Consider the following 72089-nt stretch of genomic DNA (forward strand, 5'->3'; position numbering starts at 1 on the left):
TAATACATAACAGACTCAGGTCAGGGTGCCGAAACAAAAAACAGCAAATAGAATTACAATGTATTTATTACAAAATTGCATATTTAATAATGCAGTATTACACTCACTTTTTACATCAGCACAAAAGGTCAAGGTTGTCTGCACACAAACAAAATAAGACCCAACACATGTGATTTCAAAAGCACAGAATCATATCCTAATCATGACGCAAATCTCTCGTTTGAAGAGGCTACACCCCTGTAAATAATGCCAGTGTATATCTTGGCAATCAATGACTTAAAAACCAAAGATATAAAACACCTGTTTCTTGACCCTGGCCTAATCTAAGCATCAGTCATCGCCACAGCGCCACGGGGGGGGGGGGGGGGGGGGGGGGGGGGGGGGGGGGGGGGGGCACCGCGAGAGGAGGAGATTGTTTTGGTTTTGGCATGGGCTATGTAGCTCCATGGTGCGTGTGTGTGTACGTGTGTGTACGTGTGCATTACACATTGTCAGCACCGGCAAACTGGCAATGCTCTCCTTTTTATTCCTGTATTTTCGTTATTTACGGGTCAATTTTTTTCGTTAGAAATGTAAAATGGATGACCATAGAATTTCTCAATAAAATATAAAATTGAAAACTTTAGAAAGGATAGAGAAAATTGAGTTCACTTTGAATGGTCTGCCACAGGCAGATATCCTTATCATGCTCTTACGTAATACGACAGCTGCTGTAGTCATTAAACCCTGGCTTGGCCTCTAGGTTTGTCACGCCTGAGCAGAAAGTTAATTTGCAATGGAAAAATACTTCGACTCCTAACTCTCAAACGAAGAATCGTTAGGGGGGTATAGCACACCATCAGCTTCGTTAAAGTGGGGTCTCGCCTCAAACGAGGGATTGACGGCATGCATACAATCTTCTCTCAGTTTTCTCTGTATATCCCCTACCTCTCTCTCTCTCTCTCTTTCTCATGATCTCTTTTCCACCATTTTGACATTTGCCTTTTCTTTCTACTTAATTCATTAGCAATTACAACAATACAGCTTTATATAAGTCTCATATGACTGTCTCTGATAAACATACTGTACATGTAAGAATAGAAAAATACACTTTTTTTTGTTGCACTATGGTTGTTCAAAGCAAAACATGATGCTATTCTCAGAAAGGGTAACAAGTCATCTTCCTCCATTTTGAATATTGCTTGCAGTACATCAAAAGGGTCTACCAAGACAGGAAACTTGTTTGTCTGACAGAATTTGCTGGGACAACGAGTTGTTTTGGAGTATATTGAGATCAAAAGTGTAAAATAATGTTTATAGAATGCATAAGACTTTTATACCTCAAACACTCTCCTCATTCAGTAGTTAGTAAAGTGTTACCTAATGGTCTACCATGTTCTAGGATTTGTACTTTCCAACAAGCTGCATGCGATTAAATCTACATGTAGTGCAAAAGATTGATGTGTACTGCTGTGGCCTGATTTATCCATTTTCAATAATCAATCAATCAAAAAAAAAAAAAAAATGCAGCGACTACAACCAGGTATGCTCTGACACTGCAGTATTTTTTTCTGGCTAATATTTCAGATTGTATGGTCATGTTGTGTTATTACACCATTATTCAATGCATTTCTCATGTACATGCGTACATTTTAAACCAAAGTTCAACAGTTTTTTAGGCATATGAGAACTATGATTTCCATTTCTACGTGTACCTCTGGTATAATCATTGGGTGTCTTAAGGGTTAGAAAGTTTTCAATGGCTTGTGTCATTTTTGCAGAACTAAATTAGACCAAATCATATAGTACTGGAGTGTCAGCAACGGGGATCCCTTACATCCCGTCCGCACTTTCGTCGTCAGGGTCCTACACTTGAAGTGTTCACCCAGGGGACCCAGCAGTTGTCATGGAATTTAGGATTGCTGTTGGGGTCGGGAGGCTTGTTCCGCGGGGGGACCATTGTGGTCTTGTAAACGTCCAGTCGGGCTAACATCTCCTTGAGGATATCTGCAATGGGTGGAAATGGAAAAGGTACTGATTATGCAATGTTTGTGGGGACATTGGTAATTCTTCCACAAATCTTTGCACAAATTACAATAAGCATGATAAATCAAATTTCACACACACACACACACACACACACACAACACACACACAAATTATAAACACTAAAGGGATGGTATAGCATTGGTGGAGATCAGAAATGGGCTTTTAACTTTTTGCAAGATACCAAGAAACCACTTATGACATAGTACAGAGCATACTAATCTAAGATATGAATTCTAAGTTTGTTTGTTTGTTTGTTTGTTTGTTTTTTAATGAAAATCGGTTTTGGAATGGCTGAGATGTCCAAAACCAAAGATACACAAAGCAATCTGTTTTTGATATCTCAGCAATGTTTTCATGTCAAATCGTTAATGATACTAAAAGATATAATTACAGAAAGAAATAAGCCCACTTGAAGTTTTATTTAGGGATTTAGAGCTTAGAATGTAATGTCGAAAAAAAATTATAAATTGGCATAATTACATAATTTAGAGAAAACAATGATGTTTTTTGAAAATATTAAGTATTAGTATTAGTATCAGAAGACGCCCTAGACTCATTATCAAAGGCCAAGGCACGATTTTCTTCCCTGTTCAGAAAAAGCCACAAGGGGCTGATTCCTACCCCATCCCCCAAGCCTTTTAGGATTTAGAATAATTTATAGGCAAAAGTCATATTTGAATTGGTCATGAAAGTATCTGAAACACAGACAGATCTGGGGGGAAAAAAAAATAAAACTGGACTGTCCACATACCTTGGTTCCAGTCTGCAATGTTGTAGTATTCACATGGGTCATTACGTATGTTGAATAAGCATGGCTTCTCCAGCGGCTTGCAGTTACTCGATGCATTGGAAGGCTTCGGTGGACAGCTGACCACGAAGGAGTTTGGGACAGGATCTTGGAAATCAAGCTCCTCTGCACAGGGAAAGAAAGAGAATTAACCCATTGAGGACGAGTCCCAAGTATACTTGGGCAGGTGTCTAGGGGAAATGCGTGATGTAGCAAAACCAGTCTGTCCTCAACAGGTTAAATTACAAATACCATCTTACAATCATCTATCAAAAACTTCAGCATGTCTTGTCAAATCATTTTTTTTTTTTTCAACTCTGGCACCCTTAGCACTGCTGTAATGGCGTAGCTCGCCAGCTCTGAAATGATTACACTGATCACAATCTGTGAGTGTTCATGAATCCAATTTATACCAAAGTGTTTAATCTCACCTTGGGTAAGAGAGTTTCTGGCACGGATTTCAAAAAAGTAGTATTCTATTTGCCTTCAATATACCCCAAAAATATAAATAAAAACTAGAAATGTCGATATGGCGACTGATGCCTCCGCCATAATGCATGATTCTCCCAATAGGCGTATAGTACAATGTCTTCACATTGTGTGATCCATGACAGTTTCACATAACTGGCAAAATATTGAAATGACAGGTTTGTCAGAAATGTCTTGAACTGGGTTTGCTTTAATTTTCTAAGAGTGCAGGTACACATATTTTGGGGAATTTTATGCATTGAGTAATTTCCAAGGTATGAGAAAAGAGTGTGATGACGGTACAAAATAGATTTGTTTATTTTATTTTATTTTATTATTATTATTATTTTTTTGGGGGGGGGGGGGCATTGAAACCTGGCCTTTGACCCTTAACCTTTGACCTTTGACCTTCTGGCTGGAAATTTCCCGGAGAATCTCCATTAGGTACTGTATACGCTGTATATTTCGCGTGGGTTTTATTTTCGCGAATTTCGCGAGTCGGGAGCTATTCGCGAAAGTAACAACACGCGAAAATATTACCTTCCTAAATGAATCCCTTGCCTTGATGATACGAACATTTCAGTATACCGGTACCCTGTCACGGCTTACCGAACAGACCATACCCTGGCTGAGCTTGTTTACGTACGGCACGTCCACGTCTATACACAGCCCAGTCGCTGTAAGTAGCATTCGCACAGCGTACAGTATTAACAGCGCCGTTGTGCTGGTCGGGCTAGCTAGCCCACGTCTACTGAATACTGTAGAGCCAATCCATTATCGCAAGGGGTAGAAAACTTACTAGTATTACTCAGTACTCGTAACCGAAGAACTTTCAGTATGTGGGTCGTCTAAACATGTCATGATAATTATTTGTACAGATATTGTTCTTCTTATATTTCTTTTTGATTAAATTATATTTCAATGCATTTTCAAAATACTAGTACACAGAATATAATTTTATCCCTTTTGATGATTGGAATACACCCAAGACACGAACTGGTCATGCGATGCCTAGCCAGCTTGACTGGCATCAGCCCGCGCGGCCCACCCAGCGCGCGCCTCACTAGCACTGCACGCGCCGTACTGAAACTCGAACTAGTGTGTACTTGTTGTGTGTCTGACTGGTTTCGGGGTTTCGTAAACTTGTACTCAGTTTTTATTCTATTTTCTTCCCTAATTCAAATTTGTCACTTTTGAAATTATACGTGTTTATACGATCATTGATTTATTCAACAAATAAATTGAGTGCATGATCGATAATTAGTTGTATTTTTTCATCCAAAACTTCAAGTTTGCTCACCTATGGGCCCTCGCAGCGTTTGGAAAAGGCCACTTAGACATGCACAATTCTCATCATTTGTGGCGGCGTTGTGTGTACATTGTGCACATTACTAGTGTCGTGTTTGCTGAGTGTGTGTGTGCACTCAAATGTGATGTCAGCTTACGTATTACGCTTGTAGTAGTGTACACAGTTTTTTGTTTTCATTCACAAATTTCATTACTCGTATGTGGGGGTGGGAGGGGGGGTAAAGTTTAGTACCACGAACACAAAATCCAAATTTTGGCTTACTAATTTACTGGGTTTTTATGTCTTCGTTATGAGCTTCTGGAAAATAAAATATTTTAATTAACTGAAGGCAACGTTTTACTACTAAACGCTTTGATGATATGAAATTCCTTTGTAATAAAAAACCATCATACCCATCTGATAGTGGTGTGTGCCCTGTTCAAATTATTATCGTATGTATAGGCACCGGGCCTGCCCCCAGGGTCTGTGCGTGGGAAAGTTCTTTGATTTGAGTTGTGAACATTTCATTCATAAATTTGCGTAGCCTACTACAGTACGAGTACTAGTAAATTGCATCCCCCTGCTTGCAGTTCAATCCTTCCGTGATTTGTTGTGACTTCAGAGTTTGTAAACATGTATCGCTACTTTAAGCCAATTAAGGAGAGTGAAAATCACAATCCTTTGCTTCCAAAACCTACTGCAAACCATGGACTGGAACCGGCCAGTGTGAGGGCTGCTAATGAAGCTGTTGTGGCCGTGGCACTTGAAGATGGAAGCGGAGGATCATCTCACACCAGTGATGGCAGCAAAGCTCAGAAGAAGCAATGTGGGATGTACAGCGCCTACTCGGCTGAACTTCGTGCTAAGATCGGACGATTTGCAGCAGAAAATGGGACCGCCGCTGCTTGCAGGAAGTTCACAAAGGCATTGGGAAAGCCCATTAATGAGAGCACTGTTCGAGGTATGCGCACTTCTTATCTCAAGGTGTTGAACTCTAAGCCAGGTGCCATTGTTACTGACCTGCCTCGACAGGAGCATGGGCGGCCTCTTTTACTTGGTGAGTATGATAAGGATGTTCAAGCATACATACGCAGCATCCGAGAGGCCGGTGGGGCCGTTTCAGCGAAAGTCGTCCTTGCTGGAACCAAAGGGCTCTTGAAGAACAAGAAGCCACCAGTCCTGGCTGAGTACGGAGGGTCCATCAATCTTGATAGGGCATGGGCGAGGTCTCTCTTGGACAGGATGGGCTATACCAAGCGCAAGGGGACGAAGGGAGTGAAGACGAGGCCCAGTGACTGCGAGGAAATTGGTGGAAAGTTTTGGCGGAGGATAGGGAGGAGAGTAACGCACCATGAGATTCCCGACGATCTCATCATCAATTGGGATCAGACAGGTGTTAACATCGTACCAGGGGGAGAGTGGACAATGGAGAAAAAGGGGGAGCGGCAGGTGCCACTAAAGGGAATTGACGACAAACGTCAATACACCGTTCTCTTGGCCTGCACGCTGGCGGGAGACTTTTTGCCACCGCAAGTCTTGTACCAGGGGAAGACTGACAAATGTCATCCGAACGTTCAGTTCCCCCAAGACTGGGACATCTTTCATACGGAGACTCACTGGTCGAATGCTCAATCAATGATCCGGTACATTGACTGTGTGATTGAGCCCTACGTGAGGAAAACTCAAGAAAGGTTGTCGTCACCTGCGTCTCCACTCGTCATCTGTGATGTTTTCAGGGCGCACACATGCGATGAAGTAAGGGAGCTGTTGCGTAAAATGGGTGCCCTTCTCGTCTACGTCCCCACTGCATGCACGGATCTGCTACAGCCGCTCGACGCCACGGTGAACAACCGTTACAAGAAAGAACTGAATTCTCAGTTCAACGAATGGTACGCAGAAATGGTAGCTGTTGGACTTGAAGACGGTAAAGCGATCGGAGACATTGCGAAAGACATTGACCTCCGCACATCTGTGTTGAAGCCAGTGCACGCCAAGTGGCTCATGGCCGTCCATGACGTCCTACGGCATGACAGGGAGATCATCACCAAAGGGTGGGAAGTAACCAGAATCGCCGATGCCGTCATCCAAGCTAGAAATGCTCCCGTTCCTGCAATGGATGACTCCGATGCTGAGGGAGACTGGGAGAACTAAAATGTTCTCCATCGGGGTCCTGTAAATATGTTTGACTTTCCAAAGTTACCGTTCTACAGTTACAATTATCTTTGAGGCGTTCAACTTCATGAATTCATCGTTTGGATGCGGTGTTAAACTTTAACTCACTGTGACTTTATTTTCATAACTTTTGTGAGGACTAGTAGGTACTGTAGTATAAATTGTGGAAATCCATCATGATTTGGCTCTCCGGGCAGGATCTACCACTACGAGTATTTTGTCATTCTATTCAGGATTTCATCGGCATTCATTTCACATAAGTAAGTTCATACAAATTATTTTACATCTTTATCTATCTTAGTTGAATACTAGTATACCAATATCATTTGTGGATGTTGAAAATTTAGTATTTATGACAGCACCTATAACTCTACACTGATCTCTAATCCATGAAGAAAATTTCGAGTAAAACTTTGAAATTATGCATTAACGATCAGTGAATGGTATGCATGCTATAATGTTCCAAACAGTAGACGGCGCAATACTATTTCTGTGAGAAATTCCACTTTCTTTTGTTTGTTTTTTCATTGCGCCACAACGTTACAAACGCGCGGCGTGTCACCCTTGATTACCTGTATACAAAACTAGTACTAGCGCTTGCGTTTGCATGCCGCTACGTCTTTACAAGTACTGTACGTCAACTTTAGGGGCTGGGACTACATGCTCGGGGCAGCTGATTGCCGCTGTATTTACTCGTACCCCTCGTACCACTCGTCAGAAATCTAGCGCGATGGACTTAACTACTTCAAAAATGTTGAATTCTAACTTACTAGTTCGCAGAGTTTGGTAAGTTTTTTTTCATGCAGTGTATAACTTGTATCATTCTTACTTGCTAGTAAGTTGAAAATTCACACTTTCTTTGCCACTTCATATTTTCTCTGGTCCCCCAATCGCGAATTTAACCACTCGCGAAAATGTGTGACAGCGGCAATTCGCAAAAATTTATGTACGCGAAAATTATAGCGTATACAGTACTGCATGTATTAAGTTTTGAAACTAATAATGCAAGCATTGCATACTAGTAAATGAGGGAAATAGTACAATTTTGAGGAGTTGACCTCGACCTTTGACCCCTGACTATTGACCCATGACCCCTAAATTCCCTAGATAATCCCTGCCAGACAGTAGTATGCGTATGTAACAAGTTCCATGAAGATACATCGAACCATTTGCGAGAAAAGTGATATTGCAACATTTTCACCTCACCTTTGACCTTTTGACCTTTGACCTCATGACATGAAACTCTCTGGGAGAATCTTTACGCAGTAGTACATGTCCACACCAAGTTTCAAGAAAATACCTTCAGGCATTGCATAGATATGGGGAAAATTGCAACACTTGTAGCATTTGACCTTGACCTTTTGACCTTTGACCCCTTGCCAATGTCACTAAAATCTACTCAACTAATTGTCCCATCATACATCATCCTTGGACCAAGTTTGGTGAAAGCTGCTTCATCCAGTTTTGAGTTATCACGTAAACAGATAAATTTTAGGATTTGACCTTGATCTTTGACCTTTGACCTCTGTCCAATTTCCTTGAAAAACTAATCAAGTAATTGTCCCATCATACATCATCCTCCAACACAGTTTGGTGAAATTTGCTCCATCCAGTCTTGAGTTATCGCGTAAACGGATACAATTTCATGATTTGACCTTGACCTTTGACCTTTAGCAGATATCACCAAAAATCTAATCAAATAATTGCCCTATCATACTTCATACTTGGACCAAGTTTGGTAAAATTCCAGTAAATATTACTCAAGTTATCGCGTAAACGAAAGCGGACGGACGTACGTACGGACGGACGGACGGACAACCCGAAAACATAATGCCTCCGGCACCACTTCGTGGCGGAGGCATAAAAAATCATAATCCACTATACCATATCCCATGAAAACTTGGATGGAAACAAATTTGATTGAAGCACCATGTTCTGACATTTACAAGTAATGCTATACCTAGTCACCCTTGTGCCCAATAACCCCCACTGGTATTTTCTCGTGCCACATCCGGGTTTCATCAGCTGACAAGCAAAGACGAAAGAAAAAAATTAAAGGGGAGGCGGACCCGCCATTGTAATCACAGCCGGGCATTATGGTGCTGGTTGCCCTCTATGGGTACTGAGAAGAGTCTCTTTGGTTGCAATAAAGGTTTACCTGCTGACACGCCCTCTGGTGGGTACCAATCTGACCACTTGTCCTTGTAGCTTATCCCCTGAATGACCTTATAGTCGCCAATCCTCAGAGCGGAGAAGTTGCCAACGGGGTCGATGTTGTGCAGAATCTCATTTCTTGGCGACTCCTCGCCCCTGTGGAAGCAGGAAAGAAACAAGTAATTGTTAGCACACATTTTCCATGATGATATCTGACATAATGAGATAGGCATCATAACTGGCACAGTGTTTCCATATTGTTTTTTTATGTATTTTTTGTTAACCCGTTGAGGACGAGTCCCAAGTATACTCGGGCAGGTGTCTGTGGGAAATGCAATTTGCAGCAAAATCAGCCAGTCCTCAACGGCTTGACCTTCATGGTATCACGGTGGAAGAACATTCAACTTTTTTTTTTTTTCTGGTGCACATTTTGCTGTTTATCTCTACCACACGGCACCAAGAAATTCCTTCCAATTCAGAAAAAACAGCAATATGCAAATACCTCCAGACCAGCCCTTATTCAGATGCTATGTGAGATTTAACCTCACCTTTGACCCTTGACCCATGTCTCCAAAATTCCCAAGAGCGTCGGTGTCAGGCAGTACATGTATATTATGTAAACTCATGTACTAAGTTTCATAGAGGTTGTACCTTGAGCCATTTCAGAGATATGGAGCAAACCCAAAATTTGATGGGCACAACATTGTCCACTCAGGATACCTCAGATGACTGTTGGGTTACGCTGTCCACACAAATTGATTATGAACAAAAAGACTAACAAATGGGTGGATGGACAGACAACCTGAAAAAGCATCATGTCTTCTGCAACACCTTAAGGCAGAGGCACACACACACACAAACAAACACAAAAAATAAACAAGAGATGTGAGATAGGCCTGTGGGATACATAAATTGTAGATCAAAATTTTGACACATCATGTGATATGTCGGTCAACATTTGACTAGATTTACACAAATTCAACCTTGTTACACAATGTTTTTTTCCAAATGAATAATATCCCTCAGGTATTCTTATTGACTGCTTGCCAATCCTGCACATTATTATGCCATTCATTCTCACCTGGACAGCATTCCCCACACACTCATCCCATCCAGGTTGTTAAGCTGCTTCGAATCCCCTCCTGCCAGCTCGTACAGGGTTGGCATCCAGTCACAGACATGCATCATACCGTCGCTCCTCCGGCCTGGCTTCTCGATGGGGGCCCCCCAGATCAGTCCGGCGCCACGGACTCCTCCTTCCCACAGCGTGTGCTTGACCCCCCGGAGTGGCCAGTTGCTAGCGTAGTTCCTGTCGAAGCCGTGCGCCGGGCCACCATTGTCGGTGGAAAAGACTATAACGGTGTTATTGTAGAGGGCGCTATCCTTTAAAGTCTGCGTGATGTTGCCCACAGAGTCGTCCAGTGCAGATACCATAGCTGCAGGTATCAATATGTCACTATTTGTCTTTTCTACTTGTTTCAAACAGCACTCCAACTTTGTTACGAAATAAACTTAAAAATGAATATCGTGCCCACAATACACAACTATATGTGCAGTAAGTGAATGCAAGAATATGTTGTACACATAAAATTGCAATTCGAAACAGTAATTTTCTTCTTTTTATCTCTCTCTCAATAGAAAAGTGTATGTTTCCTTCACTTGTTACCAACATATTTGTAGGGTATTATTTCCCCCTGCTTTTTTAAAGACATTTTAAAGTCAAATGTTTGTTTGTTATGCTAGAAAAATGGAAAAAATAAGGGATTTATTCTCTTTGTATGTTCTCTGTAGATTTTCCCCCTGCAGTGATGATGCAAATTGTTCTAGTGTTCTCATTTGGTGATGGCTTCATTGAAACTTAAAAACTGTATAACTCTTGAACAGAATTTCAGTTTTCCTCAGACTATACTGACTAAAAGTCTTAAAATTCATAGCTCTTGAAAGGAATGTTAAATCTTGTTCTGACTTCACTGAAACTCTAAAATTGACTCTTCAATGGAATTTAAAATCTTCCTCAGATTTCCCTGAAACTCTGAAATTGTTAACTCTTGAACACAATGTCCAATCTTTCTCAGACTTCACTGAAACTTTAAAAAAAAATGTATAACTCTTGAAGAGAATGTCCAATCTTCCTCAGACTTCACTGAAAGTCTAAAAATTTATAAATCTTGAATGGAACGTTCGATCTTCCTCAGACTTAACTGATGTGTTCTACCAATATTGCTGCATTTAAACAATCCATGTAAATATTTGGGTGCCATTCTCCTTTTAATGAAATATGCTTCACTTTCAATTTTTTTTTTTTTGAGATCTACAGTAATTGTATCTGTTCTTTGTGTAGTCATACTACATGAATTAAAGTCTACCAATTAAATCACATGAATTTTGACCTGCCCATAATAGTATTATACAGGGTACTATGGATATCCTTACTTAATCTTTATTTTCTTTCCTGTGTTGCTGACTGCCAAAGGCAACTCTCTGTAAACGTCAGCATTTCGAAACCTGCCATATGGAGTTTTTATTCTCTAATGTTACTCACAATGGAAAATCTTTGCAACAAGAAGAAAGAAAAGGCAACTATCATATTGACATATTTTGTGTTGTGAGAAATTAATCTGGTGGAGGGTATCAATTTGTAAACACTGATCTCTCTTCATTTTTTCCCTGTATACAAATATCATGGTCCAATTAAATGTGGTTTTTCTTCATTTTGTTTGGTTTCTTTTTTCCTCAGGGAACGTACATACACTTTGTGCATGTTCTTCTGCGGCACAAATAGAAATTTTGTAGACTTACCTGCAAATTTTCTTCTATTTTCATCGGTGATGTTTGGAAATCGGGTGTAATACTTATGAGGAGCTTGCAGGTATTGCCCAAGATAATTGGCACTATGCACAGCTTGATGAGCTAGATAAATGAAGAGAGGCTGGCAGGGGGGAAAAAAAGACATAAAAGAAGGAAATAACTGCAATTAATAACCAAAATACACAGACATCATGAACAGTACAGACACTCCAGGAATGCATCTGTAGGGAACTGGTATAAGATATCACGGACCATAGACTAAGTCTCAACTCTAAGTTTGATTCAAACTGAGCCTAGAAAGTAAACCGCTGCTGTGAACCATGATTTGATTTACTATAATAGTATGTGACTATCCAAAATCAGTAACTGGCCATGGTAATGTATGTTCTGGAGGACCTGTTAAACTTCTGCATATATCCTCATTTCATGAACCAAACACTAATAATATAATCATAAATTTCATATCAACTAAAATTTAGAAGGTGAAAGAATTCAGTTTTGGAAGAAGTACTGGGGAATGGACAACCACGAGTTTCAAGGATACTGTAAAATCCTAAATTTTTGCGGTGTTGAAATTTTAGCGCATTTCGCGCAACTAGAAACTAGCGCAGAAATAAAAGCATATGAATATTGTTGCTTGTTGTCTGTTCATGTTTGAATAAAATGCAAAAACATCTTGATTCCATGAAATAAAAACACCTTTGAGCTTCTCTCACCCTGCCAAGTGTGCGAAAAATTACTTGGAATGCATTAAAATGTCGGCTTTAAAGGGATAGTACAGTATTGGTGGAGATGAGAATTTGGCTTTTAAGTTTTTGCAAGATACCAAGAAAACGCTTATGAAATAGTACAGAGCATCCCATTCTAAGAGGAATTCAAAGTTTATTTGATGAAAATCGGGTTTGGAATGACTGAAACATCCAAAAACAAAGTAAGACAAAGCGATCGTAATAAAGTGTGGGTCCCACACTTTATTAGAATTGCTCTGTTTTGGATATCTCAGCCATTTCAGAACCAATTTTCATCAAATATACATTGAATTCCTCGAGTAATCACATGCTCTTTCATATTTCATAAGAGGTTTCTCATTATCTCACAAAAAAATGTTAAAAACCTGAAATTAGGTCTCAACCAAAACGATACGATCCCTTTAACAGTAATATGCCAATTAAAAGACAATTTGTTCTTTTTTTCCATGCACATCCTGGGCTTTACAGCATATTCTGTGAAGGTAACATTGGAAAAAGCCATAGAGATGGATGAGGGATGAAGTTATAATAAAGACACCTTGAAACAGCAATCAGAAGCCGAAAGAATCCAGTTTTGAAAGAAGTAGTTAGATATGTACAACAAAACATGTAAAAATATGGTTAGCATATAATGTCTATAAAATAGATCAACAGAAAAGAATGGCATTTTATACAATATGGACTCTCGGCTCTCTCAGATCTACTTGTTAATATACATATAGTTAATGTTTTGGGGATAATGTTAACTGTAAGATATTTTTTGTACAACCAGGGTCGAACAACTTTACAATCCATAAAGGCAGCACTGGAGGAAGCTACAATGGCAGATGAGGTCATATTTTGTACTCTGTCGGCCAAGGCAGATAAACTCGAACCACCAATTTAAGTTTCCAGATGAGTACAGGGAAGCTGTTGCCCATACTGAGAACATAAGTATCTCATTATCGGAGCAAACATTCACAGTTAAGAGTACAGCTGTAGTACAAAAGGAGACCTCATGGATTGCACAGGAGTAAATTGAAGACACACAAAACGGCGTGACATTTATGACACTTGATCAAATATCTTTGAGGGCATCCTGCCAAGAAAAGAAGAAAGTATCATTCAAAGTAAAAATTGTATCTACCGTACATATAGGCACAATGATGAGTATGTACATTTAGATACAAAAATACAACATCAGTTATTATCACAGAAATATGAGGTTTTGGAACTAGTTGAGTATTGCAGTAATCTCCTTTTTCTTCATTATCATGTGCAGCTAATGCTACTAACCTCTTCTGGGTTGTGTTTCCGAATGATCTCTTGGGTCCTTGCAGTGTAGAGCTCCGTTGAGTACTGGCCAAACACTGGCTTGTAGACCGACCCATTGACGTGAAAGTCGAATCCCAGCATATCGTGCTAGTACGGGAAATGTGGAAATGATACAAACATGTAGCACAGGGGTGACCTATGTCATGTCCTTTTTCACTATTGAGAATCCCTTTAACACTTAAAGAACAAACAGATTGGTGAGTTCATCGAACATTTCCATATTTCACACATGTTTCTTGTTGCAAAAAGGTTGCAAAAATCTGCCCGACAATGCAACATCTGCTGTGCCAAGTGTAGACAACAAGTATAGTACTGGAATTCATCTACAAACATTTGAACTGCATAATTACAGACTTTGCTAGATTCCCCAGGAAGTAAAAATCATACATTTTTAATATTTCAATATAAAAACTGGTCTGTCAGCAATACTGAACTTGATACGGTGACCCGTTCCTCTGACCGGTCTCTCACCCACTTGATAATTGTCTGGGAGCCATGTATTCAAATCAATTCCATTCAATTCAAATCAATTCAATTCAATGCAACAGCTTATTCATTTCCATCAAAGAAAAAGAAAACATGATTCAAATCGGGAAAAGTTGTCAATTTGACTTTAATTCATCTGATGACAGTTTCTCGAACACAATATAAAGTACATGCACGAATGATATTATACAACACCAACAACAAAAATCCTAGACTAAAATCCTATACAAAAAAAAAAAAATCACACCTGCCATCTCTGTTTGTATTAAGAAAGAGGTGGTTTTCTCTCACCTCAGTCGACTCATGAGTGAAGTAATCCTGCATTCCCCCGTAGTATCCATAGAATGAATCAAAGCCACGTCGGCTCGGGATGTAATCCTCCGCGAAGAACCCAAGATGCCACTAGAAGATTTGGCAGAAAAACAAATAAATAAAAAGATGGAGTACAGAGGGGAAACAAATAATGTTATTTCATCATTTTCATTTTGTCCAATTGTAAAGGAACTCTTTGAATGTATTGGTCTGATGAAGGTGAGTAAGGGTATTATTGCAAGTGCCCTTTAGAAACAGAGATCATTATCATACAACACCGAAAAAGAATGTAGCTTTGCGATTCGTTGACTTCCCATCATGTGACATTGATTGAGAAGTTCCACCGCATGCTGCAATTTTGTTTGAGCAAAAATGGATAGCGCATAGCCGACGTCGCCCATTTCCATTGACTCCTGAGTTAAACTCACGATTTACCCCCAAGTTTTTGTTCCATTACACAGGTCTGATGTCACAATAAACAAGTATTTGTCGTGCGCACTAAACAATGCAATAGAACAAGATTTCATACTGCAATGGTGAAAGATAAGGTGCACTATTCAACTCGGCTTCACCTCGTTGAACAGAGCACCTCTATCTTTCACCACAAGTGAAATCTTGTACCATCACACTCGTGACCATTCACTATTTGTATAATGTTCTCTAGTTAAAGTTTGAAGTTCATAGCAATCACTGTCAAAAAGCAATGAAAGTAGAATATTCCTGGGGCCCGTTGCATAAAACTCCAACCGGATTCTTTTCCGGTTGAAATCACAAAATTCCGGTTGGAAGCTCCCAACCAGAGTTTTTATGCAACGGATTTTACATTCTTATGTTAGCAACCTTAAAAAATTCAGGTTGGGCAAATCCCAACCTGAATTTTTTAAGGTTGCTAAAAAAAGTTTTATGCAACGGGACCCTGGTATTTATACCTGAAGTAAAGAATGTCATCTACCACAGAGAAGAAGGCAATGAAAGCTATGGTTGACTCTTTAATGGATAAGAACACCTATGGAGGTATGTCACACCAGGACATTTCATGATTGATGGGTTTTGAGTGTACTTCTGAAACACTGCTTTGCTTCAACCCTTCACAGAGCTTTTCAGAATCCAAAGGCACATTTTCATGTTAGTTCATTGGCAACTAACCTACATTGAGCCATACTTCCGAGTTCTGTGTCCTATACAAAGTAAAGCTGACAGTCACCTGGTGTACAACTTACTTTTTTTGTATTGAATTAAAGGGACTGTACAGTAGGCCTACTGGTTGAGGTGGGGATTCATGTTTTGAACATTCCTAAGTAAGATAATGAGAAACCTCTAATGAAATATGAAAGAACATGTTTTTTTAAGAAGGAGTCAACGTTTATTTGATGAAAATTGGTTTTCAAATGGCTGAGATATCAAAAAAAGTGATTATAATAAAAGGCAATAGGCCACGCCTTTTATTAGGATCTCTTTGTTTCACCTTGTTTTTGGATATCTCAGCCATTTCAAAACCAATTTTCATCAAATAAACTTTTGATACCCCTTTAATAGAATTGCATGCTCTTTGACATCTCTAGAGTAGTTTCTGAATATCTCGCAAAAACGTTAAAAGCTAAATCCTTGTTCCAACCAGAACTGTACACACCCTTTAAAGATTTTCTTTTTATTCTAACATAAATTGCCATAATTGTTTTCTTTATAATGGAAACATTCAACAATATACATTACATCTGAATTTGATGGTGAAGTTAATACTCAAAATGCGTATCAAACTCCCAGTGAATTTAGTGATTAGAATTAATTGAGAATCCACATTATCTTTGTTTCATTTCATTTACTGTAGATTAAAATGCAATTTCAATAATTTTTGTCAATGTGTAGAAATGTTAGATACACCAATGTCAGTTTATAGGGGTGAGTGAAACATAGTTGAAAGATGGTGAAGAAGGGGTCATTTCTCTCCCACAGTGTACATTTGTTGAGAGAGCGAATGCTGGAGGATGATTGTTGCAATACTTGTGGGATCCATTTAAGAGATCATTTATTGTTGTGTAAAAATTATTTGCTTCAGAATGATATCATATTCAAGTAATGTGCAGTTGAAGGCCCAGTCACTGTACAGGCATGCTAAACTGGAAACATTAAACTGCACATTACTCGAATATGTGACCATTCTGAAGTAAATAATTTTCACACTATAGATATATAATGTACTCTTAAATGAATCCCACAAGGATTGGAACAATCATCCTCCAGCATTCCCACTGATTCCCACTGATCAGTTACTAGCCATCCCCTTTAATGTTGTGAATGAATATGAAGCGGTGTTCCTTACTGGATTTATGAGTTAATTTTAACTTTTTGTCACTGTTACATGCAAAAGTACACAACAATAATGTACAGCTACTGGTCATTTGAAAGAAAAATAATCATAGATTTCTCGTTCAATTTAAACAAAGCAAAGCTCGGCATCCTGTTTTCATCTTTGTTCATTTGAGGTCAGGGTGACAAAAATCTATAAAATTACCATCAATTTGAAAAGCAGAATGTTCTCCCAAAGCATAACTAAGTTGCTGTCTCAGAATAATATGGCACACAAGAGGTATACACCATGGCACATACATGTGTACTTAAAATAGCAACCACTGTATTCACAGACATTTTGAGTAACACAACCTTGTTAAGAGCCAGCACCCTGATGAGGAATGGGTATGATATCACACTGCAATATTCTATGGACACCAAGTAGTTTACTTTGCATGGTCTTGCGTGAGATTCGCACTTACTTTTCCCACCATGTGGTTCTGGTAGCCGAGACGCCTAAGATATTGCGGCATGATGGTCTCATCAGGCGCGAGACCATAAGGTTCATCAGCTATTATAGTAACGTGTTGAAGTCCTAGACATACAATGTGCATAATAACAGAAAGGCACACGTGTGTAAATCCTGCATTCTACTGTTCCACACTTCTCTATCAAAGGCAAAGAATGGCACTGGTTAACCACCTTTGCAAGATATATTGATTAATTTGAAAAATCAAATCATGACAAAACTTTTCACAAATATATAAATGTAGATGCTTTGGTCATAATGTACTGTTGCGTGTCTGCAACTTTGTTCACCATTTCTTTCTGGAGGTTTCCTTGTTTCGTTTCATTTTTCATTTCCATCGGGAGATGATGGCTGGATAGGCCATATTCAGCTACGTTAAGCTGGTCTTCCATGGGGTCCAGTTGGATGTGAGGTGGGACCACTTCACCGGGTCAAACACCCGTGTATACTGAGGTTGAGATTCTTGCATTTCACGTGGGCTAACTATTGCCAATCTTGACCTTTGACACAAGTTCTAAGGAATAACAGCAGGAATAAACGAATAAATCAAATAAATACAGTGTAGAAGAATAACACATATAAACAGCCAAAATGGGTAGAACTAAAAGAAATGCAATATATGTAAGAACAACAAAATATGATGACTGATTAAAAAGTAAATGTACCTTTCCAACCATGTGTGTGCTGTACCCTTGCTCCTTCAAAAACCGAGGCATTATCTGTTCTTCCAACCCTAACCCGTATGGACTGGAAGTGTCTATAACGCCATGCAGAAGACCTGTTGGTATTAAAGCGATCCAAGCGAGAGAGCGGTAGGTCCTACTTGTCACTTCACTGAAATGGTCACATGAGTGTGCAAACTTGTTAGTGGAAATTTTGTGCAAGTGGGCTTGTAAAGGGTTAAAGAGCACAGCAATGAAATGTTTAAAGGACATGTCAATCTTCATGGATGTGGATTGAGTGAATGCAGCAATATTAGTATACATCAATGAAGGTATTGGGAAAATCAGACAATCCGTCGCAAGTTTTGAATTTTCAGATTATCTGCACTGTCACCGCTGGATGAGAAGACTACTACAGTGCATGATGTCCCATGGGTAGTACGGTAAAAGGGAAATATACTGTATAAAAAAAGAAAACTACACCAAAATTATTTTTTGAAAACAGTGTACATTTCCTCAAAATGTCACTTGATTATTCCCTTTGCCTTCTGAAACCAGGCAAGTCAAGCGTTCTTCTATTAATTAGAAAGAAAAGTGAAAATATGTTGAATTTTCTTTATAGTTTCTTTATATAGTTCTATACACGTAACATCACAAGCTGTGACTAAGAGAAACTTCAAAATTTCTTAATTTTAAAATTGATTGTCCGATTTTCATCGAACTCTCACTAATGTGTTCTACTTTTAACAAATATTGCTACATTCACTCAATCCATATGAAGGAGGACTTGTCCTTTTAGATGTTACCAACAATGCAAAAAAAAAGGGGGTGGGTCCCAGGCCTCATGGAATAGGGTACCAACACTACAAACAAATTGAAAAGCTACGACGTCACGGCATTATACCTCTTCTAATTTATACATTATGTCTGATTGGATCTCACTTCGCTTGCACTGTGTACACCATAAAGTGAGTGCGAGTAGATGTTGATTTATTTTTTATTTTTTCTGAATAGAACCTCCCAACAATTTTATGAGCGGTCAAATTCATGCATTCATTCACACACTACACAGACTTTTGAGGTCCTACTATTTAAACTGTAACACCATGCACCTTGTTCACATACTGTGAACTTGTGAACTGCATACCAGCCCAGGTGCATGTAGGTACATTTTATACTAGGTTTGCACAATGCATTCAGGTCGGTATCAGAGTTCATATTTTATAATGTGCATTGTTAAATTCAAGAACAGCACCCGACCAACAAAATATAATATAAACAACTCAGCAAAATCTAGGGTGTAAGAAGTTTAAAACATGCATACTTTATGTCTGGATTTAATGATACTTTGTAATATCATTCTATTTGTCTGATATCTTTCTATTGACATTATGAAAGTCAAATATCAAATATAAGATCTATCAAGATAGCTTGATAATTAAATTCAGATAGACAGGCACATAGGAAGCAGGAAGCTTGGAATAGGAATTTACTGGTATGATGAATACTGGTATCTTTAATTAAAACTACAATGCATAATACAATGTACCATGTTTCTAAACCCATGGGCCGCGAAGGTCTCACAGGTGGGTTATGATGTCGGCCAAAATTAAAGAAATCAAAAGATTCATACTTGATCTAACTATGGGAATCCAAAAAGTTTGTAGGAACCAAGTAGTGTTTGTAGATCTCAGGTTGAAACATGGTTGAGAAGCACGGGTGGGCATAACATTGTAGCTACAGATAAATACGTACATGCAGTGTGTAGATAGGGGCTAGAGAGAACTATGGAAAGTTAGGTGGATACATAGTACACATCTAGGCAGGTATGCACTGTATAGGAAAGAAAAAATACAACATAGGTAGACGGGGAAAGAGATGCATTTTTATAGCATGCAAGGCTCAATGCTAGCTTTTTCTTTTCGTGAACCAACCATAAAATTTGGCGGCCCAATCAGGTCACCAACATGCATCTTTTCTTTTAAACTCTTTATGTACCGCGTTCGCAGGCCTGACTCAAACGACACCAAAGTTTGCATATATTTTGCTTAAACGCACAATCTCGTCCGATCGATAAATCTCCAAGTGCCTTAGATGCTATTGTACAATGAGAGCGTCACCCGCTATTCTATTACTCAAAATGTGGCTTTTGTTGCAGGGTATTTGAATCAGGTAGTGGTGTTCCATAGGAATTTCTCAAGTAAATTCTAATTTCCTGTCGCGGATGTGCCTGCAAAGGTCATGCCTACCAGACCTGGAAAACAACATACAAATAGCACAGCTACTGCAGTACTGGTTGTTTGTGAGAGGAATGGATTCATAGCTTGGTCATAAAATCTACATTTTGCAGCAAAGCTTGAAATTTTCCCCTAACTTTGCTCAATGCATGTCTATCAGAAACTTCTCTATCATGGCTTTTCTAAAAAGAATGTTTCCCAAACGCGTTCATGCATTGCATTCTCTCTCAGAATAATGTGGCACACACGGACCGTGGCACACACAGAGTTAAAAGTGGTGGCCGGACATTTAGCTTTTGACCTGTTGGGGACGATTCCCGAGTATACTCCGGCAGGTGTCTACAGCAAATGCATGTTGAAGCAAAATTAGTCCGTCCTCAACGGGTTAAACGTCGAGCCTTGGGTAGGATACATTTATTTTCTGTTCTCTGTGTATTAGCAAGGCCATCAATAGTGAAGAGATAAGAGAACATTGGTGATGTCTCTATTATAAAATGTATTGTACCTTTGACAATTTTCTGATGTTAATGAAGGTGTCAGCAATGAGTTCAAAAGCAAGTGTACAGCCCATCAGGAACACACAGATGGTTGGAAGGTGCACATGCGATTTCCTACAACAGGACAACAAATACTTCTAATACATAAAGCTAATTTTAGTTAAAACTTGTGCATATTAGCAAAAGTTAGAAAACAGGAATTTGTCAGTACATTGAACTATCTCCATTCATTCAATCGTTAACTTCAATAAATCTATCAATCTGTTTAACAAATAGCAGGCATGCATGCAATTATGACTTCTCAATCAAAAAATGTTTGCTTGGTTAGTATGTAGTGTAGTGATACTGACAACAATCATCCCCAAGTGTGTATTGGACAGTACAGACCATGCACACAATAGGAAAACTGTAGCAATTTAATGACATTCGAACCACTTCAAGGCAAACTAAAGCATATTTTATCATACGCAAACTAAAGCATATTTTATCATATGGCTAAGCAGATGGGCTTGACGGATTGGTAGGTTTTCATGGATATTTAGACAACAACACAAACAACAAAAGTTAAAACACTGGCTGCAAATTTGGCCCTGTCACATCTATTTTTGTTCATGAAAAAACAAGACATATAATAAAGAAACAAAAATTTGCTGAGGCAAGTTTTTAATCCAACACTCCATCTGTATTTCGTGTACTCCTGGCCAGTTCTTCAAATTCTGTAGAATACCTTGTCTTCCAGGGCAGTACTTAGCAAGCTATCTTTTTTGTATTTTTTCATGAAAAAAATAACCATGGCAATGCATTGCCCAACATACATTGATTAAAGGTGTGTTTTGCTCATTTAAAAATTAGTCACATTTGCCAAATCTCAGGACAAATGCTCAGCTTTACAGTGCACTCATATTTCATGCTATAAATCCAGCAAGCTGCTCATCTACAGTTGTCATATCATCTTCCTACAGACGCATCTAGCTATGCTTCCTTGCCAAGCGGAGATGTACAGTATGTCTCCCCCCCCCAAAAAAAAAAACAACAACAACACATACAATCGGATTTTCACATTGATAACTTCCAATATGATTGAACTGTCTACATGCTAATTTAGAGTCTTATCATTATAGCTATATTTTGCAGAAAACCCCATTAAATTTGGTTCAGTGATCACAGAGAAATGTGGATCGTAGTATGGCATGTCACGAGTCTGACTCCGTAAAGTTTAGCACAATTTCAATGCTCCTGGAACTGCATACTAGTAATGTGTTAACACAATGGACAGAACTTGAAGGGAAGGGATTTCTGACATGCTCTACAAAATTCCTCATTTCTCTTTGACCACTGGAGCAAATTGATGGGGTTTTCTTGTAACCTGTGGGTAATAAGAAATAGTTTCATACCCTGAAATTGTATTTGGATTGATTCACTATTTTTAAAAGTAAATGCAGAGGGTCCCATTGTCATTTTTCGGGAGGGACATACGGTACATGACCTTCGCCTGATCACTTCCTCATCGCAATACCTGTGTGGATGGGGTGTCGTCCGGTCATGATGGCACTCCTCGTCGGGGTACAGATTGGGGAGACGTAGTAGTTTGTCAGCATCACCCCTTCCTGGGCCAGGGCGTCAATGTTTGGGGTGGGGATCTGGGAGGAGCCATGGAAACTAACGTCATTCCATCCCTGTAGGGGGTAGCGGGAGGGGAGGGAAGGGGAGGGGAGGGGGAAGGGGAGGGGAGGGGGAGGGGGAGGGGAGGGGGAGGGGAGGGGGAGGGGAGGGTGGGAGGGAGGGAATAAAATGTCAAAGGTCCCATTACTTTACCAAACTTTTCTCACTCTCTTCTACCAATGGACGTACCTGTAGCAGTAGATGTAGCACTATTTGGTACATTACCTGTACCAGTAGTTGTACTTTTTATGTAGTAGCTGCAGTAGATAGTGATAGTGGAAAGTAGTAGAATGAGTTATAGAAGCAGTAAAACAAGAAACTCTATCTTTAATGAGGTCAGAAATCAAGCATTTTCTCTATTCTAGAGCAGATGTCTTCCTATACATCATGTAGGCATATTAGTAAGCACAAAATGAAAGCTGCATAATGCAATACCAAAACAATATGGTACGTGTTTTTGGTATATGAGCAAAGTGTTTTGAAAGAGGTATAGCAGGTACTTGTGTAAGTTGATCTTTAAAAAACATCAAATATTTATCAATAATGCATTGTAGGACCTTTTTTTCTTGTTAACAATGAAATGTACTCTTATCCCCATTCTGTAGTTGTACATTTGTATAATATTCCTAATCTACGACTTACAAGATATATATGCAGTGTTTACCAGGGATAAAAGCATGAGAAAATACAATGTACTATCTCGCCATAAATTGGTTGTACTGCAGGCAATCAATGGCAGTGACACACAACACTGTTCAAGACACAGAATTGCTGCATCTTTGTGAACAAGAACCATTGACTCTAAGAGGTGATTTAGTGGAATAAACACGTATTAAAACAAAAAAGTCTGGGGGGGGGGGGGTGGTGGGAGTATCAGGTCGCACGATAAAACTCCAAAACAAGACTGTCCAGTGCAGTGGGCCATGACAACTGTCTATTGAGCACTGAATTGTGCACTTCAAATAGCTACCACACAACCTATGTGCCAAAGATGTATTGGGCATGTAGGCTCTTGGTTGTTTATGGTCCTATTTACTAGGGAATAGGAATTTTCCTTCCTATTGTATATGAGATGACAGGTTCAATCATTGGAGGTTACCAGATTTGTTGTTTCAGAGGTTATTCCACTGTGAGGCTGAGCACGAATTTCTTTGCAACAAAACATCTGATTTTGTAGCTTCACACGAATAGAAATTGGACAAGTGGTAGTAAAGTGGGTAGACGATATTTAACTGAAGCTGGAATGTCAAATTCTATCATTTCTATGATGACCAACGTCACAATTGCACAAAAAGGAAACTTGATATCCAGTTGTAATTGTTCTCATTCTATGTCAAAAGGTTTTTTGTTTTGTTTTGTTGTTTTTTTAAATGAGTGTTCATTTTTCATTTTTGGCTTTGCTGTTACAGCAGTTCAAGCCAATACAAAAATAGGAATGCATGCACTGTAAAAGTGTAAACTGAAATTTCAAACTTGGCAAATTTCATGACCTCCACTTGCTGACCAAGTTCATACTATAAGAGTTATAAGTTCTGTACAAGTTCTAACATTATATTTAGTTCTAAAACAAATATTTGCGAGTTTGAAAATTCTGCATCCATTCAGTTCAGCAGAAGCAAAATTTGCTCAAATTAAGCACACCAAAAACAAACTTCATGCTTTATACCAATAATCACATCTTGTTTAATCATGCAATAATAATGAGGCAACCTCCCTCCCCCCCCCCCCCCCCCCGAAAAAGAAGGAAAGAAAAGGGTAACCATACAAACAATGCTGTTACAGAAGTCAAGACAACGACGACACCAAGAATATTTACCAGGTCGTCGGCAAGAATGAAGATAATATTTGGGGGCTGGGCCGCCAGAACGCCTTGCGTGGGGACCAGAAGGAGACACAAAAGAGACGGGAACGCAGCCCTGAACCCAGCATAGTGGATCATCATGGCTGCCGGTGCCAGACCCTTGGCGATGGAAGACGGGTGAAGAATCAGCGTCTGTGATGAATGACAAACACATACCGGTATTCTTACATCCCTATTAAGATGTACACACTGTAGGGTTGCAAAGAAAAAGTAACGAGTCCTGGTACAGAGTGAAGTCAGTGAGGCATGCTAGAGCGTATTGTGTCGGGGTACAATCCATACAGCTGAAGGGCTCCACACTTTACTAATCATTCAGGTATGCCCGTCTAGCGTGGTTCCAGGGCATTCACTTTATCTTTTATCATTTTTTTTAAAGCATGTCATAAGGATGTACAGACACAATTAACTTACCTCCTATATATGCACACTTCAGTCATGCCAGTCAGATTATTTTTCTGGTTTGTTTGTTTGATAAGAAAAGAGGGAATATAAACACGATATGATACAAACTACTATAACTAGTTATGTGGTAGGCCCTACATAGAGTGTACCTGGTACCTCTATATTCCGTAAGTTAAAATTGCAATCATTACACTCTAATAATTTGAGATTTTTAATGGTTAGGGGCTTGAATAATGAACAACAAAATTACTGGAAGACACTGTATTTCGAAACACAGTTTCAGCGGAAGTGGATTTTTGATTTACCGTTTAATACCGAATATTGGATAGGGAGTGTTCACAGCTACATGTATGATGTAACTGTTTAGTGGTCACAGAGAAAATTAATGTGGATTGTTGTATTAAAAGTTTATAGCATGTCACGAGTTTGACCGACAAGTATTAGTGTCTAATTCCGCAAAAAACTTCTCATTTATAATAATGACATTTGCTGGGTCAGTTTTTCGCTTCTTTAAACAAGAAGCGAAAAACTAACCCAGCAAACGTCATTAAAGAAGCGAAAAACTGACCCAGCAAATGTCATTATTATAAATGAGAAGTTTTTCGCGGAATTAGACATACTACTCTAGATCTAGCTAGGCCTACTTGTCGGTAAAGTCAGGAGTCTGAGTCTGATCGCATAGACAGGAAAAAATCCGTCTGTCCGCCGGAGGGTAGTTGTTGTTGTTGTTGTTTTTGCTGCTGTTGTTGTCCTTTTTTTTTTTAGTTTTACGGCTCTCCTCCATAATGTTAGAGGGGAATAAAGCCGTCTGGCGTCTTATAAAACTTGTGTTGTGATACTAATTAAAGAAATCAATGAATCAATCACAAGTGAACAAAGAGTCAAAGTCTCTTGTTGAATTGAAAGCTGCAATCAATCGCAACCTGTGATTGATTGATAGCAGTACGTTCTCCGTCTTAATCTATTTCAATCATAACTTTTTTATAAGATGGATTTGCATTCAATTGTTAAGTTGTGATTGATTAAAATCAATCACAAGACTTTAATCTTTATAAGACGGGGCCCAGACGTAGGATTAGGAAGTCTCCGCGGAACATACGCACTGTGCGCGCGTGCGAGAGCCCTAAAAATCGCTACCCGGTCCGATCGATCCAACGCAGCCGCCGCAGCTAGCTGCAGCAGAGTGCAGGTGCGGTGCTAGGTGTCCCCGACTACGGGCCAGCCGGCCACGGAGTAAAATTGAAACCGTAGTCTTTGAGCTTTGAGGTTCTCGATCGCAAATTGAACAAGTCATTAAACTGTCTAACTCATACACGCGCGCCTGGAAACTAAAAATCACGAATGATCATGATCACATTACATACAAGCATATCAACAGAGAAAGTGTCGGATACTTACCTTGCTCATGTGATGTGAGCCCTGAGTGTGACAGGATCATGCACCTAGCTATCACATCTCTAGCTAGCTTGCATATGCAGCGCATGGGATGCAGCTTGTTCCGTGTTGTGCACGGTTGTGCATAGTGGTGATTAAAATGACGCACTTGTATGGAAAGCCAAAAGGGCAACCATTATCCAAAGAGCGTACGCTCTGGTTTTATCCATAAGTATTATCCCGGCTACTTTTGATGTAATGCAGGGCCGGGGCAGCCGTGGGGCCGTTGGGGCTCGGGCCCCCACACTCTTTGTGCACCATACAAAGGAATACATAAGGTGTCATCACTTTGGGCCCCCACACTTTTTTAAACCCGGAAGTACGTAAGTGGCACTAAAATAGAAATAGAGATCTTGAAGTATGACGGCGGTATTTTAAAGGTTGGAGTACTTTCTCTGAAGACCCTTTTTAATTATAACACCCGGAAATGGGAGCGGGGAGAATGAGCTGAGGACCTTTTTTTTTTTTTTTGCAGCTGAAGAAACCCGGAAGTGGACGGGGAGAGATGAGCTGAGGACCTTTTTGTTTTGTTTCTTTTTTTGCTTGTCAGCTGAAGAAACCCGGAAGTGGACGGGGAGAGATGACGCTGAGGACCTATTATTATTATTATTATTTTTTTTTTTTTGCCTGTTAGCTCATGAAACCCGGAAGTGGGCCCCCACACTTTGGAAAACACTGCGCCGGTCCTGTAATGTACTTTGGTATCCACCACCGTCACTTTTTATTTGATGGCTAGACCTTCAAAATAGCACAGACCATTCAAAAATGTGTTTTCGTGCAACAATCAACTAAGTTCTCGCTTGCCAATTCTGATGAAAACCATTGCACTCGTTCTTTGATGACTGCCTCTTTTACTATTTTTTTTTTAATATGATATACGAATTTTGATATGATGGTGGTCATAAACAATGATCATGTTCACTTTGGATAAGACGAGGGCATTTTTTTGTTCACAATGGTGATACATTTTTATTTGATTATGTTCACTTTTATGAGACCCATTTTTCAGAATAACAGGATTTAACATTTGACACTTACATATTACTGATAACGGTCACTATTTTGATAAGCCTGCCACTTTCAATTTCTTCGATTGACACTTTTAAGTCAGGATAATTTGATAAATACTGTGATCGTCACATATTTATACCGTGCTTATTGTCACATTCTATTTCAGAGGCTGATCAAGAGGGGAGGGGGGGGGGGGGGGACAACCAGTGCATGCACTCCCCCTTGGCGTTAAAAATAAAATAAATAAAAAGAAAAAAAATGAAATGAAATCCGGAAATGGCACCAGAAATATTAGTTGCGCCATCCCCCCCCCCTTTACAGACTTCCTGGATCCGCTCCTGTATTTGATCGTCACTTTTAATCACTTTTAATGTGGTTGTCTCTTTTATTGTCACATGACTGTCACTTGATAATCACAGTCAAGAATTAATTTTTATTTTGATCTTTATATTTCTTAACATTTAAAATAATTTCTGATTCTGATGGTTCTCTTAGTCTGTCAATTCGTAAGCTTACTATCACATTGTTATCCTATTTAGATAGGGCCTACCTACACACAAATTCGGAAATAATCATGAACCTCCCGCACCCGAGTGGATCGCCCAAAAGTGGCCGTGGTAGGCCTACATCATTATAGATAACGGGGTGGTTGTCTTTGCAACGTCGTCAAATAGATAATTGAAAGAAAATTATTATTTGATAAAAGATATAGAGTCATCAAGTAAAAGTTGTGGTTATCAAATCAAACATATGGCCTGCCTGTGTAGTATAGGCAAGCAGCATGCGATGATTTTGAAAGCAGCCGTCACGAGATCATCAGGCAATCGAATCAGGATCTTCTGTGTTCCATAGTATTTGCTCTAAGGATCAGAGCCTCGAGCCGCGACGCCACTCCATGGATACCAGGATACCATGGATACCAGACCGATTCCCAACCCACCCACCCACCAGGTTACTAGTGATACCAGAAAAAAAAAAAAAAAAAAAAAAGATAGATGGAAACCTTGAAGTGTGAAAACGTTAAAGCTTTGTTTTTGCGCTGAAGACCTTTTGCTTCTTTTCCTTGTCAGCTGAAGAACCCCGGAAGTGGCACCTGAAGTTGCGCTGTTCAAGTCCTTTTTTCTTTCTTTCTTTCTTTGTTTGTTGTTGTTTTTTTTTTTTGCTTGTTTGCTCATGAAAACCGGAAGTGATCCCCGGCCACCCCCCCCCCCCCCCACACCCACTTTGGAAAACGTGGCGCCGGCGCACGATGAATACACCAGGGAGGTGAGACTTTTCTCTCACCTCCCTGTCTATTACTAGAGGTCTGTGGGTTATTACTGGCACGCGGGTCCATGGCACGCATGGAGTTGACCATGACGCTATCAAACTTTAGTGAACACATTCGTTTATGTCCTCCAGGGCACAAAAGTAAAAAATGCAAAATTTGACATATTGTCTTATCATTTGCAAATGATAGCAAAAGACCAGTTTAATACAATGAGAGGCATAAATGAATGGCAAAAATAAGTTTGACGTTCTCTTTATCTCTTTTTTAACTTAAAATAAAAATCATCAGGGCGGAAAATGAGAATTTCTCTCAACTCAATCTCCAATCAAGTGACACAAGGGGTACAAGGGCACAAAGATGATCAAATGAACAGAAAATCTTTATTTCATTCATTCAATTTAGTAATTCAAGAATTTACGAGACAAATTACCATATTTAATTTGCAATTTTCCGAATTCGAGAAATCACTTCAAAATTCTACAGTTTTTGTTAGCATTGCATGCTTCTTCTCTCATTTCATTTGAATCATTGGATTTAACAGAATATTCTTAATTTTTTCCATTATTTTAACCTTTATTGATCTTTTGGGCTTTAAAGATATTATAGAAATCATAGGTATATTTTGCAACTGAATCCATAGCCTTTATTGTGTTAAATTTATCTTTTGTTCTTATTGTTACATGGAAGAGCATTTACGCATGAATGACAACTTGATCATTTTTGCAATTTTCACTTTTGTGCCTTGGAAGAGAAAAACAAAGATGTTCACTAATGCATAAAGTTTCCCTTTTTATTGACTTACAAATCTGATAGCCAATTAAATTATACCTTTCATAATATGGTGTATAATACGTTAACATTTCGCCAAATATTCTATGAGAAATATAAACTTGAAAAAGTGTTTACTTTCTTTTTATGCTGAGTGTATAAACAGGGCCTATCCAGACTTAACTTGCGCTGGTAATTCATATCTTTTATGATTAAAATGTTACAGTTTTGATGGCAATGAAAAAATCTCCGAAAGTTTACAAGCTCTCAACTGGTATGTCTTACAACTTTCGTCGCCATGTACGCCCTATGGGATAGACTTACTGCTGATTTATTATGACAGTCTATGTCTATCGATGGTCTGACTTTGGGGTTACTATAGACACTGCTAGACGATCAATCAAAGAGCAGGTGAAAGCCTTTCGGAAAATAATGTGAAGTCGAGCCCCGCAACCCTCCTTGTTGAAAGAAGGTTGACAGGTCCTGATGTATATATGCCTAGAACTAAGTCGCCTGACTCTATTTCAATGACTGATTCTGAAGGATCATAGGGTCCTAGACGAAGGGAACTGCAATTCCATAAAATTTGGACTTTGAGGCTAATTCATTCAGCGCTTTAGTATTATCCCGAGCAGTAAGAACCAAACAAAAAAGATACAATAACTCAAAAGGATAATCTCACAGCCTTTTTGAAAGGAACCTTTTCCAACGCCCTGGGTGATGCGGAGGAATTTCACCAGAACAATAGTGGCACAGGGACCATCAGGGGTTATAGCTTTAAGCCGACTATGAATACAGTTGTTGTTGTTGTTGTTTTAGATTGTGGAGCTCTCTGCCGGGTGGGCAATTTGCTCCAAAAAATATAATTATTCAGATATGCCTGAAATTTAATTATAAAAACCTAAAATACTTTAAATTAGTTATTTACAAAAAAAACAAATTACATTTATTTTTATATTTACAATGATATATATACATCGGAAGGAAGGGGACAGGGTTCCGGAAATGATGTCATCTGCCTACTCCTGCATCGAGAGAAATGCAGGGTTACGCCGTTCCCGTCGGCAAAGCAGGTATAGGACCCGCCCGCCGACGCCGGTGATGTCTTGGCCTTTCCCGGGGTCAGGCGCCTCTAGTTGTCTTATCGGCCTAGGTGTTAATTATTATTAGCCTAGTAGGCAGAGACATCGTGGAAGAGAAGTGTTGATAGAGGAATAGCGGAAAGGGTGAAGACAGAACGAGAAAACAGACAGCTAGGGGGGTGGAGGGTGCTGAGCTCCTCTCTCTGACATAGGGTCAGCCCGTTACCATGAATTATTACCGTTATTATGAATACAGGGCACTGGCACTGATTGATATACTCAGTAGCAGGGGCGGATCCAGAAATTCTGTAAGTGGGGGGGGGGGGGTGCAACTAATATATTGGTGCCACTTCCGGGTTTCATTTCTTTTTTTTTTCTTATGTTTCTTTTGTTTTCAAGGATAAATAAATGGGGGGGGGGGGGCGTGCGCCTCTTGCGCCCCCTCTGGATCCGCACTGCGGTACGCCAACATGCTTACAATACACCAGTCTACAATAATATATTTCCCCCATATTATGGGGAAAACTGAGAAGGACATCAGTTTAATTAATTCTCATGACAATTGTCATGAGAATTAATGAATTCTCATGAGTCATTTAATCCCAAGGGAAGGCAGCTTTAAACCTTTATGTTCCATATTCATTTCAGTAAATAGGTTTATGTGTGAAATTTGTGGATATTTGATTCATTGGCACAATTAATGGGGTTAAGGTGTTTGCCGGGAATCCACACCACTTCCTGCTTTAGGCATACAACATGAAATTAGCAATTTGTATACAATAAAGAAGAAAGTTGTACACAGCATCGACTTTTAGAACCCCTTATATTATGTGAAGGCACCTATATCCATTCGACCTTCTATAAATTGTTTTTTTTAATTTTTTTTTAGTACTGATCATACTGATTATAAACACGATTTACTCTCAAAATTGCACATAAATTCCCCAGCAAAAGTCCGAGTGGGAAAAGGTCATCGAAATAGATAATAATATCAATAGCTCTCTTCTCTTTACTTAACAAACTCCCCACTGAAGTACAGCTAACTTCGTAACTAAATATTGACTGCTGACCTTTGACCCTGCAATATAACAACTGCAATTGCCTCGCAAAACAACCTCTATAGGTAATAATAGTGATAGATGATGACTGGCGGAGGAGGGAACATACCGAATGTTCCACCCGAAGGGTTTGAAATGCTATTGAGGGAGGTTATAAGTCCCGAGAAGAAGTCGAGGGACATAGCCTCCCGAAATAGCATTTCAAACCCTGAGGGTGAATTGCATTTGAAAACCTAAGTTTTTAATCCATACAGAGTTATAGCTTTAAAATGCGATATAATAGGGCGCCAGCTATTGAAATGAACTATGAGAAGCCTCCATGTTGATGCATGCATGATAAAGTCCTATTAGTCGGCATTATTTTGTTTCACATCTTTCACAAAAGTGACACAATCATCTCATACGATTAATTCATGCCACTGGTAACTAAAATCACTGTTGCATTGATGCAAAACATTTTTTTTTTTCAATTGTACTTTATATTTCAAACAAAACTAACGTTCTTCTATTTTCTATAGTTTTAGGCCTATCTTATTCTGGCATGGCTATGGAAGCACTTTTCAAGTAGACCTATACCTGGAGCTAAACTGCGAGTGCGATGGAAGCCCTACTGTTTCGGGCAAGCCTCTAAGTATTATACCCATACGGCTGCCAGGTGCGCTTAAATTTCTGCTTCACATAAAGGAACAGATAGGCCTATACAGAAAATGTCTTTGAGAACGCCGGTGTCTTATCGACAAGAATGTAGAATGAGCTCGGCATGTCATTATCTATAAAAGAACCAGCAATCATCCACAAAATGCAATCTGTCTGCCACATGATATATTATGATTACGCTAATCTAGCTCGGTATAAAAATGCCCCACTGGCGCAAAATTTCAGAGAGGGATATTGTTAGAGGATATATTGTAGAATCAGTTTACTTTTCAATCATCGGCAGTTTCAGCTATGACATTCTTACTCCATGAACTTCTGACACTTTCCCTTCTCATTTATCATCTTCACTTTCACTTCTCGTTAAATCATTACCTCTGACGATATCATCATCTGGCATCGACAATCACCGCATTATCCAAAAGAAAGGAAGGAAGAAAGAAAGAAAGAGAGTATATAGAGAAGGTATTCTTTTTGTTTGTGTGTTTCTTTGTTTTTTTATTTTGACGAATACCTTTAACGGTACTTTTATAAGAACTAAAAAATATCGTTCTTGCGTTTATGTGTGTTTACTTTAGATGAACTAGATATCACACCTAAAGGGACATTCCAGGCGATTTTCATAATTTCACATCATGTAGTACATAAATCAACAGCTCCATGTATAGATTTGTGGAATTCATTGTAGTTCTAGATCAGAGAAACAATACTTTGAAAAACCTTAAACGAAGTACACTGAACAAGGATGATGACATAGGAGGTTCACATATTCCAGAAAATGTAGCAATATAATTCCATTACAATACCGCTTGCTTGCGAGTTCACCTGTGTATAATCATGCATGCCTTCTTCTTTTGTTCTGCTTCCAAGAGCCCCAAGTCATGCATGCATGGGGAACCTGCCATGTCATCATCCTTGTTCATTGCAATTTGTTATAAATTTCAAAAATATTCTTATTTTTCATTCCAATTATCATAAATACTGAATCTCTGTCCTCAGTTTAAAGGGATCCTACAGTTTTGGTTGAGACCTAATTTCAGGTTTCTACCATTTTTTTTTTTTTTTTTTTTTTTTTTTTGGTGAGATAATGAGAAACCTCTTATGAAATATGAAAGATCATGTAAATTTATGAGATATTCAACGTTTATTTGATGAAAATTGATTTTGAAATGGCTGAGATATCAAAAAAAAGAGTGATTCTAATAGAGTGTGGGACCCACACTTTATTACGATCACTTTGTTTTACTTTGTTTTTGGATGTTTCAGTCATTCGAAACCCGATTTCCATCAAAAAGAAAAAAGAAAAAAAAGCTTTGAATTCCTCTTAAAATGGATTACTCTGTACTATATCATAAGTGTTTTCTTGGTATCTCACGAAAAGTTAAAAGCCCAATTCTCATATCCACCAATACTGTATTATCCCTTTAACTAATTTGTAGTGGTTCAAATGTAAAAATATGACAATCATCCGGAGGTCTCCTTTAAACAAAAATTTCGAAACCGCGGAAATACGTGTATAGAGAATGCATAGCTATAGTGTCAGGGTACAACGTGCAGAAGATTATTTGTATAATTACGACTTTGTCCGTAACAGTCACAGCGGACCATGCGAAGTGTAAACTGCAATCATATGGTAGGAAATCTTTGCACAAAAACTACAAACAAGCTTCCTTCTCTCGAGTGTGTTCTTGAAAGCGCGTATTATTTCCCTTGAATCAAGTGGGTTTCAAGCGGCCTTGTCAAATAACTTTCAACTTTTACTGAAACAAAAACATAGTACATCGTTTGATTACATTCATGAAGTTTGTTTATTTTGTTCTGTTCAAGAGCCCATATCATGTGTAGACCAGCCAGGGCACATCAGGATAATTGTGAGTGGCTAAAATCGTGATTTTTATTTATCTATGTATTATTATCATTAATATTATTATTATCATTCTTCTTCTTCTTACAATTATCATTATTATGATAATGATGATGATGATGATGATGATGATGATGATAATAATAATAATAATAATAATAACTATAACAATAATAATAATAATGATAATAATAATAATAATAATAATAATGATAATAATAATAATAATAATGATAATAATAATAATAATAATAATAATAATAATAATAATAATAATAATAACAATAATAATAATAATGCAGAGTTCAAGTCTAACATGGCTTTAAAGGGTTAAAGGGATGGTAGAGTTTCGGTTGAGAACTCCTGGCATTCCAATCATCAAAAAATTGGTCATTACAAAGAGAGAGGGAGAGAGAGAAAAAAACAACAACAGCACACAAACACAATTGTACAGCAAAACAGAATGATATCATCAAAACAGAATGTCATCATCTTGCAAATTGCCCAAAGACACACACACACACACATTTTTGTGAGTTACCTGTATATGTAGGCCCCCTAAGTCCTACTGTGAAAACGTAGGCCCTACATGTAGATACCCACATACACATTCATACACACAAGCATGCATGCAACATATGCACATTCATGCACACACATACATACACACACATACATACACATATATAACATACATAATGTACACCTTATACTGCTGTCACACAGCACAAAATGGACTTTTATTTTTTTTTGTAGAAAACATGGCATTTGATGACAAACACAAGTAGTCCAATGACACTGTAATCTCTGCATCATTTTTTGACATCTCTACTTCAATATTCTTTAAATAACTCATTGCTTGTATACAGTATAAAGATATCAATGAGCAGTTGCTGTACAATATTTGCCTACAAAACAATAAAGGAAGACATACTGTGATAATAAGCACCAAACAAATCATGACTGGAATTCACTTGAAAGTAGAGCAAGAGCACAAAACTTTTGAGGACAGAAATTGCACGACTTCAACCCCACAAAGTACATAACAAGCATCCTTAACTATTAACTATACTGGCATTCAAATGACCACTTCCATATACATAATGCACATAACAATCTCTTTCTACTCCTTGCAAGTCCATTTTTTTTTTTTCTGGAGCCTGAGCGAATAATGAACAGTTTGATTCGCAATCATGATTTCAATTGGGTTTACAATAACAAACAGACAAACATTCAGAACATTAATAAAAACAAAAAGAACAACAGCATTTTGGAGACAAGATGTTGCCACTTTCTAACAAAACATATTATGGATAGTCTTTTACAATAGTACTTCTAGCATTATGGCTTGCTACTCTGGGCTTGACATCTAATGACTTTCTTGGGCAGCTTTCTTCTGATGAAGTTTTATTTCTACATTCAAATTGTCATACTTACTGTAAGAACAAAATTTTACAATATTGTTATAAGTGCAATAATGTCATTACAGATTCAACACACCTATCTATATAAACTGTAAAATGATTATGATTCAATACATCAAAATACACGTATAATCAACATAAATAAAGGTAGTTATACATGACAAACACTGGGAAGTGTTCATGAATATACAGGAATGCACATCAATGTCAATAATTAGCAAGTTGTTTATTCACAGTTAAAGTAGAACAATTGTTCAACTCACATTATAGTAGATATCTGCAATTAAATGCTAAGACTGCATATTATCAAGTGATAGCGCGTCACAAAACAATAAGTCGCACATCGTGACTTTATGTGAGGACTGAACACACAGATAAAGCGTAGGTCAACAGAGTCAATCTTTAGTATTGTAATTCATATTTTTTGAAAGATCAATCATCTTCAACACATTTCTAAAGTTTCTAAAGGTCTTGCCCTCTTGACTTTGCATTACATACAAGCACACAACACTGTTCAGCTGGGCTCCACAAGCCTTGTATCTCAGCCTCTTGCTTAAATAAAGGTCCTTATTACCTTCGGGAGCAGAGATTTAAAAAAATGTTTAAGATATCACATTTGATGCATATGTGTAGGTAATTTATATCTCAAAACATCCCAGCCATCCTGCCATGTAAAATTTTTGCAATAAAGCCTAAAATATATGGGGATATCACTGTTTATCTCATTAAACTATAACTTTAGACAGTTTAGTTTGAAAACATTTTTATTATAACTATTGTTCACATTTTGTATATTTAACAATACCTAACATCGATTATACTGGTTCAAATTTTTACATTGGTTGTTTCTATCCCTATCTCGCATTTTTAAACTATTTTGAAGCACTAATGCTGGGTTTTTGTTTCATCTGCAAAAATGGTAAATTATGCCTTTAAATGAGGTAGTAAAGTTACTGATGAAGTGGGCTCACAGCTGTTTTAAAGAACACAGAAGAATCTATGCATAGGATCAGTTGTGACTAATAAAGGCCAATAACATGGATGTAAAGCACCTACCTGGTAAACTGAGTGGGAAACACATGGGTTCAAAAAGAATAACAGAAATACATACAAGCAGATGTAGATACACAGAGTGATACAGACATGGGTGATTTATCCCTAACTTACCTGGGGGGGGGGGGCATAATGGCCCCCCCCCCCCCTCAACACTTTGCACGACATCTCCGCAACGCGAGAACGCATCCACATGGCGATTCATGACAATTTACCTTGAAGCCTTGCGCAACTTTTAAGACCAAATTTGCGACATCCGGGTACGGGGTTTCGAAGTTACGCAACATTATGTAAGTGTATGTCAGACTGAAAATTGCTCAAAAACGTGATTTTGTGTACAAACCAATGCAAATCAGGTTTCTATCTGAAATTTGTAATTGTATCAATAAAAAACAAAAAGTAAAAAAAAACAAAGAAATACATAAGAAATTATAAAAACAATAAAATACAGAAGAAATTAAAATTGATACCAATTTTTTTTTTAACCTAAATTACATCAGAATTCACCAAAGAGCCCTCAAGCAAAAAATTTTGAAGTTTGGGGGCTTTATTTAATGATTTCCAGCCAAATTCTAATTGTATGCATAAATTAACATAATTAATTCATGTAAAATAAAATAAAGCGATTTATTGAAATCTAACAACACAGCCCTATAGATTGCATCATGAGTGACGTGTGTGCCAATTTTTGTAACGAACGCGCAAATCGCGGCTGAGATCATAAGGGGGGGGGGGGGGGGGGCATCATGCCCCCCCCCCCCCCCCCCCCCCCCCCCCCCCCCCCCAGCACTTTAAGCTCACAAAATAGCCCAGGTAAGTTAGGGTTGAGGCAGATAACAAAGAAGTTTAGAGACAGAAAACTCTGAAATATGCATAGGGCCTACACATAGAGGAAGTGTAAAAGTTACTGTTGAATAAAGCTGATTAATAACAGGGGAGTGACAAGTTATTGATACCTATAGATACATTGTAAATAAGGGCTTTTCAATTTCATATCCAGAACATAGACTGCAACGTAGGGACCTCATTTGAAGAAATTGTGCATGCCCCAGGTTCTCTGGCACATTCAGTGCCAGAATCGAGTCTAGAACATTTGCATGAAAGATTTCCCAGCCTCCTTGATTCATGGATGGATGATTCATCTGGTGCTAAAATTAGGTTGGCTGGGGCGAAGAGCATGGAGTTCATGATGGTCACATCGTGAAAATGCCTAGGCCTACTGAAAATTTAAATGTGTTTTAACCACATGGACGAAATGAGTGGGCTGTGACTATTTTTGCTGCCACTAGAGAATGAGAACGGTTTTGTGTGTTGTAACACTGCAATTTGCTTTTTCTTGTTGGAAATGAAATAAATGAAATAAAATGAATATGAAAGACCTGGTAGCATGGGTGGTCTGATTGAATTAGTCTTCCTTTGCTGTACATTGGGGTCAATTCGTAACCACATATAATGCCCATCATAATGCAGCCGCGTGTGTTTCAAAGTATGCACTCATCAGTAATGGTCGCCTCTAGTGGAGATTATTTCAATGCGTGTGTACTTACATACAGACAGTGATACAGCTGTACACAATTTGTTACGGATATTCTCAAACTATCCAAACCAGGTCAGCCTTCCCACTCTACGAATCACAATGTTCTTTAGACTTTAACAAAGACGTCTTAAAATCATAAGTCCGGGCTGATCGAATTGTCATCAAGCTTCACCCAGGGAACCCAGGCGTGGTCATGATATTTGGGATTACTCTCGGGATCAACATCCTTGTTGCGGGGCGGCACCGCTGTTCTTTGGTACTGCTCCAGCCTCGTGGTCATCAGCTCGACGAGTTCTGTTGAAGAGATGAAGACAGCGTGTGAGTTTCTTCATTGTAATGAGACACAAGGAACTTGAATTTTCAAACACACACAGCATGCATGTTATGAGAACTGTTGATATCCAACCTTCACTGGGTTTCCATTAAAGCTTGAATGTCATCTTTGCAACCCAGAAAGTCAGATCCCCTTCATAAACTGGTAATTATATTGTAGAGGTAGGCAATTCTGATCTTTCCTGAGAACAATAAAACTGGAAACTTCTTTACAATGGCGAAGGAACAATACTATAAATTTCCAGTGCACTTGTTCAGATCCCAAGAAAATTCCAATTGTTATTCTTGGTGCAAAAGGAAAGTACACTATTCTCAAGCGATATGGGTTAGTTTTCATTTCTGCTTTAACAAAACTCTTAGATGTATTATTGTGAGAGTTTGTACATGATATTGGGAGACATTATCTTGCAACCACGCAAAATTGTGATGTTTGCAAAAGTAATTGCACCTTAAGGTTAAGGTATTATTTACATAAACAGATAAAGTGAACAATCTCTAGCTGCTGAGATTTCAGAATATTCCTATATTTCATCCTAGAAATCTAACAAAGAATGTAAACTTGTGAATGACAAATAAACAACTGTACAGAACATGTTCCAATTGTTTAACTGTCACAATTGTATGTCTCTAGGAAATTCAATGCTTCTTTCGCGTAAGCCTGGAAAAGTTTTGAGAGAACCTTTTTTTTTTTTTAAAAATCACCTCAAATGAACTGCATGTACAGTGCATTTTGAAACACAAATTATATACTGTACATCAAGTAGATCACACTCTGCTATGAATGTCCTGCCACAAACAGCATGTGGCTCATCTGAAAGGAGATTCTTGTTTTTTAATAAACCTCATGAAAAATGTCAACTTCAAACTTGCATTGTACCAATGCCATGAATTTGATTTTCTTGTTCATCAATCTATATATGAATTTACTAGCACACAGTAGTTTTGTGATGGTGGAAAAAATACAGCAGTTCATTGTACAATTGAACTTAAAGCATATGAGCGGCTAGACAAAAGTTACTCTTAATCACCTTGATTCCATTCAGCAATGTTGTAAAATTCACACGGGTCCTCCCTGATATTGTACAGGCATGGCTGGTGCGCGGTGTAGTTACAATTCGTGGAGGCATTTTCCGGCCGCGAGGGACACGTCACCACAAAGGAGTTTGGAACCCGCTTGTTCTCTGTCTCCGAAGATTCCTCACCTGCATAAAACACAGGGAAACTAAAAATCATAAAAGGAAGAAAGAGCTCTTGAGTCTGCCTTTTTTACTTTACACATTTTCCTAATGTACACTTCATATTCCCAGTTTGCTCCTTCCTCTTGTCAGAGTTACACTGTCTTTTATGTCTGACTTATATGCAACACAACACCAACAGAAAGTCCCACACCCTCAATTTTACGTGACGACTCAAAATAAGAGAAATGAGTCTACCTTGTCAAATTTCAGTTTCTTATATTTTCTGAAAGAACAATCATTCTTCTATTTCAGCTTTTACAGAACACAATTTTTTGCAGAATAGTGTGATACAATTGTAGGCTGTCCTAAAGGCCTCCTTTCATTTCTTATAAACCCTTTACTCAGTTTTCATTATCAACACCAGTAAACTTCAATAGGATGGTGGTGCTGCTTTGAACTTTGGTACCTGATTACAGTCATTAACAGAAATGTGTTATTATAGACTATGCACATTTTCAGCTTAGGTAATCCGATAATTCCTTCAATGTGGTTGCCACAGAGTTTTACATCCTGTTTTTTTTTTGTTCCATTCATTGCACAGAGCACAGTTAGGTGAGATTAATCACTTGAATAGACCCTGAACTCCAGAACCTTTTTCTCAGTTAATGCTTTTCCAGAGTGTGTACTTTCTTTCTAGCTTAAAATATGCTCTTTTAGAATCTGCCCTAAGGTGTACATAAAATCCATGTCTGGTGACTTTTTGTTGGTTTTGTGATGCAGGGTCACATCCCTTTTCCACATATACATAAACATACTTTTCTTTGTTTGTTTGAATTTATTTGTACAATACGCACGCGTACATATATACGCATATATTTCTCCTGTCTGGATTTTTTATCGATCCACTCCTATAAATCCACTCCTATACATCTCTGTAAACTAGATTATAGGGCTTGTTACTTTACATTGTTGCTATTTCACTATTTTCCAAGTCTTTATCCTTCTATTGCTCCTTACCTTGTTTGATGTTGCCTCCCTATTTATCTTCATCCTTAACAGGTTGCCCCCTACTATCCATGGGATCATCACTGGCCCACCACTGCCTTTTGTCTGTTCACCCCTTGCTTTAATAATCCCACTCCCTTATACCTGTTGGGCTCCTTGCCTTTGACTTCTAATCCACCCCTTTTGTTCTCTTTGTTCTGCATCCCTAGCTCTCGCCCTGACTGAGCTTGGTGTGCGTAGTCCTTTTGTATGTGATTGCTTTCCCTACTTGTCTGTAATTTCGCCTCTGATAAAGATTCTGCTAGGATCGAAAGCTCAGCCCTTTTTTGACTCCATTTTTCACATGTACTCCATCGGATCACCAATATTGGATAAGCAATTTTCAGCAGCTTTTTTGCTACTCTTATATTTACTATGTAGCTTTAATAGCACTATGAGGGCAGCACAGAGGCACTTCGAGCAGTCTATGACTCATGTGCCGATTCACCAAACTTTTCTTGTTAGGTGATACACATACAGCAAATTGCTGCACAGGCACTTTCAAAAATATCATTTCCTGGGGTGGTATTCTGAACATTCTGTTGTAACTTCTGTTGTTAGTCCATGAGTTACAACACCGCTAACACAGCTGTTCAGCAGTATTCTGAGAACTGTTCTAACAGTGTTATAAGTCATGAAAACTCTATAGAGATCAGTGGCTACTCCCACCACAGAGTACCCCTTCCCATCCCCCACCCTCTGAGTCTAACCTTGTGGTGGATACCAGCCTGAGTAGGCACCCCCATCAAAGTCTCCATAGTGCAGCTTGTAGTCACCGAGCCTGATGGCGGAGTAGTTGTAGTAGGGCTCGATGTTGTGAAGGATCTCATTCCTTGGAGATGGCACATCCCTGCAAGTTTTTTCAGAAGCAAATGACAACAGAACAGCCTCAAGTCACGAGACAGTACAATATTTATAATTTACTAGCATAATGAGCACCCACCCCCCCCCCCCCCCCCCCCCCCCCCCCCCCCTGGCCTTTTTATGGTTAAGTTGCATTTTCACATCCATTTCACAAAAACTAAGGGAAATTGGTCAGTCAAAACTTGATAGTGATTGAAGGAATAACTAAAACTCAACACTTTTCTTTGTTTGATTTTCCTTCCGAGAAAATGGCTTGATAACCACTAATCAGCTTTAGTAGCTGGTCTGCCATGGTTTCCAGTTGGACATGAGGTGGACCACTTCATCGGAATATGCACACTGCTCTTTGTGATGAATGAAAGAAGCAGGATCTTTTATATGCACGGGTTGTGACTCTTACATACGAGACCCTCAATTAATGTCCTAGCTGAAGGGCAGAGTGTCTTACATGTACCTCTCAAAAGAGGGGGCGGTAAAATTACAGACAACATTGCTCAGTGAGACCCAGAAATTGAACCTGGGTCATGTAGACAGGGAGGCAGACCAACTTAGCCTAGTAACTGCTCAACAACAAGGGTAAAAATCTGCCACGTTTCACCAAAAACTTACAGAGATATAGAATCCCAGACATCGAATCCATCCAAGTTTGTCAGATTCTTGGGCTCCCCTCCTGCCAACCTATACACCGTGGGCATCCAATCGCACACGTGCATCATGTGGTCACTGAATCGCCGTGGTGACGCAATCAGGGGGCTGTGGACGAAGGCGGTGCCCCTCACGCCCCCTTCCCAGAGGGTGTGCTTGCACCCCCTCAGGGGCCAGTTGCTGGCGTGGTTTCCGTCGTAGCCATTGGTGGGGCCGCCATTATCTGTGGTGAAGATGATCACCGAGTTTTCATAGAGACCACTCTCCCGCAGGGCCTGAGTGACATTTCCAACGGAGTCATCAAGCGCTGATACCATAGCTTTGACAGTATGGAAAACATACAAAGGCATTACTATTACCTCCACCAAGGGAGGAGGGGGTCAGGCGATCATCGGCGTTGGATTGCCTGTTTGCAAAATAACTCAAAAAGATGTCTACGGATTAAAATTAAACTTGCAGGAAAAGTCAATATTGACACAAGGAACACCTCATTCAATTTCAATTTCAATATCATTATTATAATTATTTATTCGGTATTTGCAAGACAATACAAGTGAATGATCAAACAACAAACAAACAAAATAAGCGTAATACAAGGTTTATTAAACTATATGTGAGAGAAAAACAAACTGCATGATTATATTTGATCTCTGACAATCTCCTAGTCTTTGATGGGAATAGCCGAGAATCAAATTAATGACTATGCCCCACAGGCCTTACAAGCAAAATACAGTTCATGCCATATATTTTGCAGGATTTTCATTCTTACAATTTTCATGAGTTGGTTGCTATTCATGAATTTAAGAACATGCAAATACATGTATTTCAATTCTTATCCTGAAATAAATGTGACATGTCTATGTGTACCTTATCTCTTATTCATGAGCACATGAATGGACCATTGGTTTCTATAGGTGCAGGTCCCAATGACTCACCTGCATACAGCCTTCTGCCACTATTTTTGATATGGGGGAACCGCTGGATGTATTTGTGTGGCGCTTCCAAGAGATGGTTGCCATAGACACCAGCATGGACCGCCTGGTGGGCTAAGTACAGGAACATGGGCTGCAAAAATAACAACACTAAATTAGCTGCTGCATCAGTCTTCCTGATTTGGCTCCTCAGTATTGTCAGTGCAATTGAAGAATTAATCCTTAACACGTTGAGGACGGACTGATTTTGCTACAACACGCATTTCCCATACACACCTGCCCGAGTACACTCGGTACTCATCCTCAACAGGTTAACATGCTTTGATTGCTGCTAGACTTGTGCTCTGGAGTCCTTCGATATAAGGGAGTTCACGGTTGTGATTTGTGTATGTGCAGAACAAAGGTCAAATGAGAATGTCTGCGTAATTGCCGCTGACTTTAAAATGTAAAGAAGTCTCGAGCAACTATGAAAATCTGAATTATGTCAGTACAATGTATGTGTTTCAGACTAAATTGGAATGTACTGTTTAGCATAAGCTCTCCATGCACTTTCTCAACATTGATTTAATACAAGATGGCATGCTTCAAGAAGGAATTCTTGATCACAACACATGTCCATGTTATTTCAAAGTCTGTGGTGTAGGGGTCAAATGAGACATGCACTAACCATGAACTCCCTTATTGGCACAGAAGTCTTGAAAAATGAATAGGGATTACCTAATCCTCCAAATCCCTATTGTGTTACCATGGCTTGTTGGAGAATGGCACTTTGCTATACCTGAGTGGGCTTTTGGTGGGATTATAAAGGTGAATACTGATGAAACCCTGGTCTCAGCAAGTGCATTGGCACTTAATGAATGAACAGTGGATGTGTTATCATGTCATTTCATGGTAATTCTGACATACATTTTGACAAAGGTCAGGGGAATCTACAGCCATGGTCATACTGGCAAAATTTTGTGAAGTATAAGTTCTCAAAGTTAAGCTAGAGTGATTGAAAAGTTTCTGAAAACTTTTCACAAAACTTCTGGCGAAACTTCAAACTAAAACTACAGAATATTCTCCTTCCCATGCAACCCCACCCCCTCCTCATACAGAGGAAACTTTTGGACCTCCAAAGCAACTTTAACCTTTCAAAGTTTTCACTCATGTCGGTCATTTCATTGTCTGCTGACATGTAATATTGTTACATTTCTCTCTGTTTCTTCTATTCTCTTGGCAAATCCCACAAAACACTACTTCATAAATTACCAAGAAACATCACTTAAATCAGGAATACCAGTTATTCTTTTCTTTCATACCTCTGAAGAATTGTGTGATTTAATGATGTCCTGTGCTTCAGATGTAAAGATCTCAGTTGAATACTGTCCAAAGGCTGCCCTGTACAGCTTTCCGTTTTTATGCAGGTCATAGCCAGCTTGATTGTTCTGCAAGAGTATCAAAAAGTGAAAGAATGCAATCAGATTTATCATCTTTTTTCCCACACTTTACGGTGACACAATTATGAAACACATTCAACCATAGTAACCCACTAGTACTATTAAACAAGTCTTTGTTTTTTAACAGTTGGTTGCGTGATATTTCACACTCTCATGAACTAGGCCTAATAGTTTCATCGTTAACTTTAAATAGCTTTGTGTTGAATGTTTCCTTTTATATCACTGCATTTACTTTTGAAGGTACCACATTTGTATGTTTTTAATTGCAATCTAAGTGCTTTTGGCAATGTTTTTGTCTAGTGATATTGATTGAATATGGATTTTTTACGAAATGTGAACAATAGATTTAATGCACTTCATACATTTCACTTGCCGGAGACACACTTTCTCTCTGAAGATTGATATATTCTGTAAGTTGCCATGACATTCAAATGTCATTAGAGACAGTTGAATAGCTGGAAATTTAGAACTCATTTCATGTAGCTTCTCTCAAATCAGCAAATGAGATATAAGATGTGACCTCTGTTAACCTTCATGACTTTCAACCTTTGTCGTCATGACCTAAAACAGAGGTGGCAACAAAACATTTTCAAAAAAAAAAGAAGTTTACCTCTGCATAGTAGAACACTCAGTAATATCTACTGGGTCTATCATTCACTATTAAAGATTCCTACAGCCATTCTCAGACAGTAGTATGAAATAATCACGATCAACAATCAGATAGATGCCCTGCTTTTATACTCATAATGTGAGATCAAAAAAAACAACAGATGGTACTATTTGAAGTAATTATGCATTGCCAAAAGAAACAACATTTCTGCAATTTGAAGATGTAGCCTTTTTTTCTTACTTTCATTTCAATCAATCATTACTTTAATAGTATTTTGTAGGCAGTTTACAAAACACAAAAATGGCAGTACAATATTTTAATATCTTGGTTTTTAATCTTCCTCAATAAGTGATACAAAGCTAAATTCAGATATGCCAGTCTTAATGAAGACCAGATGACAATTTCTACATCAAAATTGTATTACAACTCAACAGGTTACTATCATTTCACTTTCATTAGCTGTATTTTTCTTCCTCAACCCAATGGACGTGATCCACACTCACCTTATGGTCTTCATGTGTGAAGTAGTCCCCTCTGCCATTGTAGTAGCCAAAGAATGTGTCGAAGCCCCGGCGAGTTGGAATGTACTGCTCGGCGAAATACCCAAGGTGCCACTGAACAAAGTAATCACAGAGCATTGAATTCAGCCATTGAGTACACAGAGAAGGTAAGCTATGCTCACAAACTTACACCTGCATCAAGCCTAACTGAAACAGATCCACATTCTGTATTTATATGACAGTCAAGTCAACAGAGGGACATAGAAAACTGCAACATTTTTAATATATGAACATGAGATGCCAGAATAAAAACGAGGCATACTGGTACAATGTACTTCTGGCTGCAGACCATGCTTTATTAGAATCCAGAAATTGCCACTTAATCATGTTGGATTAATTGGACACATACAATACCTTGGCTGGGTTTACAAATAAACAGTGAAAGTTTCACATGCTATCAAAACAGACTTCTGATACAGATTTCCAGAGGTATTCACTGGAGAGATAACCACATTTTTATCTGGCTATTCAATGACTGAAGAATAAAAAGCGATAATGATATTCTGAACTGAGTTTGTCTATTCACCCTAATAATTTGCAGAAAGATATTTTTAGTAGAAGATGACAATCACTTTTACCTTCAAAAGCATCAGGACTACTTAATTTTTTCAATGCCATCACCACCATAGCAGTAAATGTCAATAATTATGTACCGATGGCAGACCATTATACACCTAATACACATATCCTGGAATAAAAATGCAACCATAAGTACATCCCTCGATGATGATTAACATAAAGTGTTCTCCCTCCATTCCAGGCCTCACCTTGCCAATGGCATGCGTCCTATAGCCCAGGGATTTCAGGTGATCGGCCATCGTAGTTTCATTCAGCCCAAGTCCGTAGGGTTCCCCAGCACCGATGGTGTCATGCTGAAGTCCTGGACATGACAGAAAATGTTTTAGGGGATGTGAATGGGGGTGAAGTCATCCATGTATCCACACTAGCAAGCCAATCAGAGTTCCAGTTTACGCACGAGCAGAAAAAGGTCATTTGTACGACCAGGCATGTGGGTTTTAATTCATGTTAACCTACATACATGTATGAATGAGGCTTGCTAGTACATCCGTATGACAGCAAACCTGGTATTCATGCAATCAATGTGAAACTAAGAAATAGATATTTCTCCAAATGTGCTTGATAGATCATTCTGGTTAGATACCTGGTCTACACTTTGTATACAAGTTAATTCCTTTTCTTTTTCTGTGAGCATGAATTCCCTGAATTGCACATCAGGCAAGCTTAAATGCATTATATCACTTTGAAATGAGTGAAGTGCCTATAACCAACTGAGAAAACACTACTTAAGGTCATTTGTACCAGAGTACACATGAGCTAACTTTTTTAATCATCAGCACCATTATACTGTGTTGTTTTTGTATTTGTCTTTTGTTTTCTTTGTCTATTTTGCTTTGTTTTTGTTTGAGGGGAGGGAGAGGGGTTTCAGAACTTGTGAGTGATAAGCTACAGAATAAGTGGTTGTTCCAGAAACTGTCACCTACAACACAAGGTAGATGCAAATCAACCTCAAAATATAGCATGTACCGGAAATTTCCTCACGATAATTACATGTGTCTTAATGACTATCTGGCCAGTACCTGAAAAAAAAGAAAAGCCCTCACACAGTGGAACACTGAACCAAACAACAAAAGTAAATGATATGCAACACTAAATCTAACCACAGTCAACCCCAAAACATTCTCCAGAATATATTACCCATGGGGAATTGTGTCACGCTCCTTTTTGCCTCCAACTCCTCCTGCTTCCCCACCCAAAACAAAACAAACAAAAAAAGACAGAGGGTTTGGAAACTTAAAAACAACAACCAACAACAACAAAACGATTTGAAATAGCCAATATCCTTTGTGACTGCAAATGATGATTCTGAGGATTGCATGTATTTGGCTGTTGGGCTATCTTCACTGCAGGCAGCATCATGTTTTTGTCAAAGTGGCATTTTTTAGCTCTAATTCCCGTAGTCAAAAGTGAGTTTTAACCCGTCTCCTTGCTGCACATCTACGCTCCCCTACAAAGGGGAATACAGTCATTCTTACCGAGGTGAATGGGATGTCTGCCCGTCATGATAGCCCCTCTGGATGGGGTGCAGATTGGGGAGACGTAGTAGTTGGTGAGGGTGACCCCCTCCTGGGCCAAGCTGTCGATGTTTGGGGTGGGGATTTCAGTGGAGCCATGGAGACTTACATCAGCCCAGCCCTGAAGGACAGAGAAAAATGAACAAACAAACAAATGACAGTCTGTCCACTGTTCAATGATTTATTAGTCATCAGATGAATTAAAACTTAAAGCAAGGTTCTAGATCTCTGCCGGCTTTGGCATCACCCTTGACATCCCTCCTGTGAGTCGCTGGAGTTTTTTGGCTAGGGTTTCATCAGAACTCATCAGAACTTAGAAATTTTAGCATTTGGGGGCACAGATGACCTTACAGATGTTTACTGGAAGGAGAGCATATCAGAGAGAGAGAGAGAGAGAGATATTCCTTGTCTTTACTATAAACATAATAAGAGGGACTATACACAGAACTTTCTCTAATTTCATTCTAAGTGGAATGTTGTCAAATCAAATGGAAAGATATTGATCTGGCTAGGCCTTGTTATCTAAGCATTCTGACTCCAGAAAACACAGCTCAGCCTGTAGCAAAATTACAACACTGCAGGATCGCAATTATTCTTATACAAAGCAAGCCACACTTTTGTTTACTAGTACCTATTAAACTTTGCCACCTTTTGTATTAATTGTAACCGTACTACATAATACATTGTTTGGTTGCTTTTTCTGATTACATTTACACTGTAATCATGAAATTCAACCCAGGTACAGTATGCTAGTACTACTAGTAGACTAATAGTACTACACAGACACAAAGACACATACAGAACTATCAAGTACAAAGATGTACAAAAGCAAAGACAGATAGATGCATGCAGATATACATGCACAACTTTATATCAACACACTCACACACATATTCCTAAAGATATCTTTTCCCACCCACCCCTGCTCTTCAAATGTGCACTTGTACTTTGTACTACTAAGCTGTAAGAGGCATTAGATGAAAACACAGACCAGTGAATGAAATTAGCCTTAGGCCATGCTTCTGAATATGGTGCTTTGGCGATATACAACTTTATGTGTACATTGAGATTTTTTTTATATACATGTATGTTTTCATGCCCCATATCATGTTAAAGCAAAAAAACAAAACAAAACAAACAAAAACAAACAAAAACAAAAACAAAAAAGAAAAAACAAATAAAAAATCAGGACCGAACAAACAAACGGGACTTGACCTCTTACCAGATCGTCTGCGACGATGAAGATTATGTGGGGCTGTGTCTGGTCCTTACTCTGGTGGTGATGACGCCATGCTCCATTCGCCCACACAGGCCCAGAAGCTGTTGCCATGGTAACTGTGGCCAGGATGGTCATGAACCATGTGTCCCATCTTTTGTGTGCCATTTTGCATTCAGACTTTTGCTACCAAGTGCATCCAGTGAAGTGTGTCCTGCCTACCACTTGACCACTTGCAGCTGAAATCAGAATCATGACGAAAAGAAAAGTGACTCCACAAAGACAGTCAAAATTACAAATGACAAAACGATGATCGGTTGTTTTATAAGTATAAAACAAATCAGACTTTTGAATCTAAACAAAAATATGTTGTTAATAGAAATATACTGACATCACTACTGCGCAGGGCAAAGAAAGATTAAATCTTTTTCAATTCAATTCTGTATGCAATAATGTAAAAGGAACATGGAAAGTTATTCGAATGTTTTGAATGTAAACCCCAAAACTTCAGGTATTACAAAGCTTGTAGTGAATGAAGAAGAAATTGAAGACAAAAAAGATATGCGAAGCCTTTAATGAATATTTTTCTAATGTAGGTGTTGATTTATCACATGCCATTCCAGACATGCAGGACACATATAAAGATTTTCTGGAAAATCCAAACCCCAAAACATTGTTTTTAATTCCTGTAGTAGAAACAAATGTGCTTGATATTGTAAGTAGCCTAAAGAGGAACTAGAAATGTCGCTATGGCGACTGGTATGCCTCCGCCATAATGCATGGTTCTCCTAATAGGTCTATAGTACATATGGACAATGTGTGATTACATTTTCACAAAATTGGCAAAATATTAAAATGACATGTTTGTCACAAATGTATTGAATGTTTACCTTCCTTGACCTATGTTTAATTGGATGAATAAGAGAGCATGTATTTGGGGATTTAAGAACTTTAACTTGACTTTGACCATTTCATAAGTTTATGCACTGAGTAATTTTCAAGGTATGGAGAAAAAGTGCAATTTCTGTATTGAACAGTAAATTGTTATCATTTTCATCTGGCCTTTGATTCATAACAGAATCACTGTCAGGCAGAACATACATAAATTCAGCATGTACTAAGTTTCAAGATAACTTGAGCCACTTCCGAGATATGGAGAAAGAAGTAAGTTCAGCACTTTCACTTGATCTTTGACCTTTTGACCTTTGACCTTCTTGGCAAAAAAAAAAATCCCAGAGAATCTCTATTGGGTTATACATGCATACATCAAGTTTTAAAACAAAAAATCCTGCTGGCATTGCATAAATATAAGGAAAATAATAAAATTTTGAAGTATTACCCTTGACCTTTGACCCCTGACCTTTGACCCCATGAACCCTAATTTCCCTAGATAACCACTGCCAGTCAGTAGATGCATATATACTATGTTCCATGAAGATACCTTGAACAATTTCCAAGATACAGAGAAAAAAGTGAAATTTTAACATTTTACTTGACCTTTTGACCTTTCACCTTTTGACCTCATGACCCCAAACTTTCACCAGAGAATCTTAATTGGGTAGTACATGTATACACTAAGTTTCAAGAAAATATCTTCAGGCATTGCATAGATATGGGGGAAATAGTAAAATTTTAAGCATTTGACCTTGACCTTTTGACCTTTGACCTTGAGCATGTGCACCCAAAAGTTGATAGGCACAACTTCACCCCCTAATACACATACATGCCAAGTTTCATTAGGATACCTCAAAAGGATTTGGTAGTTACCCTGTCCACAAAATTCATTACGGACGGACGGAAGGACGGACGGACGGACGGACGGAAGGACGGACGGACGGACAGACGGAAAGACGGACGGACGGACGGACGGACGGACGGACGGACGGACGGACAACCCGAAAACATAATGCCTCCGGCACCACTTCGTGGCGGAGGCATAAAAAGAGTCCTGGGTATGATGGAATTAGCAATGATTTGCTAAAAGAAATTTTACAATATATAGTAAGACCCCTTACTCACATTCATAATTTGTCCATCGTTTATGGTATTGTGCCCGATAAAATGAAAATCGCAAAAGTTGTTCCTATTCTAAAAAAAGGAAATCATACAGAAATAGGTAACTATCGACCTATATCTTTACTTACAGTTTTTTATAAAATTCTTGAAAAACTTGTATACTCTAGACTTATTGCATTTCTTAAATCATGTAATATTTTTTCTACTTCTCAATTTGGTTTTCGTGAAAGGCACACAACATCTCATGCTATCTTGTGTTTAGTAGAGAAAATAGCATCTGCCCTAGATAATCATCTTCATACTATTGGTATATATTTAGACTATTCCAAAGCGTTCGACACTGTCAATCATGATATCTTGTTGCATAAGCTCTATTACTATGGTATAAGAGGATCAGCACTTGAATGGTTTAAAAGTTATCTTAGAAACAGACAACTGTTTGTGCAACTAAATGGTACTGGTTCTAGTATGCAGTCTGTCACCTGTGGAGTACCCCAAGGGTCTCTTCTAGGACTGCTATTATTTATTCTCTATGTAAATGACTTTCCAAAATCATCAAGTGTCTTTCTTTCTTGTTATTTGCAGATGACACTAGTATTTTTTGCTCTAACAAAGACCTGCGTGTCCTGTTGGAGACAGTAAATATGGAATTACATGGATTAACTACAATGTAATTGGATTCATGCCAATAAGTTATCCTTGAATATGCTTAAAACAAAATACATGTTATTTAGTAATAGAGACACCTTAATGCCTGGTCCTGTAATTTTTGATAATGGTCAGATTGAAAGAGTTACACTGTATATCAACCAAATTTCTTGGTATCCATATTGATGACAATTTGAATTGGAAAATGCATACAACTCACCTTTGTAATCTTCTCTCTAGAAATGTAGGTATGATGAACAAACTAAAGTCTTTTCTTCCAAATAGCATTTTGGCCATGCTGTATTCATTTTTGATTTTGCCTTACTTAAACTATGGTGTATTAGCTTGGGGTGCTACAGCCAAAATTCGCTTAGAAAAAATTTTGCTTCTTCAAAAGAGAGCTGTTAGGATTATGTCAGCAGCAAATGCACATGCTCATACTGATACGCTGTTTTATGGGAATAATGTTTTGAAAATTATACAAGATATTTATTTGAATTGTATTTGGCATCCCTCATGTATCAGATCAATAATGGTAATGTGCCCCACGCAATAGCGTCCATGTTTGTTGAGAATGATAGAATACACAATTATTGTACAAGACAGGCTGCTTTATATCATTTCACATCAGTCAGAACCCAACTCAGAAATAATACTGTCGCATTGGCAGGCCCAAAATACTGGAACTCTCTGCAATCCTCTTTTACCCAGGCCATTAGCCTATCTGGATTTAAACGTAAGATGAAATCTTATCTTCTTGACAGATACAATAAATCCTGATGCTGGGTTTTTTTTTTTTTTATTAATTAACTGTACTTCAGATGAAATAACTTGCAATTTAATATAAATATATACATTTTTGTGCGTAATGTGAGTCTGTTTTATGAATGGCAATTGGGACCTTTTTCAAATTGTTCCGTTTATTGAGGTCCTACTGTACAAAAGATTTGTGTGACATACAGCTTGTGTCAAATATTTTGACCTTGCTTCTGTGTATTGAAATTTGAACCTGTACATTTTTTTTTTTCACTCTGAAATTTGTCAGAGGGAATACATACATGTGTTTCCACTGTTGATAAAGTTCCATATTAAAATTGTAATCTTTAAATAGGGCTGAGTGTTAAATTCACATCTTAATGAATAATTAGATATGATATACATATGTAGGCTTTTTGATATAATCTGCTTTATTGGTTTTACTTTTTTTTTCATTGATTAATGCTGAGCTACATCTTAGTTAAGCACTGGATATCTTGTAAGTCATTGCCTTTATTTCACCCTCTTTACTCTTGTCCCTGTAACTGTGTGTCCAAGTCCAAGCTAATTTTTTCCCCATTATTCAATCCCTTATTCTGTTTAACTACATTTTTTTTTTCTTTTAACATCCGTTAGTGTGCTGCTCCCCCCCCCCCCCCACAATTATAATTTCATTTTTGCATATTATATATTGTACATAGTTTTCAGGCTGAATTTTCCAGTCTTGTGTATCTGGTGTTTTTTTTTTTTTTTTGTATTTGTGAATATAGGAGTTTCTGCAATTTACAAGCTTTGCTTTTCAGCAGGACTTCTATCTTTTCCACCTCATGTACAATGTATGTTAACTCTTTTTAGCTACTGTCATGTTTGTGTAATCATTGATTTCTTGTCTTCACCCAATATTACAATTTCTGTAGATTTGTTTTCTTGGTGGAATTGAACAAATAAAATTGAATTGAATTGAACTGAATAAAGTAGACACACCTTACAGTGAAGGAGCCCGACCAGACGCCATGCGAAGCCCAGCAACTGGGCTGTGTAGAACTCTATAGTTAACACTAACCATCCATGCTAACAGTGCAGAAGAGAGCTCTAACAGTAGAGTAAGTGGATAAATTTACAAAAAAAATGTCAACAAACACACACACACATGTCAGGTGGTAAATGGGATCAAATCATGAAATCAACATTTGTATTTTATAATCCAAAGCAAAGGTCAAACATACTGGACAATTAAACTACAGTTGCATTTCTTTTTCTTTTTTCTTTTCCCAATTTTACATAGTGACCCTGCACCTCAAAACAAACAAAAAAAGTCGCCAGACATGTATTTTTAGTTAAGGCCATATTCTGAAAGAGCAGACTTTAAGCTTTAAATGATGTATAACTCAAATCAAATGGACTTTAAGCTTTAAATGATGTATAACTCAAATCAAATGGACTCTCCTAACCAATCTAAATATTGGAAAGAAAGCACAAACTCAGGAAAAGTGTGAGCTGAGAAAAGAGGCTAGAGTACAGTGTCTATTCAAGCACTTAATCGTTACCAAACTGTGCTGGCTGTGTGATGAATGGGACACAAAACAGGAAGTAAACTACCAGAGTAACAACAATGAAGGGATTATCAGATCAAACTGAAATTAAGCATGTCATAATTAATGCCAACTTTCAAAGCAGTAGCACTATCCTTTCAAAATCTAGAGTTGAAAGTGAAGAGTGTGTACAAGGTTTTTGAGAAATGGAAACGGGACTCTAAAGACACACCTACATGTGTAATCACACTATTCTACCAAAAATGTTCGAGATAAACTGCTAAAAAAACACACTTTCCCGCCCGTTTTATGATACCAAATTTTAGCATAATGTAAAAGAAGACCTGCTCTTTCAGAAAATATGAAAAAGTCAAGATCGGATAGGTTGACCATTTCACGTAATAAGTGACGTATTTTCAGTCCTCACTCAAAATCAGTGTGTGCGACTTTATGTTCGTTTTGTGGTGCACGGTCACATATCTGATATAGACTTGAGACCTAGTATTAACGACCACGTTTAGTAATTATCGGGTTAAGGTCGTTGTTCCTCTCTATACAGAGACTCCAACCCCAAGCACCTTATGATCTGGAGATTCTCCCGCCCGAAACCCCTAACAAACGGGAGACTCCAAGTTGATGTGTGCGAAGCGCGAAGTTCCTAGGGTTTTAGATGTTCTCTGGTGCTATCTAAGGCTTATTTTTTCAACATACGATAGCAATAAGTAAGAAATCCTTTCCACCGCGAGACACGGAGCCAGGGCGGGAGAAATCAAATCTCAAACGGGAGAACGGGAGATTTTGCGAAAATGGGCTTTCGGCGGGAGATCTCCCGTCGAAAACGGGAGGGTTGGAGTCTCTGTCTCTAGGCCCTATATCAGAAACTTCAGAGTCTTCCAGACTCATCAATACATCATCTGCACACGCCACCAGGCAGCGAACAACGACGTCAACGCGGGAACGTCTTGTTTGGTGGCCAGTTTTTCACTGTTTTTCTTTTGGTAGTAACCGTAGGCCTAGACTTTAATCATGTTAATAAACTGTTAAAGGGCCAAAGCAATCAGTACGGTCGGACTGTAGGAAATACCGACCGTACGCCCTACATGTAAAGTTTACGGGAAGCCACCGAAAAAAGGCAGATTTATCGGTCTTGAGATGACACCTGTTGCCTGCGCCTAGTACTCTAGTAGTCTACTGTACGCGGGGTCTTAAATAGTTCCACAGACACAGTGACCACGCTTTGCCTGGCCCCCTCAGCCCCGCACCTACCTCCGACATGACTGATGTCGGGATGACAGGTCAGGAAGAGAATGGAAGAAAGCGGAAGCGTCAGTGTTTTGTAACAGTGCCAGTGCACTGATTATTCCGAACTTGGCTCTAGATCTTCAGTAAATAGACGTCTAAATCAACCATAAACTCTTTTATCTGAATGAGGCCATAAAATGATAATTACCTTGATCTGACCTCGTCTGGATGTGACTTCTTTTCAACGGCATGAGCGCGAGTCATGAGCTAGCTTCGAGATACCGTGCGTAGTAAGCTTTAGACTTGTCTCAGTGCCAGTCATTCATTTTTGTATAATAGTGTTACATTGCTTTAGAAAAAAAATAAATATCTATGAGCAACTCTATTTTTTGCACTGTGAATATGATTTTATACCTGAAACTTACATATTGTTAATACATTTGTGAAATATGGTCGAATAAAAAGCAATTTTAAATAACTTCAACTTGCAAATGAAAGCAAACGCCATGAAAAAGGTTATCTCCTCTGTTTAGTCAACTGATCACCTGACAACAAGGCAAGGGTGCTGAAGTCATGTGACGAACTGTGCGTTTCCTAGTTCAAGAGTACGGAGTGTGTGCATGCTGTGTGCTTTCGACAACAATACATTATGTATAAAGGTACGTAGAATAGGCGCCTTAACAATACGTTGGGTTCCTTTGAAGCAGCAGAAGTTCTGGAAGCGCTCTGATGAACCCAATAACTGCTTTTGTACTCAAGTGCTGAGTGTTTATTGGACACAGTTCAATACGTTTAGAGTATAAGGAACACTCGACAGCTTTGACAGTGAATGGTAAGCATTTTGCTCTGTAAGCTTTCACGCACGCTCCTCACTGCAAAGCTGCTACGAAGGGCAATGGGGGGGGGGGGGGGGGATGGGGAGGGCAGCTAGCTGCTGTGTCAAAGGTGTTGTGCCCGTGTGTGTGTGTGAATGCATACAAAAAAGAAATTGAAATTTTCGTCGAAAAGAGTTCCTTATGTCCCCCCCCCCCAACTAGATTAGCCTACCCCCCCCCCCCACGCCCCAATTTTAGTTAGGAAGATAAGGTCAATTACGTGACTCAATGTGAAAAACACAAAATGGCACCTACATGACGTCATGCATGACTGATTTTCGTGAAAAGTTTCTAACTGAAACTTCATATGAATATAATGATCACGGAAATTTTCATGATCATTGAATGATGAAAACTGATAGAAGTCGAACCAACAAAATCTGGAATCTTATAAATGAAAAATGAATAAATTAAATTTCATTGAATTTTATTCATTTTTTTAATATAATTTTATTTTCTGTTTTATTTTATTGAGTTATATTCTATTTTGTTCAACTTTATTGACTTTTATTGACTTTTATTTCATTTTAGTTTATTTCATTCTTATTCTTTATTTTATTCATATTTTTCATAACAGAGAAAAAAAAAAAGAAACGATGGTGAATATACAGTGTATAAGCATTAATATGTCTTTTATCCAAATTATCAAAGCAAAAGGGGAAAAATGAAAGCTAAAGTAAAAAAAGAAAAGAAAAAAGAAAAGTGAAATGCTGCGACCGGGATCGAATCCGGGACCCTTGCATTACGAGGCAAGCGCCTTACCCATCGAGCTAAAAAGGTTCCCATAGACTTTGTACATAGAACTTTAAATCTCTCCAAATCCAATCCGAATTTTGATTTTCAATCGAAAATTTCAGCATGATTCCGGCTTCTGATAAAAAAAATAAATGGCAAGCATATAAAAGCGTATAGTCTCACCTATAACATACTGAAATTTCAGAGAAAATTGATCAAAGATAAATGAGCTACAGCTCCGAAAACATTACCATGTCAATTCCAGATTTTCACAAAATTCAATTCCCATAGACATAACATGTAAACCAGAGTATTAAGTTTGACAAACAAAACTTCAATCAAAGTTTTGACCATGATACAATTGTCAAAAAGAAAAGTGTTGTATCCAGTGCAATAATTCAGCTATAACATAGTATTCAAAATTCAAAGAAAATTGAAAAAAAAAAAATTATTGAGATATTAACATGTAAAGTGAAAAAAACGTTTTGCAATTTTTTCAAATCCAATTTTTTGAATTAGGATGACGTTATGATAATGTCATGACATCCGGATGGGCAAGTGACTACATCAAATCACATTTACAACTCATAAGCTTTCTATACATGTAATAAAAAATGGTGGTCACCGTGCATTCTGAGGAGCTAGAGCTCAATAAACAATATCGAATCATGATTTTTGCATACGGTATTTGCCCATAGATGCGCTCGTGGATTTCTAACTTTGACTTGATCGCACGACCTTGTTATTTGTCAGAAATGACTAAAATTGAATGGATATTGATCCTTGAAGTGTCAGGAATCGAAACCACTCAAAGAAACTGAATTTCTACGATCCATACGTGCTGCGCGCACATAAGACGCGCGCACGAATGCGCACGCGCGGAAATTTTTTAAATGCTCAAAATTGCCTGACATGTACTCTTGTTTGATCAAAGTTGAATTTTGAGCATTTTAAAATTTTGATGTACGCGTATGCGCGCGTCGTAATGCGCATGCAGTCATGCTTGCAAACTGGCGATAGATATGGACTTGAAGTTTATGTCTATTGAAGGAATTTTGAAAATGACGTTTAGTTAGGAAGATATGGACAATTATGTGACTCAATGTGAAAAGCACAAATGGCGCCTACGTGACGTCATGCATGACTGATTGTCATGGAAAAGTTTCTAACGGAATCTTCGTATGAATGTTAATGATCATGGATATTTGCATGATGATTGAATACCGTAATGAAAACTGATAGAAGTGCAACTAACAAAATCTGGAAGAAAGAAATAAGAGTAAATCTAAATATTAAATAAATAAATAAAAAAATAAAGATTTTGACAATCACAAGAGGTGATAGGCTGATGGCGTATCACATGATAAAGGTTTTGCCATTTTTTGGGAAGACTTCCTTTTGAGACATAACCCTAGCATTAATAACCTTTATTTAGTTTATTAGTTTAAAAAAAAATAGGGATTTATTTGTTTTGTGCAAATTAGTGGGGGGGGGGGGGGACATTTATAAGGAACTCTTTCCAATCATACATTTTGATCTATATCAGAAAGTAAAGCTCTTGGATTCATAACTTTTGGTGATAACATTCTTTGTAACGTTAGCATTCCTAACTTAAATGTACTAAAAAATGTATCAAAATCAATGTCTTATGTAGAACCTTTTTTGAATTTATTATGTATTTCTTTGTTCTTTCGACCTGTTGTTTTATCATTAAAATTATTTTCACAAAATTTGTGACAGAACCTATTTCAAGCATAATTATTGAAGTTTTTAATTAGTTTCAGCCTACAAAAGTGAAAGTAATCATATGAATAAGAAGAGAACACTCCATTTGCATAGACTTTACACATAAAATCACGTTTTTGCGCCATTTTTAGTCTGACAGGCATGTATAAAGGGCTGTGCAGCATCGTAACAGTATGCACGATTTTTGCGAATATGGTATCAAAATATGTGAAAGACTTGAAAGTAAAAAGTCAGCGAACGACGCGGTAAAAAAAATTCCGCACAACGGAGCTGAGTAGTCCCGAAAAATGGGGGAAGGGGGTAGGTCGATTCAATCCCCTCCCCCTGGCCTTTTTATAGGGTTAAAATTGTCTGTTACTTCGTTAAAGAAAATCTTGTCCTGATTATACATCATGTTTATTGTAGAACATGTATTTGGCCTGTGCCATTTATAGATCTTTCGTCAATATCAGTAAAAAAGCAACATCTTTAATAACAATACTTTTTTCTTTTCATCCTTGATGGTATCTTTCACAGGCACAGATGTCCTTTGTAATAGTAACCAGGGATGAGCAGTAAGGATTGAAACCTAATACACAGCCTTGTACTGGCAAAACCATGTTGGAGTCGGCAGTCAGCAGTACTATGTCTTTCTTCATGTTCACTCTCCTGCTAGTCTTCTTTCCAGGCAGTCTTGCAGCTCAGCCACCAAATATCATTTTCATTGTAGCAGATGACCTGGTAAGTCAGACTTGGGGTAGTTTTGTGTTTGTTTGTTTGGGTTTTTTTTTAGGGCAAACAGTCATTCGAACTCACAGTTGATACAGAAAAGCACACCAAAAAAAAGGATATGTCAATGGAAAATGTTGTTGTGTGGACTGAGCAAAGATACTGTAAGGTACTTTTAATTTAGAATTAGATAGATTTTACTGTCACAAATATTAGGTGATTCATTAACTGATAGCCCATAGTTTAAAAACGATTTGTATAAAATAGCAATTTCTTGAAAATATATAATTGCGTATCTTTTGTTTTGGTTTGTTGTTGTTGCTGTTGTTGTTGTTTTTTTTTTTTTGTGGTCTTTTCCACTTGTCTGGAAAATCTCAACCAAAACTGTACCACCCCTTTATGGACAAGTATGTCAGTGCTTGTCGGGGTGACGTTCACCACAATCTAATTCAAGATAATTGCATTACTATGGGCCTCATATTATTCAGGGTTCTTTTTTTTAAGTTTGTTGAAAATTATACAAAATGTTTAACACAATTCTGGAAACCTGGTCAAAATGCCTTAAAAATTAGCTAACTGCTTGAGTGCTTACAAAGTCCTCATGGCTAAGACTGTAACCTTCCCTAGATGTTCTCATCCTTCAAATTAGCCAACTTTAACTTCACTTTAAATTAAATCTGAATGGTAACATGACTATATTATAATGATGATCCCTCTCCTATGACCCAACCCCATCTACCCCCTCATATCCCTCTTCTCCCCCCCCCCCCCTTCCCCATCCCTCCCCCCTCCCTCTCTCTCTCTCTCTCTGGCTCCACCTGCAGGGATGGAATGACGTGAGTTTCCATGGCTCCTCCCAGATCCCCACCCCAAACATAGACGCCCTGGCCCAGGAAGGGGTGATGCTGACAAACTACTATGTCACCCCGATCTGCACCCCGACCAGGAGTGCCATCATGACCGGACGACACCCCATCCACACAGGTTTACATTGAGCTGCATGACCTGTTTATGTTTTTAACATGGCCAGACCAATGTCCACTTGTAAATTTAAAGGGGGTGGCTAGTAACTGATCAGTGGGAATCAGTGGGAATGCTATGGGATGATTGTTCCAATTCTTGTGGGATTCATTAAAGAGTACATAATATATCTATTGTTGTGTGAAAATTATTTGCTTCAGAATGGTCTCATATTCAAGTATGAATGTGCAATTTAATTTTTCCAGGTTTAATAGCGTGCTGTACAGTGACGGGGCATTAAACTGCACATTACTTAAATATGAGACCGTTCTGAAGCAAATAATTTTCACACAACAATAGATATAATTTTATGATGTACTCATAAATGAATCCCACAATAATTGGAACAATCATCCCCCAGCATTCCCACTGATTCCCACTGATCAGTTACTAGCCATCCCCTTTAAACAAATTTAACAAGTAAAGAAAGAAAGAAAAATTAAAAATCTAAACTGTGGTATAAGTGGCAAAGTGTCAAGCAGTTATGTCAACAAAGAAAAACTGCTAATGTCTTTCAAGACAGACCACCAAATTTTGACAGTAGGTATTAAAGAAAAGGTTACTCTTACAGCTAAGACAAACCTTCAGCAACAAATTGAGTGAGTTACATTGATAACCCAATTCACATATTTTGGTAATACGTAGAATTTCTTTTTTTTTTAAATTTCTTTTTTTCCTTGATTGAAAGTAGTCAAACCATGTGATTGTTTCACGCATGCTTAATATTATTTTATATCTTGTTTCACTCTTTGTTGGATAGAAAATAAAAACTGTGTTGAATTTAATTGTTATGTCTGCTAACTCACACGTACGTATTCCACATCATCTTCTGATACCCTTTGTCTTAGGGCTCCAGACTGGAACAATTACTGCTGATATGCCGTATGCCCTCGGACTGAATGAAACTACAATGCCACAGTATCTCAGAAGACTTGGTTATAGAACTCACATGGTTGGAAAAGTAAGAGTGTACTCGTGACACAATTTCTCTGCTCCGTGATAGTAGTGTGACTGAAGTACAGTAGTCACCACTTAGCTGAGACAGCTCTAGAGTTTTCTGTGACCCTCGTTCAACAGCATGTGATCCCAAATACATCACCCATGCTACGCTGAAAAAAAAAAAAAAATGGGTATTAAACATGAAACACCGAGCTGGTGTTCACAGTAACAATAGTTGGTATGGTCTCCTATTGAAGCTGGGTTGGTGTTTTAGCTTTGGCATTAACACCAGCAGCGATATTGAATCAACTGTTGTCACTGTTGAATTAACAACAGCACAGTGTCATAATATCATCAGCTGCAGTGAAGGGCGAGGTTAACATTTTTCAACACTAAGTATCAATACATATTTTCTACACTTGTCGGTATGGTCCTCTATTGACACTTGATCGGTATTAGATTTAACCCTAACTAGGCCGGGCTATTTAGGTACTGTAAACATGGAAATTTTCGCGGTACATTAATTTTCGCGGATTTCGCGCTACGCTCGGCTAGCGCGAATTCAAAAACGCATGAATATATCTTCACAATTTTCTACGCACATTTTGAACGGGATGAACTGTGTGCGCTTCATCGATGATACTGCTACGTAGTACAATGTACAGGCATGTTTACGCTACTAGTACTGTGCGAAGAGACGATACCCTAGATTGCTGTGTACTGTAGCATGCATGACAAGAGTGTGCACCGCACGCATCGATGCTACAGTCCCCCGGGGGCCGTGACTACGGTACTAGAGTCACAGCTGTACTACGTATTTGAGTGCTTGTACTCGCAGTCGAGCCGCTCGCTACGTCGCTTGTCGTACGCTGGCATAGCAAGCTATGTAGCAGAGGCCTTGGATGAAAGCAGTGAATGTGTACTACAGTAAAGTAACCTGCTGCGGAGCGCGAATTTAAGAACCCGCGAATACGTTTTCGAGCCGCTCAGCGCGAAAAATTAATCGCGCGAAAATATTGACGTTTACAGTAGTTGATAGAGCCGGGGGGGGCTCCCAGGCCCCTCCTCCAGATCTCGGCCGTCGACCGCGCGATCGCGACGAAAATTGGCACACACATTGCCTATGATGTAATCTAAAATACCATGAAGTTGATTTTTTTTTAAATCGTCATTTATGCTAAATTATGCTAATTTATGCATGATGATGCATAAAATCAGATTATTTGGTATAAATCACACAAAAAAGCTCAAAACAGGCACATTTTTTGTGTAAATATTCTTTTTAGTGTCCTTAGCAAATGTAATAAAAAAAGATTGTGATATCAGAAAAATTCTGAAGTATTTTATTGTTTTTTTGAATTTCTTATGTATTTCGTTGTTTTTTCGACTTTATGTTTGTCATTGTTTTTTCGATGAAATGTGTCCGCGACATCGCTCCGAACAAGAAAATATGTTATTCATTGATTTCAATCAATAAAACACCCAAATAATCATGCTTTTATGAAATTTGCCAGTACGCGCAGTTTGCATTGAAATTGTACACGAATTAACGTTTTTGAGCAATTTTTTATCTGACATGCATGTACATATTTATGCGTAACTTCGAAACCACGCGCCCGGGCGTCGCAAATTTGGTGTCAAAAGATGCGGGAGACTCGAAAGAAAAAAGTCATGAAACGTCGCGGCGATAGCTTTTTGCGATTGCGATACATCGCGCGGAACGTCGAGGGGGGCCTCGGAGGCCCCCCCCCCCCCCCCCCCCCCCCGGCCTAGTTAGGGTGAACACCCATGTCGTTACATGATCTACAAAACAATCATAAAGATAGAAAAACATGTCAGAAGACAATTTTCTTTCTGAGTCCAGCAGGTCAGCTAGCCTCCTTAATGAAATGTGGGAGACATTACATTATGAGAAACACATCACAAGACAGTATTCACAGCAAAGCATGTGGCCCAAACCACTACCACATTTTCACAGACTGTATATTGTTTGAGGTTATTTAAAGTACAATGCAATGTAAAAGTCAAGGGGAACATCAAGGGCCCTTTAACTCTCCGCCCTGTTTCTTTGTCCTCTCTCTCTCTCTCTCTCTCTCCCTTTTACTCTAGTATTTGTGACCACGCATCACAAAACCAACAAAAAGTTGCAGATTCTGAAAGAGTAGACTCTAAGCTTTAAAATGATGTATAGCTCAATTGAAATGGACTATCCCACTCTATCTAAATACTGGATAGAAAGCTCGCACTCTGGAAAAGTGTGAACTCAAAAAAAGATACCCTGAAGTACAGGGTCTATTCAAGCCCTAATCTCCATCAAACTGTGCTAAATCTGATGAATGGGACAAAAAGCAGGGTGTAAAACCACTGGAGCAACAACAATGAAGACATTATCAGATTAGGCTGAAATGGAATATGCTCTAAGAGCACATTCTGTCCATGATAAATGTCAACTTTCCAAGCAGTAGCATTATCTCTTCAAAAGTTACTAGACTTGAAAGTGAAGAGTGTGCAAAGGGGTTATCAGGAAATGAAAATGGGCGTCAATACCCGTCTCGCTACTCTTCAAAGTTATGGAAAAGTTGCGGAAAATGTATTTTCCCATTGGTTGACCCATTTCACATTTTTTGAGTCCTCATGTAAAATCAAGGGGTGCAACTTTTTGTTTGTTTGTGATGCACTGTCACATTTTGATTTAGGGTGATGGTCATCCTGGAATATAAAATGCAACTTATCAGCCTTTAATGCTATGGGGAGAGTAAAGGAGAAAGAGAGCCTTTCTCAGATTTGTATTACTAACACTGTATTACATTGATTTTGTCTGTCCCCCTCCCACATTCAGTGGCACTTAGGGTTTTATACCAGAGAGCACATACCCAGCCAACGTGGATTTGAGTCATATTTTGGATATTACTCCGGGCAGCAAGACTACTACACCCATGAAACTCAAGTTGTGCGAAGTGTAAGGAAAAAACTTTTCTAGGTTTTGTTGCTCTTGTGTTGTTGGGTTTTTTTTCTTCCTTTTGCAGTTGTTTCTTGTCTGATTTATCAAAGTAAGCCATGTTCAAGCTCATAGCAAAAAAGATAAGATGCTTAAATGTCAACAAATGTTTATCCTGTCACCTATGGAATATCTAACAGTGGTTTTGTTTACAGTACAAGATTTAAAGACTCACAACCTGCCAAACTCAGAGTAAAAAAAAAAAAATAGTAAAAAAAAGAAATCATGTAGTTAGTAAGTTTTTGAAGCTTACTTGTAAACAGCCATGATATGCTGTTGATTTTAGTCTGATTTTCTGTTTGTCTTTTCTGTATAAGTCTGTGCACATGTTGCTCAGACTATGTGTTAAAATCACCAGAATTTTTTCCTTTTTCAAAAAAATTTCTTACATTTTTCAAAAACCTTGATATTACCCTTGATTGAAGGTTTGAAATTATGTGTTATTGCATTGTATGTACAGGGAAGACCTGTTATATTGTGCATACCGGTAGATACTCTGAGCCTTTTCTAAAAGTTGCATTCTACAATATGTTATATACTGTCCAGAATGGTTTGCATGTATTTATCTTTATGTTATCTTTATTTTGTGTCTTATTTTGTTAGAGTCACAGCTTTTATATAACAATTGCTTGTTTATCCACTTTGGCAGAACTATACAATGACTGGATTTGACTTCCACATCAATGGGTCAGTCTACAAGCCAGTGTTTGGCCAGTACTCAACGGAGCTCTACACTGCAAGGACCCAAGACATCATTCAGAACCACAACCCAGAAGAGGTTAGTAGCATTTGCTGCAGATGATGATGAAGAAAGTGGAGATTACTGCAATACTCAACTAGTTTCAAAACCTGACATATTTTTGTGATTATAACCAATGTATTTTCATATCTAAATTAACATACATGCAGTGGCGGATCCAGAGGGGGGCGCAACCGGCGCACGCCACCTCCTTTATTTTTCGTTAAAAAAAAAGAAAAAAAAAAGAAACCCGGAAGTGGCGCCAGAAATATTAGCCACACCCCCCCCCCCCCCTCCTTTACAGAATTCCTGGATCCGCCCCTGTACACGGTATAGTAATTTATTTCTTCTTTCTTGCCTTTTTTTATTCATTTACAGCCACTTTTTATCTACCTCGCCCAACAAGCTGTGCACAGTGCTAACTATCCAGGCCATCGCCTACAGGCCCCCCACCGCTACTACCTCAAGTTCCCAAACATCACAGATGAGAATAGGAGAATATTTGCAGGTGTGTATAATTATCCCTCATGAAATTGCTGTCGTAAAATGCTGTAGACATTGGACAATAACATGCTACCAATGGGAATAAAAGATTTTGACAGCTAGGAAAGCTCAAGCTTTTCTTTTTTCTTCTTTTTTTTTCAACATTCTTTATCCATTAATGAACAATGTAACATGGATTGAGCAGGAGACACAAGGCACAGAAAGAAGAAATATATATATATATATATATATATATATATATATATATATATATGGATGGATATGTTAGGTACTACGTACGAAATATGTGACAAACTTGTGTCTCGGTGTAATGAGAAGATGTTACAGAATAACATCTAATATATTCAAACAAAGGAAAATTGACCAGAAATGAACATAATTTATTAGTGAAAATTGAGCAAAGTAAATTCCAAGATCTACATACACTTTGATGTAATACAGAAATATACTCAATAATGGGAAGCCAAAAACCATCAATTGCCTAATATGTTGTTGTATCAGGTTTCTTACTGTATCAAAGTACAATAATTATTGAAATCAATATAGAGAGTTGGGATCTCTAAAATTACCTTGTTAACAGTTATTTTTATCACATATCTGTCATCTTTACGATGAGATTCCACCGAAATACTGACAACCCACTCTGTTGTTAGGTTGATATATCCCATCCCATTAATTGGTTAAAGTCATAGATTATTAAAAGTGGAATCAAATGAACAGAAGAGTACCAATTTTCTTTAGGATCATGTGCATATGTGACCGTGCACCTCAAAACGAACATAAAGTCGCACACACTGATTTCGCGTGAGGACTGAAAATAAGTGAAATGCGTCAACCTAGCCGAACTTGACTTTTTCATATTTTCTGAAAGAGCGGGTCTTCTTTTACATTATGCTAAAATTTGGTATCATAAAACGGGCAGGAAAGTGTGTTTTTTAGCAGTTTATCTCGAACATTTTTGGAAGAATAGTGTGATTAGGTGTGTCTCTAGAATCCCTTTTTCATTTCTGAAAAACCTTGTCCACACTCTTCACTTTCAACTCTAATAACTTTTGAAAAGATAGTGCTACTGCTTTGAAAGTTGGCATTAATTATGGACAGAATGTGTTAATGAGGCATTCCTAATTTCAGTTCAATCAGATAATCCCTTCATTGTTGTTACTCTGGTGGTTTACTTCCTGTTTTTTGTCCCATTCATCGCACAGCCAGCACGGTCTGGTAAAGATTAAGCGCTTGAATAGACACTGTACTTCAGAGCCTCTTTTCTCAGTTCACACTTTTCCTGAGTTTGTCCTTTCTTTCCGATATTTAGATAGATCAGGAGAGTCCATTTGATTTGAGTTATACATAATCTTAAAGCTTAGTGTCTGCTCTTTCAGAATATGGTCTTAACTAAAAATTCATGTCTGGCGCCTTTTTGTTTGTTTTGAGGTGCAGAGTCACATATCATCATATGAACAGAATTGTCATGTAACAGCATATACACTGTATTGATAAATGATTCACGTTTAATACTGCATGATAAACAGAAAAAAATAATGATGTGCATAATTTTTTGTAATTGCTGTTTTTTGTCTCTGTCAAAAGAGCGCAATAAGATTGTGAAATTAATCATGTGTGTGGAAACATCTCCTAACATTATTTTGCATCCCCAACAGCAATGGTGGCGGCACTGGATGACTCGATAGGCAACATCACCCAGACACTGAGGGAGAGTGCCCTCTATGGCAACACTATTGTAGTCTTCACCACGGATAATGGGGGTCCAGCGCATGGCTTCGACTACAATCACGCCAATAATTGGCCGCTAAGGGGAGTCAAGGACACAACGTGGGAAGGAGGTGTGAGGGGAGTGGGTTTCGTCTGGGGCGCCCCCATTGAGAAACCGGGCCGCATGAGCGAGGGGATGATGCATGTGTGTGATTGGCTACCAACGCTCTATGGGCTGGCGGGGGGCGACGTTGGTCAGCTCAGGAATCTGGACGGGATGGACGTCTGGGGGATGCTATCACGGTATGTGCACAGCTAGAGATTGCTTGCTGTATTGTGCTCCTCCTCCCCCTTCTCCCCCTCCTCCCCCTCCCCTCCTCCCCTCCTCCCCTCCTCCTCCTCCTCCTTCTTCTCCTCCTCCTCACACTTCTCCTCCTCCATAAGTATCGTACTGGTAGCTGCATAAAGTTTTGATCACTTTCAAATGTACACATGTACAGAGATACTCAAAGAAAGCATATTCCAAAATGCTGCATGTAACACCCACAACCTTCTTGATTACAATAAACACCAACCTAAAATGTCATACTCGCATCAATTAATTATCATTCTCTAACTTTGATCACTGACAAATGCAGGGGGGAGCCGTCTCCCAGAAAAGAGGTGTTGCACAATATTGACCCTATCAGGAACTTCTCAGCGTTGACTGTTGGGGAGTACAAGGTCATTGTTGGAATGTCCTATGGGGACTACTGGGGGAGCTGGTATCCTCCAGAGGGTGTCTCACTGGGTAAGTACTGGGCCAGGTAATGGGGAGTCCTTTCTTCCCCTAATTCTTCTGAAGATTATTGCGGATGTAACTTGGCCTTCTGCACCCCAAAGGGGATAAAATTGTTGATAGGTAGGCTTGTACTGTACAGTTTTAACAAATTTCACGAGGAGCCAAGATTCATGTAAGTAAAATAAAATATTTTGTTGCATCTTCATGCGGCTATGTGTAATTTTCATTGTTTTTCTGCAGTGACATCTTCATGCGGCTTGTCCAAAGCCGCAAACTTCTTGTCCAAAGTTTAAAGATCTGTAACTTTTCCACAAATTATCAGATTTTCCTCAAACTTTACTGAAATGTGTTGCATTACTTACTAATGTACTGATATTGCTGCATTCACTCAATGCATAAGACTTGTATATTTGGGGAAACTTCCCCTTTAATAGCACATCAGTAGATAGAGTAAATCACATGAAAATCACTATCACCCTTGCTCCAAACCAGTATCAAATTGGCAACAAATGTGATTATGATGTGGATAACCAAACCTTTAGAAAATTATTAAACTTCTGTCTATTCCTGTGACATTAAAGGATATTGCCTCCCCCCTTTTTTCGACCTTGACACTTGTAATTCATCTTGTATATTGCATTCCTGGCCCAGGCAATATTATCAGGATAACTATAAGGCTATACACAGTCATACTATGCATGCATTTATTGATTTTAAAGTGCATAGGTCAGGTACCCGTAACATCTTTAATTATTCCCCTTTGATGTCAGGCAAACCTAGTCTTTACCTTTTTGGTTGCAGAGGAACTTGAGACCGCAGAGCCTACTCTTGGTTCCTTCGTTGTCAGCTGTCCACCAAAGCCGTCCAACGCATCCGAAAACTGCCAGCCTTTGAAGAAACCATGTCTCTTCAACATCCGCAATGACCCGTGCGAATATTATAACATTGCAGACTGGAACCAAGGTATTAACAGTTTGGTGACATCCTCCAGAAAACTAATATAGGAGGAGTAGAAAATGGAACAAAGAAATGAGGAAGAGTGATAAACTTCTGTGTTTAAAATTCATTTTAGATGATTACCAGTCCTGGTACAGGAGGAAGAGATAAATCTGTTTCTTTATGGAAATTAAATGAAATACATTGGCCTAAAATTCTTAACAGTATCTTTTGGCACGAATGTTAGGTACTGGTATGCCATGGCTGTACCTTGTTATTATGCTAGTGAAAATGATGATACCATGAATGATGGTCAGTGATAAATACAAATTCAATTATGATGATTATAATCAGTAGTGGCATTTTGTCTGCTGTTTTAGTATCATTAAACTACAATTTTGTTGTTAAGGTATTTTCAAGTAACAGTAGCTGCCAATGTGTACATACAAGTACCTGTTAAAGGGTTCGTATAGTTTTGGTCGAGACCCAACATCAGGTTTACAACATTTTTTGGTGAGATAATAAGAAACCTTCTATGAAATATGGAAGAGCATGTAATTTCAAGAAGGATTCAATGTTTATTTGATGAAAATTGGTCTTGAAATGGCTGAGATATCCAAAAAAGTGATCCCAATGAAATTGACAGGCCGCAACTTTTATTATCTTTTTGTTTTACCTTGTTTGTAAATATCTCAGTCTTTTCACAACCAATTTTCATCCAATAAACTTTTGATTCCCCTTAGAATTGTATGCTCTTTAACAGTTCATAGACTGGTTTCTAAATATCTTGCAAAACAGTCTAAACTGAATCCCCACCTCAACCAGTACTGTACAGTCCCTTTAATGTTTCACATAATACAGACACAAAATGGCACTATATAAATGCCCTAACGAGGAGTATTTACTCTGAGTCATTGCCTGCCAGTGCCATATCACATACTGTCTATGTATGGATACATATTTGTGTTTCTTCCCGCTCAGATATCCTGGAGTTACTTCTGATCAGACTAGAAGAGTACCGTGAAACTATGGTGCCACCAAAAATAAAGGACAGTGACCCCAACAGTGACCCCAAGTACCATGACCACTGCTGGGTGCCCTGGGTGGATGTAGGAGGAAGCGGGTCATAACCTTGACCCTCCTAGCTGCATTCAGGGTGTGCCATTTCACCATGTTTCTTCTCATCTTCCAGTATGGTGTCCTCGAAGAGCAAAATATAAAAGAGGTTGATGAGGACACAAAAGTGTGTTGAAATTGACATCATCATTTTATTGACAATTAAAGTATATCATAACATTCAGTCAGTCTAAATCATGTTAGGCACTCAAAAAGATACAGATGTTCATATCTTTGAGTCTAAAGGGGCCTGAGCTTTTGATCCTTTAGCAGACCTTTCATCAGGAGAGGCATGTACTTTAATATCTTATCACAATTTGTATGCAGTCTAGTCAAGGTCAGTGCTTGATTGATTTTTGCAGATTGCAATGTGTGTATGACTGATTCCATGGTCTAGATCATTTCCCGGCAATCCATAGTTTCCTTTGAATGCTAGCTTTTGGAAAAAGGCTTGTGAGGGACTAGAATACTGATATCTATCTTAACCCATTCCATATCTAATGCTGAAAATACATCGGAAATGGATGTTTTGGATTCTTTAGTGTTTTTCTTTATTGTTTTTGAGGTGTGAGTCTCACACCTTTTGTGTGAGACTAGTGCTAGAGAAGGTCTGACTCTTATCAGACATCTGCCAGATGATGACACAATTTATTTGCTGTCTGCTTTGCAGACATAGCCGTCATTCAGCACACAAGCCTATTGGAGTCTTTGAATACAGAGTTGATGTATAAGCTGTTATTTTTGCGAGGGTATAATTTTTGAAAATTTTGCGAATCGCTGTTGGACCGCGAATTCAACGACACGCGAAAATGTCACCTTGTGCAAGGATAATTGTGCATTTACAATAGCCTTGGTATCAATTCGCAAAAATAACATCTCAAAAATGTCTGTGACCACATCGTATGTGAAAATATCTGTTAGTGGAAATAATAGCTTATACAGTATTTATCATGAACAAGTGCAATATTTTGCATTCCACTTGAGATATTATGTTTGATATTGTATTATGCTAGCGACCTGCAGATGGCCAAAGAATTATTGCTTCTTTCTTTTATGTGCAAGTTTTGTAAAATGTAATGTACGCTGCAAGCATTTCTGTTTCCGTGTAAGAGCTGCTGAACAGTTGCAATAACCAAGCTGCTATTTTTTTCTTTTCTTGCCCACTTACTATACCTGTTTCATATATATTATTTATATGTTTAACCCCTTATAACCTAGAAATGTCTTGCATTGTCAACATCTATTCATTTTAATTACACCCTACCTTTCATGGGTTAAGACAAAGTGGTTTTTGCCTTCATGGAGGTCAAATTCCAACATAGTGTGGAATGGGGAACCAAAGAATTACACCAGTTTTCATAAACCATGACCCCCCCCCCCCCCCCCCCCCCCGCACACACACACACACACACACAATGTGTGCAAGATAGTGTGCAGGGGGTTCAATGTTGTTCAAGATGGCAGCCACAGGCAAGTACGTTGTAAGTGGCTAAGGGGTTAAAGCCAACAATGCGTTAAATACCACAGACCCCTCATCTTTATATAGACCTAATGTACATGTACCTTGAGACCGCTGGATGTCTGCCTATGCCACTCATTTCTGCTGCTCCTACACAACTTGTTGATAAAGTGCTATTAAAACCTGGTACATCTACTTCAGATGTCTTCAAAATGGTCCAAGGTCTTATATTTTGACCACCTTTAGGCCATTATTGTGAAATATAAGTGACATTCTTATGTTGTTTTTTGATGCTGTCAGTTGCTTTACATTTTTTTATTCCTTCATGTAATTTACATATGATTGTAATACCTCCTTTAAGATGTACCCCAAAGATTGCTTCCATATTGAATGTATTTGGACAAGGGCAGACTTGCTGGTCGTGATAAATCTTTATTGGTGATTTATTTCCAGTGAGACTTATGCATAATTCTTTTCAAAGATTACATTAGGGCCTATATCATACACTACTGTCGTTATGAATAGATTACTATGTTTACATTTTAGGTGAATTTGGTTGTCAATTATGTAGTTTGGTTGTCAATTAGGTAGTACTGTAAAAGTGGTTTCTTTTGCGTACAGTGCTGACTTTTTCGCGTGTGTTTAAATTCGTGGTCGGCAAAATCTGTGAATTCACAGTCGGCAAAAACTGTTTTATTTTGCACATGAAAACCCAAACTATAATCCAATTATTCTTTTGTTTATCAAATAGAAATTACAATAAAGGCAGGCTTACCTGAAATCCCGTCTCTCGAGTACTGTATAACATGCTTGCACCTACATTGCGCGGTATCGCTGTGTGTGTGTTGACCATCA

At 38.4% G+C, this 72089-nt stretch overlaps 3 protein-coding genes across 4 annotated transcripts; 1 reads left to right on the forward strand and 2 right to left on the reverse strand.

The window, feature by feature from the left end:
* Window positions 1–482: 482 nt before the first annotated feature.
* Window positions 483–26206, reverse strand: LOC139727871 (arylsulfatase I-like). Of its 2 annotated transcripts, none has more exons than XM_071638843.1 (11): window positions 26104–26206; window positions 24259–24435; window positions 22297–22456; window positions 17338–17450; window positions 14546–14656; window positions 13730–13855; window positions 11697–11826; window positions 9979–10333; window positions 8902–9053; window positions 2780–2941; window positions 483–1986 (listed from the first exon to the last, which is right to left on the reverse strand). In XM_071638843.1, the coding sequence occupies exons 1-11, from the start codon at window positions 26110–26112 to the stop codon at window positions 1838–1840; spliced, it is 1644 nt and encodes a 547-aa protein (XP_071494944.1). In that variant the 5' UTR covers window positions 26113–26206; the 3' UTR covers window positions 483–1837. The 2 variants fall into 2 exon arrangements, with proteins under 2 accessions (XP_071494944.1, XP_071494943.1); XM_071638842.1 differs by lacking the exon at window positions 17338–17450 and adding an exon at window positions 18050–18162.
* An 11058-nt stretch (window positions 26207–37264) lies between these two features.
* Window positions 37265–48912, reverse strand: LOC139727863 (arylsulfatase J-like). The gene is made up of 10 exons (XM_071638834.1): window positions 48781–48912; window positions 47520–47679; window positions 46233–46345; window positions 45409–45519; window positions 44158–44283; window positions 42860–42989; window positions 41889–42243; window positions 41126–41265; window positions 39222–39395; window positions 37265–38154 (listed from the first exon to the last, which is right to left on the reverse strand). Exons 1-10 carry the CDS (start codon window positions 48910–48912, stop codon window positions 37994–37996), a joined length of 1602 nt encoding a protein of 533 aa, XP_071494935.1. The 3' UTR covers window positions 37265–37993.
* A 6744-nt stretch (window positions 48913–55656) lies between these two features.
* On the forward strand, window positions 55657–69934 carry LOC139727872 (arylsulfatase I-like). Its single transcript, XM_071638844.1, has 11 exons — window positions 55657–55800; window positions 58841–59044; window positions 59857–60016; window positions 60901–61013; window positions 63831–63950; window positions 64639–64767; window positions 65107–65236; window positions 66891–67245; window positions 67581–67732; window positions 68525–68686; window positions 69641–69934. Exons 2-11 carry the CDS (start codon window positions 58922–58924, stop codon window positions 69787–69789), a joined length of 1593 nt encoding a protein of 530 aa, XP_071494945.1. The 5' UTR covers window positions 55657–55800; window positions 58841–58921; the 3' UTR covers window positions 69790–69934.
* The last annotated feature ends 2155 nt before the right edge of the window (window positions 69935–72089 follow it).

This window comes from Diadema antillarum, unplaced genomic scaffold, assembly GCF_040938485.1.
Source record: "Diadema antillarum isolate AM-2024a unplaced genomic scaffold, OU_Dant_1.0 seq00000157_RagTag, whole genome shotgun sequence".
NCBI lineage: Eukaryota > Metazoa > Echinodermata > Echinoidea > Diadematoida > Diadematidae > Diadema > Diadema antillarum.

What these genes read in the sequence shown, in the direction of transcription:
- LOC139727872 (XM_071638844.1), top strand. Translation starts at nt 58,922, where the DNA reads ATGTTGGAGTCGGCAGTCAGCAGTACTATGTCTTTCTTCATGTTCACT. An exon ending in ACGACACCCCATCCACACAG is followed by an intron (nt 60,017 to 60,900) that starts GTTTACATTGAG and finishes CCTTTGTCTTAG; the next exon opens with GGCTCCAGACTGGAACAATT. An exon ending in AAACTCAAGTTGTGCGAAGT is followed by an intron (nt 63,951 to 64,638) that starts GTAAGGAAAAAA and finishes CCACTTTGGCAG; the next exon opens with AACTATACAATGACTGGATT.
- LOC139727863 (XM_071638834.1), bottom strand. Translation starts at nt 48,912, where the DNA reads ATGACCATCCTGGCCACAGTTACCATGGCAACAGCTTCTGGGCCTGTG. An exon ending in TCATCGTCGCAGACGATCTG is followed by an intron (nt 47,680 to 48,780) that starts GTAAGAGGTCAA and finishes TCTGTCCTTCAG; the next exon opens with GGCTGGGCTGATGTAAGTCT. An exon ending in CAGACATCCCATTCACCTCG is followed by an intron (nt 46,346 to 47,519) that starts GTAAGAATGACT and finishes TGTCATGTCCAG; the next exon opens with GACTTCAGCATGACACCATC.
- LOC139727871 (XM_071638843.1), bottom strand. An exon ending in TCACTCATGAGTCGACTGAG is followed by an intron (nt 13,856 to 14,545) that starts GTGAGAGAAAAC and finishes TTCCCGTACTAG; the next exon opens with CACGATATGCTGGGATTCGA. An exon ending in AAATAGAAGAAAATTTGCAG is followed by an intron (nt 10,334 to 11,696) that starts GTAAGTCTACAA and finishes TGATACCTGCAG; the next exon opens with CTATGGTATCTGCACTGGAC.